This window comes from Rissa tridactyla, chromosome 9 (assembly GCF_028500815.1).
Source record: "Rissa tridactyla isolate bRisTri1 chromosome 9, bRisTri1.patW.cur.20221130, whole genome shotgun sequence".
Lineage (NCBI taxonomy): Eukaryota > Metazoa > Chordata > Aves > Charadriiformes > Laridae > Rissa > Rissa tridactyla.
This window is the reverse complement of record NC_071474.1, coordinates 41236160-41308248: the sequence shown is the minus strand read 5'-3', so window position 1 is coordinate 41308248 and position 72089 is coordinate 41236160. Positions and strand designations below refer to the sequence as shown.

Genomic DNA, 72089 nt, shown 5'->3' with positions numbered 1-72089 from the left:
TTTTCAGCCAAAATGTTGAAACTTTATTTAACTGCTCAATTTGCCTGTGATTTGCAGGAAGAGCAAACCTAATTTGTATTGTGCTGGCGACCTGGGCTTCTGTTTACAGATCAGACCTGCAGATAGCAGAAGTAATTGGAAGGCTCTTAGTGGGGTTATATTTGCTTTGTTGCCACTTATCCGTTCACAGGTAAAGCACTATAGACACTGAGATTTGCTCTTTGACACCACAAGGTCCATCCTGCTTCCGTGGCTGCTGGTGCAATGACCTGCACCACCCCACTGCAGTGTAAGGGCTAACGGCAACCCAGGGACCATGTCAAGCCCCAGCGTTTTCAGACAGAAGGTACTGGATAACCCAAACCCCCAGAGAGATCACAAAAACACGGAGCTGCGAGATGTTTGTTCCACATGTACACCAGCCACTTCAAGCCCATGCCCTAACCAAGGTTCTGCCATATGAGTCTTGTTTAGTCTTGTTCTTATTTTCCAGGTTGCTTGATCAACGCCTGTTACGACAGTCTACCTTTTTCCCATAGCGTCTCTTAGCTTCTTACCAGCTTTCAAAAATGATCCTCAAAATATCACCTGATTGCCAGCCTTTAAGCCTCAGTTGAGCCGAGGTGGGCAACCATAGCTATGGCTTGGGTCATCCTTTCTCTGACAGAAAGGTCTCTCCAAATTCCAGCTGTGCTGCTGCGTGGTTATTTTATTTCCACTGTGATCAGTGTTTTTCATTGTACTCATACTCATTGGGCACACAGTCGTTGTACCTGTCTCTGCTGAGAAAGATAACTCCTTGCTTTTAGTAAGGAGTCCATTTCCATTAAAAATGAAGTGAAAGTGTACTTACAGGTACACAATTTCTCAGTAATATTTTAGTAATTATGAAAGTAACAAGACTTTTCCGTATGTGCTGATAGCTACACATCATATGCTAGAAACGATAGAAGCACAGAGCTAAGAGAGCCCCGGGACGAGCCTGGGGTGTAGTGAGGAACCTCTAACAGTCTGAAAGGCCGGGCACTGCTTGCACAACGTGCCTTAAATTCGGCTTGTTGCCTCAGAGTTGCTCTTTAACACACCTCCCCGCCTATAGATGCTCTTCAGCTTACCTATGTTGAGAGTTCAGGTTCCAAACACAATGGTATCAGGTAGATTCAGATTCATTTAGGTTTTTTCTTGCCAAAGAGTGAACATATTGTAATTGAGCAACCCGATCTCAGGTTTGCCTGGTTTCAGTTTGCCCTGAGCAGAAAGGTCTGACCTTGCACCTGACCCCGCTTTCAGCAAGAGGTTGGACTGGATGAGTTCCAGAGATCCCCTCCAACCCGGAATACCTTGTGATCCTATGATATTGGGTTTTGAGGGATCAAAATGATTTTATGAATTGCAATCGAACTCGGTAAATAATTCTGCCTGGAAAACAGACAAAAGCATTTTCCGGTTTGTGTTAACATCACGTTTTCAAAATTATTTATTTGAAAAATGTAAATTGCTTCACTCTTATATTTTCTAAATGACATTTTTCAGTACAAAACATGTTTTTTCATTTAAAACTACGCCTGAATTGGAGAAAGATACTAAGGGAAGAACGTGGAAGTTGAGAAGCCCTGAAAGGCATTGGCCAGAACCAAATATACATATAATGAATTCCCTAGAATATTTGAATTTTCAGATTAATTTTGCCACATTTGTCCTTTTCCTTAGTTTGAATTCTGTAACTATATATGTAATAAATTTTAACTGCCGGCAAGGCAGGCTTATTAGTGCGAGTCATAAATAGTGAGCTATAAACGAAGGCCTTTGCCACAGTCGCGGTTCCTGTAAGCTTTGCTGCCAACTTGCTGAGGGCGCCTTCTAGACCCCCATCCTTGTCCTTCAGCCTGGCTGTGCCATGGGAAGCTATCAGCAGTGTCCCCTGGGGAGTCGGTGCTTCACTGCGCTGGGCCACTGGACTCTCGCCACTGGAGCCACGTTTGCAAATTGCTGCAGGAAGAGCTTCAGCAGTTTGCTAATGAAAGCTTTGTCTCTGCCAGAGAGAGAGAGACATTTACAGCCAGGGATGAGATTTTCAAAAAATACTCATGTTTTGTCCAAGTTACGTTCCTGAGTGTGTTTTAAGATATCTTGATGGTGGTTTTATGGGTGCAGACCTCTGCAGCAGGTGCTGAGAAAGGTAAAGTACCGAGTGAACCTGACTTGGAGGTGGACTATCAGTTCACATGCGGCTTTTCTGCTTTCAAGCTGAGATGTTCTACCTCCCCAGCAATATGCTACATTGCATGGACTAACAGATTCAGGCCAATGCAAGGATCTCTGTCTTGCCTTCAAAGATTCCCAGGTCCTGTTGGTTTTCCTTGCGAATACAACTTCAGTATGTCTACTGATTAAATCTGGCTGGTTTTATTTTAAGAATTTATTTGATTTAATAATGTTTTTCCATTGCCAACATGCATTTTGCTGCACTCTCAGACCTATAGATTTTTCTTTTTTTCCCTATTGGCATGTTTTTCTCTGTGAAGTTGAAGAATTTCTTCAGGACTTTGCTCTGTTGCTTTGAGTAAGATATTTACTTGTCACAGCAGCAGCCTGAAACCAGCAGCTTGTCTCTCTCAGGCTGCTGAGGGAGAATGTAAAGGAAGCCCTTGTGACATGATAGAAGCAGCAAGATACTATTTTCTGTTTAAAATCTTAGGAAGTGATAATGATCATGCTTTGAGTGAAGCATAGATTTCTCTTCCTAACCTCAAAACACAATTCTTAACTACATATCAACTCTGGAACTTTTTTCCCTCCGTCAGTCTGAGGTTAGCAGCAAACGAAAAAGCGAGTGACAGTTGTGTAAAGCCTTATACAACCTCATTTCCCTCTAACCACAAAACTTGCTTTCTGTTTTATTGTTCCAAAGCATCTAAATTACTTTTTTGAGACTTCTAATGAATTCACCTTGGGACTTGCAAGTTGAACTCAAATGGTGAGATTTTTAAGAAAACTAGAAGAATTCGAGTGACGGACTAGACCAAGCCTTTACTGCAGATTTCTTGAAGCAAAAAATATAGTTCCCAATTCTATAGAGCTCTTCAGCTTTGAGCATGAGCACACTCATGACTGGCACATATATAAAAAAGGATAAATATTGTCATTGATGTATCCACTCACGGATCTAAGGTTCATAGCGTACTTGCATCTTTTTCTTAATAATGGGAGGAAAACCTGTAAGTTCCACAGATATTCTTAGATTTTTTTTTTTGGTGCTTTGAAGATGTAAAGTGTCATGAGAATTGTTACTGTGTCTCTGTGTCTTACTGCTTGTGAATTATCACAAGGACAGAAGACAACTGTAGGTTACTTGGAAAAAGATGGGAAAATACTTCAACTAATGTCCTAAATAGCTCCCATCAAAACTAGGCTTTTGGCTTTCTGTCTTGTGAAGCCGGATGCTAATCACACATGCAGGTGTAAATCTTTAGTACCTGCTCTGAAATCTGCTAAAACTGTTTATCCCGGTATGATTTAGAAAATATTGTTTCTTGAAGTATGCAGTTTTCTTTCTTTTACCTGAGGAAGTTTTTCACCTACACATAGAAAGGTGCTACCTTATTCTGGGAAGAAAAACCTATTTTTTTTATTTGAAGATTTTTTTTGGCAGAAGAGAGACTCAGTCATAGAGTTCCTCCTTGGATCCTGTGGGAAATAAAGGAACAGAGTATGCTGAAAGAGGGGGGAAAGGAAATGTCTTCAAATATGTGTCACTATATTATTCTCATCTATAGAGGCCTTTCACAGTGTAATGCAACACAATTTATTTTAGGAGGGATAGCACCCCCATGAGGCGCAATTTTGAACTGATAGATGTCAAAATTTGGGGGCGGGGGGGGCGGGAAGAGCATAAAGAGCATAGAAGGGGACTGCTGTTTGCTTCTGGCACGTGTTTATATAGAAATCAATTTGCTGTGAATAACAGTGGCTTTGGAAGCAGAGTAGAGAGAAGTTTGCAATAAGAGAGGAAACAGTGCGGTGCTCGCCTGGCTTATCTATATGCGTAGTCATGTTAAGGGCAGATTACAACTCATGTAAATAACTGTTGTAATGAATATAAGGATTAATGCTATTAAACTAAGAGTCTTTCTGGATTCTAGGGGTGTCTGAATACCAAAACCTGGTGGTATTAGGAAGGGAATTAGGAAGAAGTTCTTTCCAATGATCACCCAGCCCTTCAGTGAATAATCAGTAAGAAGCAATGCATAGTGTTTAAAATTAATAGCGTTAGCTCTCTTTCCTTGGAGAAGACTAAAACCCATCAGGAAATTCAGGATGATATGCAATTTGTATGCATAAAACCATGGACATAAAGGCTGGATAAGCGTCCTTAGCTTGGATCACCCTGGAGTCCACAATGGCCCTACTGCCTTGGGAAACAGCCGCACGGTTGTTACACACGGTGTGGTAGTCAGTCAGTAAGACCTATTTAACTTTATACTTCGGAATCCATTGCTACTTTCTGCCTTCTAGGGCATGCTCGACGTTTCATGCAGGAGAAGGTACTTTGGATTTGCAGATAAGCAAGCCGTTTAGCGCCTGAAACGTCTCTGCATTATAGGTCAATAGGAACTCTTTAGTCAGCTTTTTCCCTTCTCTGTGTACAGAGAAAATTTCAAAACATGTCACTCAGCCCAAGAAACAAGCTGATGCTCTGACTAGTTATTTTTAAATTTAGGTCTTCACGAAGAGAATATCTAACAGACTTCTTCATTTGTTATGCCACTCATTGGCTTCAACTCTATTGCACCATTTAGCAACAGGACCAGTCCTGCTGTCACTCTTGCCACCTGCTGTGTTGTACTACTCTACTACCTGCAACCTGCAGTAACCGATGACAGCCGGTATGTTTTAACGAGAAGCAGCTTCAATTACAGTTTAAGCAAACTCAGTTTATTTTGGTATAACGGATTAGCATGCGTACAGTGCGTGCATTTTGCTACCTACCACATACGAGCCAAGCAGTTCTTAGTTTTTATATCGCTCTGATTTGATTCCACACAAACATGAAGTCCTACATCTCTAGTACAGGGGGGCAAGCTCTTACAGCTACATGGTGAGACGGTACCAGTAACAGTAGATGAGTTCTAGCCCTCGCTTTCCTGTTTATTTCTTGGGTTACCAGTGAGAAAGTATTACGCTCAAAAGGGGCTCCTTCAATCTTGGACTGCTCAAATATTGTAATCTTTGAGATACTGCCAATAATTATCTGAATTTGGAGTGGGAGGCATTGAGACCACCTTAAAACTTTGACTCCACAACTTGGCTTCAGTGTTGGCTACAAACTTCAAGACAGAGACTCAGTCTGCCTATGTCCTGTTTGGAAACACTGAGTACTGTCTGAGTGAATGCTGACAACTATGTGGAAAGCGCTAAGGTGTTTTGTAGTTTTTGTTGTTTTTCATTTGTCTTTTCTGATGAAATATCCTGCTTCTGCTCAATGATTTCCACAAGTACCATATTCAGCCTCAAGGTGTCTTCATGCATGCCTTACCTGGGGGTGCTGGTGGTTGGCCAGCTTAACATGAGCCAGCAGTGTGCCCAGGTGGCCAAGAAGGCCAACAGCATCCTGGCTTGTATCAGGAACCGCGTGGCCAGCAGGAGCAGGGAAGTGATCGTGCCTCTGTACTCGGCACTGGTGAGGCCTCACCTCGAGTGCTGTGTCCAGTTCTGGGCCCCTCTGTACAAGAGGGACACTGAAGTGCTGGAGCGTGTCCAGCGGAGAGCTACCAGGCTGGTGAGGGGTCTGGAGACCAGGTCATATGAGGAGAGGCTGAGGGAGCTGGGCATGTTTAGCTTGGAGAAGAGGAGGCTGAGGGGAGACCTCATTGCCCTCTACAACTGCCTGAAAGGAGGTTGTGGAGAGGTGGGTGTTGGCCTCTTCTCCCACGTGAATAATGACAGGACCAGAGGAAATGGTCTGAAGCTGCAGCAGGGGAGGTTTAGATTAGATATTAGGAAGAATGACTTTACTGAAAGAGTGGTCAGGCACTGGACCAGCCTGCCCAGGGAGGTGGTTGAGTCACCATCCCTAGAGGTATTTAAGAAACGTCTAGACGTGGCACTTGAGGGCATGCTCTAGTGACAGAGATTGTAGGTTGTTTGGTTGGACTCGATGATCTTAAGGGTCCTTTCCAACCATGAAGATTCTGTGATTCTGTGAAAGACTTTATGTTCTACAACTGTGAAAAGTGATAAATAGGTTTGCTATTATCTGCCTCCTTTAGCAGCTCTTTTTTTACCATTTATATTTAATTTAACAGTCTTAACAGTTTTCAGTGTATGTTAAACCCCAACAATACAGGCGGTCTGCGATGATGCTATTAATATAACCGTTCTTATTAGTACACTTTTACCACAGGAAACAAGATGTTACTGTTTCTAATCTCTAATGTATTGGATAATATTTTCAATAAGACAATTCCAAACACGTTTCCTCTTGTAGCTGCTTTATTACATTTCCTGCAGATAATGCTTATAAAATTATCATCTCACTTATTGCTATTATTATAGCCTCTGGTTCAGAAGCCAAACTCTAATAAAAAGAAAAATTCTGTTTTACATTTCTTAGTCCTAACAGGGATAAAACCTTCCTGTGTTTAGCCTCTATTATCAAAGCTCACAGAGGAAAGTGACCATAAATCCATAAATTAGTCCAACTTCTAAAAAAATCCCCAAACCTCCAAGCATCAATCACCCCTAGCCTATCAAAGGGGACAAAATACCTTCAGCATTGCTTCTAAAGAAGTTATAATTATTCTGTTTCATGTGTTTGAAAGATTAGGAGGCTCGAGCCATATTTTAGGGAAAAAAGGAAAAATAAATTGAATAATCACTTGTTAATGACAGGCTTTCACACCAAGATAGGAAACCCAATGTTTCTGCACTATGGTGCATCTGAAGCTATGGATTGATAAGGGAAAAAAGGGAACTAACGTAAGCTGTTCTGTTTATGGTACTCACCAAAAAGAAAATTTAATCCTGTTTTCTAGATGAAAAAGCTTTTCTTTTTAGCTTTGCACAAGAATACCTGGTCAAGCAAGCAGTTCTAGGAGATAGCAACTGACTGTAAGAAAATACAAATTTCCCAGAAAACCATTTGGTAGTCTTCTGTATGGTAACTGGAGAGTTAAAAATGAGTACCTATTATTCTTTCATTAAGACTGTCATCTGATAAGCACTCATTTCTCAAGAGACCAAGAATGCTGGTTAGGAACCAAGGCTTCATGTTTTGACAGACAGACTGCTGTATTTACTCAGCTTGGATAAAATCTTAATGGTGATTAATTTGACATAGATCAAGTAGAGTAAAGTTTTCAGCGAGCTCAGATTTTCATTAACATATATATCACTAACAATAGCTATTGAAGAACACCATCCTGATTTTCTTCTGTCTGCATAGATTCAGATCCTAAAAAAATATTCCCCAAAAAAACCCAACAGGGTAAGTTCTGTTCTTTTATTTGATAAAGCTGGAGAATTTTTCTACCTGTTTTCTCAGAGTCTTTCTAATTTCCATCTGAATCATTGGGAAATTTGCCTTCATGTCTGCAGAAACCAAATAAGATCTTGAATTGCTGAGAGCCTTGAATACCTTGCACAGCACATACTTCAGGCTCTAAGAGAGCTGGGAAATGTCTCTTACTAGTGGATGGGCCAAGAAGAATGCTACTGCCTTCACTGCTTGTTTAATTTAGACTGAAAACAGACCTGAAAAGAGATACCTCAGTTGTAGCTCCTTATTTGTCTTCCTAATGCCCTAAATGCTTTTTATTTGAACAAAGATACTCACTTCTCTCCTTGGAGAATTCCTGCTCTGTTCTGATGTACGATTTTGTTACCCACCGGGGCACCTTTTTCTCATTAAATAGTATGTCTGAATGACTTATTTTAATCACTTTTCTTCATGTTGGGAAGCTGACAGAGCTAAAATCAAAACGAGTGAACACATCAGCAATAGCTAATTACTATATATCCAAGCATTGCTGAGATTTGATAGCCCTGTTTCATGCACAGAGTATTGTTGGGTCTACCCTGCTCCTACTCGGGTAACAAACGAAACTGTTCTTGACTTTAATAGGAATCATTCCAACTTGGCATTAGCCTTACTGGAGTGCTGAATTAAGATTGCTGGCCTATTACGACAGAGCTCAGAGATAAAGGAGAAAGATGCTGTGCCACCCAGCCTGCCCATGCCCCTCCTGTCCTCCGTGAGGATCACACTCGGTGGCTTTTCCTCCTGTGTCCCTCCCGTGCTCTTGCAGGACAGAGGGCAGGGAGAAGGTGGAAACAGGCTTTATGCCCTTGCTCTTTTCAGTGTGTATCTTGGCTTTTTCAGTTCATACAGCTTCACCATCAACATACTGTTGGATCATAAAGCCGCTTGCTCACCAGTACGTAATTCTCTTCATGTCCAGGATCACATTTTCATCTGCTTCAGTGACATCTCCTCCTTGGCCTTTCATTCTCCTCTCAATTGCAGCATCCAGAGCAGGAGCTCTTAATTTTTCTTCCTGTCTTCTCTACAAAGCCCTTATCATTTTGATAATAGAGTCATCTTCCCTTACGCTTTAGCCCACAGCTTGAGATTTATTTATTCTTTGTCCAATGAATAACAAGTAGTTGAGAAATTACCTCTCCTCAAGTAACCACAGTCCTGCTGTTCTTCCTCGGGCTGTTGTAAAAAGGATAATGCGTTTCCAATGGGCCTAAAGCTTTGACTAGCTTTATTTTCCTGTCTTTCACGAGCGACACAACTAAAGCCATTGATAGCCTTTACAGTTTACTATAGAAACATTTCCGTTCATATGAATTGGTACAACAATTTTTGTTTATGCCTTGTGGAAGCTGCTTTACATGAAACTGCCATGCTACTTCATTAAGACAAATTCCTTCGGGGTTGAAGATGCCTATTGTCATAAGGACGTATAAGAACAATTGGTCTCTATTGATTCTAACTGATAATCCTTGTCTCTTCCTGGGAAATGTTAGACAGTTATTTCGGAGACATTTTCCTTCTATTCAGAGATGCTTTTTCTCAGGTGTTGGTTAGCTTTTTTCTGTTATTTTATCCCTCCATGTTCATCAGCTACCTTTTGGCAATACCTGACATGCCTATAAAGCCTGCGTGGCAGAACCTCTGTCCATATTACAACCTTTGAGTGGTCTCCAATTCAGAGATCTGCTGCAATACACCCTGTAGCAGGCGACCTTTGACAAGGCACTGAAAGAGTCAATAAAGAAGAAAAATATTGTCCCCTAAGCTTTATTTTTAACCACAGATGTGGCATTTTAATATTTAATGAAAACTGGCCACATGGACATCACTTCTTGTTCCATCAAATAGCATGAATATCAGAACATGCTTGAAATGCAGAATTACTGCACCATTACAGAATCATAGAATAATTTAGGTTGGAAGGCATGTCTGAAGGTTGTGCAGTGCAACTCTGTCCGTAGCTGGGCAGCTTGGATCCTGAAGACTGAAGTGGCAGATGACAGGTGGAATCTTGACCTCCCTGAAATGAGTAGCAAAGCTCCTGTGTGCTTTTGTTCAGCAGGGCACTTCACCAAAATGAATCTTATCACAGGACCTCAGTGTTTGTGGCGTGGTTTAGCTCGTGATACAGAGTGAGAAAATAAGATGCGATTCCTAGTGATGACTTTTTTGCGTGTCACCAACCCAAGCTGTCATTTTGCATGCAGACTAGTGATGCCAAGTGGCCCACGCTCTCAGGCAACCGAGAGAAAAACAGCCACCTGCAACTGGTGCAGGGGCACGACATCTCTGCGAGAATAACCATGTCTTTCACCCGCTGAAATCTGTAACTTTCCTTCCACAGCTGAAACATTTCTTCCCCCAACTCCCAGATTGTCCCATTGTCTGTGGTTCTTAAGAGATTCAGAGAGCACTCATAAAATAAATTTACACTTCTTTTTTCCATCTCTTCTGAAAAATGTTACATGTACAAAAGGAAAAATGATGCACTGAGTGAATGACACCTCTTTAAAATGCAAATCAATAATCACGTCTGACATCAAAACACTGGAGTTCTGCCAAATCTCTTATAAAGGTGTGAATTGCTAATCTAACTTAGTACAGGACTAGATGTTTTGACAATGATGTTAACAAAACCAGAAGTTGTATAAAGCAGAGAGACAAATGAGTTTTGCTAAAACATATGGTAATCACAAGCTAAAAGACCACAAAATCATTTATTTAGTCTCATGAACTTTTTTTTTTTCCTTTAGGATGGGGCGTGGGTGGAGGAACAGACACCACGTTGTGTCCATGGCATTGCGTCCCTGTCACACAAGTTGTGATGCAGGAGCCTTCCAGACTGTATTTTCAAAAGCAGAACATACACCTGCAGGCTTTTGCCTACAGTAAAATATGTAAATATAGGACCAAATTAGCAGTGAAGTTAATTTATATTTTCTTATTGGTGAATATACCATATATATTTGGGGCTGAATTCCCTTCAGGTACAATACCATCATTTATAAAGGAAATAGTTTTAATTACATTAAATTAGGCCCAGCAGTGCTTCTGATTGCTGTCTGGTATTTTCCATAGCGGCAGAGAAACGACCAGTCAATGGAGTCAAATACTTTACTGATACTCAGACATTCAAGAATCTGGCTTCTACTAACATGATGATACATCTGCATGAGATTTATGTTAGTCTTCCAGGTGCTTTGCTGTTGAGGAAGTCCGCATTAATACTGCATAATCTATCTAGATGTATTTTTGTGAATAAAAGCAGACTGATTTATTTTTCATAGAATCTTCATGGTTGGAAAGGACCTTTGAGATCATCGAGTCCAACCACACACACACAAAAATAACCCCTACAATCTCTGTCACTAGAGCATGCCCTCAAGTGCCACATCTAGACGTTTCTTAAACACCTCTAGGGATGGTGACTCAACCCCCTCCCTGGGCAGGCTGGTCCAGTGCCTGACCACTCCTTCAGTAAAGTCATTCTTACTAATATCTAATCTAAACCTCCCCTGCTGCAGCTTCAGACCATTTCCTCTGGTCCTGTCATTATTCACCTGGAGAAGAGGCCAACACCCACCTCTCCACAACCTCCTTTCAGGCAGTTGTAGAGGGCAATGAGGTCTCCCCTCAGCCTCCTCTTCTCCAAGCTAAACGTGATTATTGTAGTAGTGATTTATCTAAACTCAAGCTTATTCAAGTATAAGCTCAAAGATATGTCATCAATATTTTCATACCCAGATTAAGAGATTTGAGGAAAATGTTCTCTATGACAATTCCATAGAACTAGCTCATACTGGTTTTAAGAATACCTAATTGTTGCTTGGTTGAACACAGCCTAGAGCCTTTGTTACAGGAGCTCAAGCGATTGTATAACTTGATACAGAATGGTGGGAATATTCATGATAATTAATTGCCATTTAGTTTGATTATCATCGTAAGTAGAATATCACCCTCTTTTATAGTACCAAAATGTGTCATACTTTCTGTGGAATTATATTTGGTTGAACCATCATAAACTATTTGTACTTCTTGTTTTTTCTAAAAAGTAATGGGAAAAGGTCCTGGGTTTGTCTATCTATAAAGGCAGGGCCTTGACTTCATATCATATACTTTTATAATCACAATGCACCTCTTCTGTAGTCAAAATTAGACCATTCTAATGGGTTACTGAAACTAATTTTTACATGGACATTTATTTATTCACCCAAGTGTTCTGATTTAAAATTTTCTGAACACTAAGATGACTATCCTTCTAAAGTTATGACCTTAATTTTTCTGTTGTTTTGTAAAGATAGATTTGCCTAACTTGCCATTAAAAGGTAGTTTAAAAGTTTTGAATAAATTTCCATTCCTTGTTTGATACTCCCTTTTTTTTGAGATTGAACTAGAGGGGATGTTCCTTTAGCAGCCTCCCATTTAATATCGTGATGGTTTTGCTGAAAACCTCAATTGATTTGGTTCAGCTTCATTATTGAAGTGGAGTTTTTTAAAGAGTAAAGAGTAGAGTACAGCACCGAAATCCTTCCTGGAGAATAAGAACATTTAGTTGACTTTTCATTATAATCCAAGAGAGCACAACCTCACTCTCCACTTTCAGTACATACAATTTTCTTTGAAAGTCTGTGAAAATGAAAAAGAACTCTAAGCTGAAAGGGACAGGACCATTAAAGTAGAATAAGTATAGTCTAGCTAAAGGGGTCATAGGGAACTTCAGGATTCAACGCGTGCACTGCGTAAGTGTTTCATAGTCTCCTGAGTGGATGAAAGTAATAGAAGAACAATCTAGATCATTGTATGCAAGACACTTCTCAAAATTAAAACACCTTTAGCAATAACAAAAAATAATCCTTTATAAGTGTTTAAATTTACTACTAACAAAAATAATAACAAAAGGCATTATATGTTCTTAGTGTTTAACTAGGTTCAAATATGGTTCCTGGGTTTATGTGAAATGTTAATAGTCCTAACATAGTCAGTATTTAAGGAGCTAATATCATGTCTTCTTTCAAAATTACAGTGAAATGTATAAGCTATCTTAAAGCATGATTAATGTATGGCATACATCAGTATTCTGAAGACAAATTTGTATCATCTCCTTTTCCATCCTAGAAGACAAATTGTCTTTGGGGGTCCTCTTGTGGTAAGATTTAATAATTGCACTTAAAATCTTTCTGGTGTCCAGGCAATCTTTAAACTGATCTGTCTTCAAACATTATTTTCTGCGGTTTGTGAAGCTACAGAAAATGCAAGTTAATATTAAGTGATTTTTGAAACCCACAGGAAAAAAAAAAAGATAGAAGTATAGCTATGCCAAATATGTCCAGGATATAAACCTATAAATGGTATGTCAAAGACTTTTTCAGACTAGCAAAGGATAAAACGTAAGCTATTGAAAGAAAAATGTCAGCTGTTAGCTGAAAAAAAAGGAAACCAGAAAGCAGGACTAAAAGAAAAAATTTCAGGATGATTTCTTTCTTTGCTTTTTGGTTTTTTCGCACTATTCACCCATTGCCACAGTATAAGATTACAGCATTGTTTTCTATAACAATTTAGTGGCAAATATAAATCTTTTCAGTTCTATATGCTTGTAATAGGAAGTTAAATATCACAGTCTGTCAGGATTGTGACATTTTACATAGTACTTCCACAGCACTCCCCATCAGGGTCAATACAAATAATGTTAAAGCCACATAAATGTACTAGCATATATAGCCTTTGAAATATAGACCTATTGCTGCCCAACATCACTGGGAATTCTGCTATGGATTGGGAAGAATCATGTGATATTCTCAGATTAACCTCAGCAAAACCTGCCGTATGTTCAAGCGAGGCAGTAATCAACCTCCGTAAGTCTCTGTACTGGCTCCAGTGTTGCAGCATCCTGCTCATACGCACACCAAAACGAACGCACTGCTAAAATCACTGCCTGGTGACTGCTCAGTTGAGTTACCATGGGGGCTAGAAAAACATGCTTGCATTCTGTGTTAGAGAATTAGATGTGAAATATTCTAGAAATTTCTTATTTATTGTACAAATAACTTTATGTTCCAGATTGAGTGGAGAAGTACACCTTATAAGCTCATGAGTTCTACCTTTGGCATTGATGCTGATGAATACTGCCCAATATGCAGGAACTGGTTGAAACCTCAGTAAAAGCTCATAATGTGGAATTCATCTAAGTGTAGATGTCTACAGTGTAGCTGTCTTCATCTGAATTGTTATCTAAAGTTCTGCTGGCCACTGGAATGTAGGGCTGTACTTGCCCCACTCTCAAGATGGTCAAGTGAATCACAGCCATTTTGACGCCAGTAACTTTTGGATGTGATTCTTAATCCTATGAACAAAAGCCACCCCTGGAGAGTTAACTCCTAATGCACCAATCTTTTCTAAATGTCAACATTAATGTCCGTACTCATGAAGATCGTGGAATATCAAGGTTTACATCTTCTGTAGATATAAATTATTATTTAAGAAGTGCTCTATGTTCATACTAAAACTCACTCACCTGAAATGAGGACGACTGTATGGATTACCACACAGTATTCATACACAGCCACCCAGCATGCACATTGTAGGGGAGCATCTCTATGTTTATGGTTACGAATGCTGCCCGACCACATGAAAAGAATAGAGCATTTCTCTCCGGTTGCATTCTAAACAGTTGTACTCCAAGTTTTCTGTAGCTTTTTTCTGTTTGAATTCATTCATTTTCAAGACTCACATAATTCAGGGAAAGTTTTCACTTTGCACAAATGCAATTTGGTTAATGATTAATAAAAAAAATTAGCTAAATAAACTAATGTGCAGTTTTACACATGAATGCAAGTGTCACCTATTACATGGACTGTTTACAATACCAATATACTTCTGCAGACGAAACAACACATGCAGGCTTAATATACTAATAAATGCATTTCTGGGGTTACAAGAGAAATGGATAAAAACTCATGAGTGGGAGATGAAACTGAATAATTAAGCAGCAAAACACTACATGGTGTGTTTTCAAATTCACTACTGATATTCAAAAAGAAAAAAGGCAATGTGTTAGTGAGAGTTGTAGACCAACAACAACAGGATATACGGATATTGCTCTAGAGGAATGCAGAAATTACTATTAATTTTAAATGAGAACCATTATTCCAACAAATAACATAACATGGAGCAAATAAGAAAGAGATCACCCACAAAGACATTTATTTCACAGGTGAGTTGAATGACAACAACAGTTTTTGGATGACCAAACTGAGCTAGAGCTTGATAGTTAGCAGACAGTATTTTAAAAATACATATTTTTAGAAGACTGTATTTTTGTAAGTTATATAGTTTAATAACCTTCTGAAGTTTAGATTCCAGTGTTTACTTCTTTGGCTCTTCTCTGTGAAACTGTGAAGCTTCTGTACTGCAGGCGCAAAGTAGACTTAAGTCCCTCAGGCCTCCTTCCATATTCAGGTCAGGAAGATACAGTATACTGTAGAAACTGAAAACCACGAGTGAAAACATATATCTGCACTAAAGTATAATCTGTGGCAAAATGAACCGTGGATGCCTACCTATTCTGAACTTACTATACAGAAAACTATACATCCAGAGGAGGAGAAGGTGGAGTAATGACTTATAAAGGGAACAGAGAAACAGTCAAGTTAATCAAAGGTCATCTTAAGTAATTATGATAGAAAATCAATAGAGGTTAGTTGGCTGTTCTCACTAATATATTTTTACAAGATCAAAGTAGATTACCCACCAGTCTAATACACGTAATGAAGGATTTTTGGTTTTAATCATTTTACAATATTTGGGTTTGTCTTTTTGTAATAGTTATACTTTCATTGCCTCTCCATGTGAACATTACCTTTTAGAATATTTTATTGGGACTCCCAGATAAAGTTCACATGAATGAACAGGGACAGCATAATGTGATTCCTTGTACGCACACAGTAACACTTGCAAATCTTCCCTGGTTTAGTTCAGCTTCTCTTCCCAAGTTCTGGAAATAGCTGCTGGTCTACACCCTGATTCGGATATACGTCATTTCTGGGTATCGCTTTAGTCAAGGACAAGCTAATAAAACTGCAATACTTTGGTTATACTCAACCTTCAGCTATTATTGATTAATCATAAAGCAACCTTGTCTAAGAAGTTTTTCATCTTTATATCTCTATTGATTGTAACTGCTTCTTCCCATTGCTGATCTGGTTATTATAACATCACCATTTCAGTTAGATCACTGAAAGGCACTTTATTGAGACTACATTGTAAACAAACAAGAAAAGAGCATCTGACCACCTTTAAACTAGTGTGATAGTCTCTTGCCCTCTGAATCTTTTGGCTACAGCTATAAACCGACAAGACAACAGTCTGAACTGTTCAGTGTAACTGAAATAACTCAAAATCCTATGCATCTCAGACGAACGCAAAGTCTTTTTTTTATCAGTATCAAATACAGTGTCATAAATAAGATACATATATTGCGACTACCAGGCTTAGATGGAAATACAGAGTCTAAATATCCCCTGCGTGGCATACTGAAAACCATAACTTAGCGGAAAAGAAGTCATCCAGGAGAGGCTCCTGTCTGAAGTGATGCACAAGGAAAACCAGCAGATAAAAATTTGAACAGTTGAATTAAACTCTCCGTGAACCTCAGCAAGACTAAGCTGAAGCCCAAAATGGATGTGTAAATAAGAACTGTATAAAATTCCATTAAGAGACTTTGGCAGTTAATCGGATTACCATCTTTTAAACAGAATGTTTCATGAGTAACTCTTCTTTGTAGTCCCTAACCAAGCCTTAAGGTAAATAGCACAAGGTGGGAAAAATACTCAGTTGTTCCTGTCACTCTTATCCCAGTGTCTATACGAAGGGTCTCTCACAAATCAATTAATGAGCAATTCATGATGCTGGGAAAGTCTCCGATTGTTTGATTGTTGCTATTGTTCTGAAACGCTGGTGTTGATGGCTACATTTTAAATGCCTAACTCCTCCAATGTACTGAATCAAAGCCAGCATTTTGTGGTGAAGATCAATAGACAAAGAACTGTAACACCTAAAACACACATCCAAGGGATTATTAGCTAAACTGGTACCAATGCTCAAGGATCCAGGATTCTGATATGCCCTGCGGAGTGCCATTTACCATAGCTTTCTGTCCTTCAGCTTTCCTAAGGAAGACAAGATGGGAGGAGACCTTTTTCTTATATCCTCTACAAACATTTAAGAAAGCATTTGAGTAAATCTGCTAGTGAATAAAAGTCAAAGTTGTTTGTCTTTTAAATTATTTTGAAGATGAAAAGAGGTATTCCAAATGCAGAGTGCCTGAAATACCTTCCAGTTAGCAGATCAGCCTGCAAACACCAAATAATGTAGATCTGAGTAAGAAACAGATGCACTGAGCATCCATAGGACTAAACCCAAGACTCAGAACAGGTGAGTTGAGATTGTTGGGGAATATGAAAGAATTCAGGGGGAGTTGAGGGGTGGGGAATTGTGGTTGAATTATAATCCCACAGCCACTGCATAGTGTAACCGAACACTGGGATTATATATAAATGAAGCCTAACATTTGAATGAAGCAATATTTTACCTTTAATATTAAAAGACTTTAATGCAATTTCTGCGATGTATTTTTATAGTGTCATTGCATTCGAAATATAGATATATTTAAAATTATCTAGGTCTACATAAGAACTAGTTACTTAATTAGTGAATACATTTCAGAATGGATAGACAGTTCAGTCTGAAGATAGTTCAAAGTAAAATAGAAAAAACAATATGTAATTTGGAAAATAAGAGGAAAGGTTATGAGTCAATCAGCAGAAAAACTAGAGTGCACTCTAGAAATATATAAATTCTCTCATTAAGTAGGCAAGGATTAGAACATTCACTAGTCGGGACAAAATAAAAAGTGTTGAATTTAAGCAATGGCAAGGAAAAATTAAGTTAAGCATTAGGGAAGATTATACAGTACAGCAGCTTTTAGCTTTGGGGAAGTGGTGAAATCATCACTGGAACTGAGAGGTAAATTACACACCTTTATATTCTGTCTGCTCAGACATAATCTGGCTGCGTGACAGTAGCCTGTCTTATTAACAAGTGAATAATAAACAATGAATAAAAAAAAAAACAACCCAACCCTTCATCTAACTTTGTGTTAGAGCTGGCCACCATCTCTCCTGGCAGACTGTTGACATTTTGAGTTGAACCATTTGTATGGTTTCTAGTTTTTAAAAACGTATTTCTAACATGAACAAATCACAAGAGAGGTCTATTTTACCTAGATTTCTTTATGGAGACTTTGTAGGATATAATCTCTGGTATGTTTTTATTCACACACAACTCTTGTGTCATTGCTCCTCGTCTTTAAATTTTTCCTCTTTCAGTGCTCTTGGACCCTCTGCCACCCCCAAGCAAGTCAGTCCTGTGACTGCCTGTTTGAGGAGCACAGCAGGCTGTTTAACTGAATCACTAAATTGAATTGACCCTTCACCGTACTCAAGAATTTGCTGAAAAGAGTATCCAAATATGATGAAAAGAGAATCAAACACCTTCCCTTCAAGGTACATTGCATAGCAATCATACTATCAAATTTTACTTCAACGCTGTGAATGCGTACCATAAACACCACAATAAACAGGTGAACAGACAGTATACAGGGATTGCTACAGGCAACTCTCAGTGCCCCGCGTTAAAAAAATAAACAGAGAGGAAAAGTTTTGGTGGCTAACAAGAAATACCATGCACCCTTTCACAGCTTAAATGGTAAATGCTGTATACTGCAAAACACTTAATTTGCAAGGTTTGAAACACAATAATGTTTAAAAAAAAAAAAAAAGGAAAGATAAAATCATAGTTGAAGAGTTTGAAAATTCATCCGTAGATGCAGAATTTCAACCCATGACCTATGTAAGGAGAGCATCACACACTCAGAGAAATCACAGTCATGGTAATGCATTATAACTGTGATTTTTGAGGGTAACAGAACTATTTTATTTCTTCTCTTATTCTTTGTAGTTAGTAGCAAAAAAAAACCCACATGGGAAGATCATGTTAATGTTTGTGCAGGTCAAACGAAAGGCTGAACAAGCAGCTTTTGTGCCAGCATTACTTTCAGTTGCAAATGCTCCATCAGGCACACAACAGCTTTTAAAATATTCACCACCAGGTTCTATGGTGAACTGTATGCAGCGTTACACTTTGCTGACAGAAAAATTGAGTTGAAATGTCCGTGAGTATTTAAACTCAGCTAAAACAACAGTATGTGTTACACGGTGGACTTGTTAGTTTGCTGAATGAAGCTTAACTGTCCCATGTTAGAGGGAACAGCACCTCAACCTTCCAGGCCGACAGGTCTGTTCATGCTAAAGCGTTTAGGTCTCTGGCATAACAACAGCCAGGCCGCTCGCGAGTGCACAGCTCGGTAAAACCTGCCACAACAATTCACGTTTTATCCTTCACTCTTGACCGTAACAGTGGTGGTGGGGGCAGAGCCCACTACCATAATTGGGCCCGCTCCCCCCCGCGGCGGCAGCCATCTCTGGCAGCGTCCCCGCAGGCCCGGGCCTCCCCCTCCCGCCCCTCCCCATCCCCGAAGACCCCGCGATGGCTCGGCCTCATCACTCCCGCCACCCCTCCCGGGGCCCCTGCGACATCACGGCTCCCGACAGCCGTGACCAGCCCTGTTTGACCCCCTCCCCTCAGCCCGGTGAGGCCGCCAGAAGGCCATGGAAACCCCCCCGAACCCCCCGAGCAGACCGCGCGCCCCGAGCTCCGCCCCCCCCGCGCAGGTCACACCGCGCGGCGCGCAATCTGATTGGGCAGCGGGGCAGTCAGTCAAGGCGCGCGCCGGAGGAAGCGGGGAGGAGGTGAGGCGGGACCTCGGTCTCAACTGCCGGGTTCCGTTGCCCGGCTGCGGCCTCGCGCACGCGCGCGCGCACCCCGGCCGTTAGGCGGAGGTGCGAGCGAGCGAGCGGCGCGCGTGCCGGCCGCGGCCCGTCACGTGACCGCGGGCTTAGCGTTTACATTCGAAACGGGCGCGCGCCCCCCCCCCCACCCCGCTTCTTGTTCCGCGCGCGCGCCGCCCGGCGGTGACCGTTTCGCTTTCATTTCCGGGAGGGCCGAGCGCGCGGAGCGAAGCCTCACGCGCAGCGCCCCCCCCCCACGCGCCGCGTCCCGCCCCTCCGCCCCCGGCGCCGCCCCACCCCCGCGGGCTCGGCCTGAACCGAGATCCCCCTTCCCCTCCCCCGCCCCGGCACACACACACAGACACACACACCCTCCTCCGCCACCGCCGCTTCCCCCGCCTGCGCCGAGAGAGAGAAAGGGAAGGGAGGAGGCGCCGGGCCTGGGTCTCCCGCACCGAGCCGCCGCCGCACAACATGGAGGAGCTGGTGGTGGAGGTGCGGGGCTCCAACGGGGCCTTCTACAAGGTACCGGGTGCTGGCGGCTGGGTCGGGCTGGGCCTCAGGGGAGGGAGTGGGGTCTGGGACGGGAGGAGGAGGAGGCGGCGGCGGTGGCGGCTCCTCCTCCCCGCGCTGAGGGAAAGCGGAGGCCCCGGGGCAGGAAGGAGAGGAGGAGGAGGGAGAACGGGGCAGGGTGGGAAGCCTCGGCGGGTCCCCCTCGGTGTATGGGGAGAGGGAGCCGGGCCCGCGGGGTAAGGGGAGCCGCTCCGGGGCTGAATGGACTGCAGGCCTGTGGAGGAGGGCGAGAGGGAAGACGAGAGAGGGCCCCGGCGCCCGAGGAGGCCTTGGGCCTTCCCCCTATTGTGGGAAGGGGAGGCCCTCGGCGTGCGGGAGGCGGCGGGGAGAGCCCCGGGCCGCCGTCTCCGGGCGCTGAGGCGAGGATCAGGACTGGGGATGGGGCATTAATTGCTAAATCCTCAGCTTTTGTCGCTACTTAAGGAAAGTCTTTCTCGCTCTCTAGGTTTCCAGGAGAGCTGCACTGCTAGTGCACGGCGTTCAAGGCGGGGGAGGAGGAGGGGGGGAGCTCGTTAAATACACGGTCATGATAAAATGCTGTCGTGGATTCCTGCTCTTAGTGCCATGGCAGGAGACACTGCCTGCTGATATTAAGGAGAGCATTGCTTGACCAAATATATATATGCTGAGTTGCTAAATACGTTTAATTATCAAATGTACGTCTTACTGAAACTACTTAATGGCATTCCATGTTTGTTTCTAAGCCCTTGTGCTGGTGCTGAATAAAGCCATCACTGAGCCTTGAACGTATATGCGGAGTACTTAATATTTTTATTAGTACTGTGTAGTATTGCTTTGGCTTTACGTGAGTTAGGCAGTATTAATCAGCATATTAATAGGGTGTAATTTGTGGGTTTACTCTATTCCCAGAAAAATAAAATTTGGACACAGTGGGTTTGGGCCTACTATCATTGATGTGTTATCAGCATACCGGAAACAGGATGGATCAGTTTCTGCAAGTCTACCATCATTTAAATGTTCCTAGTACTTTAAAAATTGGGCCTAGTTATTGTGCGACATCCAATATTTATGTTAGCAATGAAGGAACAGGTAGAATTTCACACTCTGATGGTAGTGTGGTAGGGCAGGTTGATATCCAAATGATACAGTTCCAACAGCTCTGAGTGTTTCTAAGAAAAAAAGACCTCTTAAAAGCTTATTTTTAAAATACATGTGGTAGTATCTTATTCTGAAAATAATACCTTTTTTTAAAAAAAGTATGTATGAAACAAGTCTGTAAATATGGTAAGTAAGCATCCTGTGGGTTTGTAGTGTTGCAGCCAAAGTCCTAGATCTTTATATTGCTTCCTGGAATTAAATTATTTGGCACTTCCAAAAATCAGTTTTACATTTTTTAAAGATACATTATTCCCTCAGAAAGAAACAGAAGGCATAAACATTTTGCATAAGAGAACTTTTAAAGAGGTTTTCATTAAATTATATGAGAGTATTTACACAATCATGCAAAACAGATGATGATAAAAATGACATTGTGCGTTCTTTAGTGACAAATATTATCAAGAAATCTGGGAGAATCGAAAGCTTCTGTAACTTTTTTTTTTCAATTTTGACGTGATGTCCTGTTCCTCTTCTGTCCATAACATAACGACATTGGTGGTTGTAGTTTAGGTGAAAATTTCATTTGAGCATATGTTCATGGGAGCTCATTCATGAAGCATGATTTAGTCTACCTGAGTTACAGCACAGACATTGCCTCCAAGTTGCATATTATTTTTGCCTTTTAAGTTTTAGAAATTTAACGTAGAAAATTTTTTCTCTTCTTAATCTCTTATCAAGAGGACTTGGTTAAATTTTCTAAGGGAACAAATAGGGCACACAGATTATTGGTCTTCACTTGTATTACCTGTCTAGATGGAGCATCACACTTAAGATAAATGCAACAACTTCTTTTAACTAAAAAAAAACCACAACCCCCATGCAATAATGTTCACTAAATCAGCAATTTTCCTCTACCCTGAATTACTTGAATTGTAGGTACCATTTTTTATTTAATCGTGAAGTCTGAGTATCACTCAGTTATTAAGTAATTTATCTAAATGTTTCCTTGTGAGTTTTATGCCCGTTTTGCAGATGGGGAATTTGCTTATAAAATGAATTGGTTGACCCAGCATAACAAGAAGTGTGTGATGATGTCAAGTGCAGATTTAATTGCAAGATGATTTTATTTTTTTCATTTAAAAAGTTTCTTTAAGCAGCCTCCTGAGAGATATTTTACAACAGTAACACTGCAAACAAATCAAAAGCAAAACAATTCTTTTATTCAATCTCACGGTTTACTGATAACTTGTGATCATTTCTTTGGCTTTGAATTGTTCTGAAGATCTTCATCAGAATATGTAAATGTTTTGGAAAAATACACCTGTATCTTGATATTAAGACATAGAGGAGAGGAATATGAGGCTGCTAGAGCATGAAGGCACTAAGTGGCACAAGTAGGCGCCTTATTGCCACTTCAGGTTTTCATAGACTCCTTGTAGCAGTCTTTGAACACCTTATGTGTTCAACTATGTGTGAAACTAAGTCCTGAAGCACTTAGTTTCATTTCTGAGTGTACCCAGCAGCATCTTGATCTTGACAGTACAAAACTGGTGCCTAATTGTCACCTAAGCCCTACTGAGAGTAACAAACCAGTCTTTTCTCTGCTTGTATTACCTATGGGAGACTTGATCCAGAACGCATTCTGAGATACATCTGGAGGGATCATGTTCCGCACAAAACATGGGAGGTGGTTTGAGGAGGCATTCATACTCAAATGGAAGATTTGAATTAAAATTTCATACTGGTCAGGTGCACTACGTTTCACAGAGTGCTGGAGTGCGTTGATGTGATCGCTGTAGTGGAGGCTAGTTCTGTCTGAATGAAATTAAAATACCACTTGGTGAATGCTTCATACTTTCATGAATTTTTTTCTCCTTGGTTAAGATGAATTATTCCATGGAAAGTGCAGTGCAGTCAATGAGCATGATTCAGGGATAATTGACAACCTAGTACGTAGAAGATGCTTAGTCATGACTTGGTATGTTGCTGGGCCCAGAATCCTTGGAAAGAAAATATTAGATTCACTGATTTATTTTAAGAAGACTGGTCCAACAAACCACCAGGACTGTGAATTCTAAGAGGAGGGAACTGCCTTTTTGCAGCTCACAGCTAAGTAACTAAATCTTGAAGATGTATGCTATTAGGGCATATCTTTTCATGTCCTTTCATGTATAGGTGTAGTAAACTGGGTTTTGAAGTTCTTATCTCATTCTCGGAGGACTACTAGACAGTCCTTTGTCTAATTTTTCTGGGACTAGCTTTACGTATTATTTCCTTCTAAAAGAGGATGTGCTGGATGCCTTTTCAGCATGGGATTGATTTTTCTTTTCTAGTTGGGGGAGTGATTCTGTCTTGTATCATCTGCTAAAGATGGAAAGCATCCTGTTTACAAGGCAGATAGTTTTGGAATGATGTTTGCTGTTAACATCTATATGTTGCCTGTAACCTATTTTTGCCACTTCTTGCTCTAAAGCCTTGTTAAAAATCTTCCACTTTTTATCCCAGTACTTTCAGCACTTTGCCATTGTTTCCTTGGCTTTATAGATATTTCACATTTTTTTGTTGAAGCTACAATTGACAAAATCATGCGTCTCTTTTTAGTTCTTTATTATTTCAGGTCTCATTATTAACAACTGTTTCTTTGGCCTCCTATTGCATTCTGTATCAAATTTTTTTTTCTTTCAGTGTCCCATACAGACATACCCTCAGCAGATATCTCCAATCTCTTTGTCTAATTTGTTCACAAGCCTGTATACTCAGTCCTTCAGAGGATGATAGCCCATACCCTTTTCCCTTGTTCGCTTACCATTTCTGTGACTTCTTCTTTCCCTATTCTGTTTCTTTGTATGGCCTGCATTTCTCAGACTTGATTAGTCACGTGAGTTCCCTTTTGACTTTCTCCTTCCAACAGGTATGAAATGTTACAGAACTGTTAGGCAGACAGTAGATGCACATTTGTATCAACATAGCATTTTTTTTAATCTTAAAAAGCGTATTTTCCCTACTTTAACTCTTTACAGTTAATTATCCTCATTTATTAAAATGGTTGATAATGCCAACTTCTGATGATGTGAGCAGACTTTTAAAAAAAACAACAAAACTTCATGGCAGCTAGAGCCTCTGTTTGTTCCTTTGAAGTGTCTGTCATACCATTTAGCACAAAAATAACAAATACATTGATGTTTCAAATAATTCTTATTTTGTATCAAATAATTTGTAAGATTTAGACCATATCTTCAGCATATCACCCTTCTTAGAATGTGAATGGTCATGAGTTTGAGAAATGCCATGACATGTCAATGTTGGATTGTAAACTTTTACTTAATTATGTCTGAAACATGGAGAGAAATGTTAATGGTTTATGTGACTGAAAGTCAAATTTGGTGTAGAAAACTTACAGTTGATTTTTTTTTTTCCCCATATTAGGGAAGAATAATTAACCTTAGCTGTTGTAAAATGTGCTTCTGTTCACAGAAGTGAAAGTAAACCTTTTTCACCAATTCTGGTTTCTTTTCATGTACTCTTATTTGGTATCACTGCTATTAGTGATATCCCAGATACTGTACTCTTTCACTGTCCTCTTCCCTCATTTCCATCTAGTTTCACTATATTTTTAATGCTTTTCATTTATGTGTTCACATTCATAGTAGCCAATGTTCTGTCCCTTCTTGGGTGTGCATTTCAAACTCATGTATATGCACCTTTATGTTTGAATTTCCATGCCTGACTTACAGTCTTTATTTGAAAAAAGACTGATGAATGCTTATTGTACTTTCGTGATACTTTGTGTGAAATCAGTACCTCTTCTCTGCCTTTGCTCACATCTGGGGCTGACTTGTCTTGTATCTGTGAACTTGGCTTTTGATGTTAAAGGTCTTGTTTCTCTTTAGCGTTGTATATAATTTTACACGTATCTCAGAATAAAGAAAACCAATCAATTCTGATAAGCTTTAACTTTGGTTTTCCAAAGGTGTTAATGGTTAAGTATTAATTATTTTTAGGGAAACTTAGAAATGTTTCAAAACATTTCTATTTGTACTTAGAAGTGTACAAATATATAGTGCTGTAGCATCCAAATACATTTTACTTAGTACATATATGTTTAAATATTTATATCAGAGGGAAATTGTCATAATGCTATGATACAGACTATGAAAAACTGGTGTGATAAGTAGATTTGATATTTTTCTGTGTCACAAGAAACTCAAGAACAAGGAAAACCACCTTCTTATGGGTAGCTGGGATTAAACAACCAAATATATTAATATATTTTTGTCTGGTTAATTGTTTGGGTTTTTTTTAAGCATAAATCTCACATGGAGGTAGGCAGAAGTGTACATATTGCATATTTGAAAACAGAGGTTTGGCAAGGCATCATTCACTTTGTAATTAATTAAAAATTCATTACAATGAATTTTTGTAATGTTGCAAGGCTGGAAATTAAAAGGCAAACTGTTATGACATCAACTTTTTTGACCATGCTGGAGTGAAAACTATGTATTCCATATGTTTCTGTGGTTGAGTCTTCTGAAATTGGTATAAACTAAAGACATTCTCAATTTTATAATTTTCAATAGCAATGTCTGTATTCATGCTACCTGTGTATGGTCAACAGTTATCCTCAGTGTTCCTGATTCAGGTTCCTGGTTTGTGACCAAAGCAATGTTGAAGACCTGTTTAAGGAGAGCTTAAACAGGAGAGCATATTCTAATACTCTAGAATGATGTAGGTGACTAGGGTTCTACTCAAGATGACTTGGATGTTATAAGCTATCAGATCTGAATATGAGATGTAGTCTTGCTCTTTACTGCTCTGCTTGGGTATTTTTCTGTCATTTCCTGTAATTTTACAGAGTGCTGTTTAGAGCATATTTTGGTGTTTTCATCACTAGAGAGATGAGTTCTCCAAAAGTGAGAACTCTCATAGCAGGAGAAGTGATTTTCTGCTGTTTTATGAATTTAAGAAAATAAAATATCAACAAATCCTTTCTGAGGGCATTGACTTGTGTTACTCTTACCTGTTTTCCCCAAGGCTATTAAGTGTTCTTGGTGTCATTTCTGCTGGATTTGCTTTATAAAATCTCTGCTGTTGCATACTCAAGTGTTACTAATAATACTAAGTCCTATCCTTTTCCAGTCTGTGATGTGTAGGAGTCATACCAAATACTTGGTAGGGATTACAGTATTTTTCAGGTATTAAAGGCACCCATTTCTCCTATGCCTATAAGAATAGGTGCTTCAGAGCTGCACGTGACAAACATTGGAAGAAATGTGGGTGGAGCCTTTAAAGGTGATGCATGTAATGTTGTGGAATGAGTCAGGACTACCATAGTATTTGTCGAATACATACCCAGTTCTGGAATTTTCTTTGAGAAGAAACAGCAATAAGAAACATCAAATCAATGTTCAGCATCCATAATGATCAACAGGGAGTTCTGTTGCCTCTTTATGTAAATAGCACTTCTGTACTACTGTCAACATGATACTGAGATGTGGTCTTAAATCTGTTTTGTATCATGTCATTAAAATGTATCAGCTATGCTTGTAATCCCGTTGGAAGGAAAATCTTGGAATTCTGAGATATGCAATTATGTAAATACTATTAGAGACTCTTTTAAATCTCCTTTGGTTGCCAGCAATAATAAACTTTTTCTGGTAACCTTATTCTTATAGTATTGAGAGGTGAGCAAAGTATAAAACCATATTTTGCTATTGTCATTGTGGCTTTGCTTTGACTTCTATTCAAGGTGGCATTAGTTATTTTCAGATTATTAACTAGCATTGCACTTCTTTCTTGCACGGAATGTCTCTGAGTAATGACACTTGCGCGCATCTACTGCTTAATTTTAATATAACCGATTTTTGGAGCTATGTATCAATCATCAGATATTGCTGTTCTTTGATACTGAGGTACCACTGCAACTCATGAAATAATTTGGAATACTTTGTAAAGGAAAAATATCAGAAGAATTTTTTTAAACCATTTAGATTCCATATGAGAAAGAAACTCTTACCTTCTCATAAGAGATATGAGATGTTCTTGTCTTGGAAACTTAAAATGCAAGGAGAATGAAAAGTTCCACAGTTCATTAATTAATTCTTCTTCAGAAGCGGTAGTTCCTGCTGAATTATTTTCAATTTACTGCAAATTTTTTGATCTACTAAGACGGATCTCAATTGGTAGAACAAACTCTTACATTCAGTCTTGCTCATGGGCTTTTAGGTATGTACCTTGCAAGGATATACTATATATGGATAAATGTTAGTGGAATGCTCAGCACTTCACCAATGTTCATCTGTTTCAGAAGTTCTTAGAGATGTTTTTGAAAGAAAGAAACAAAAAAAAACCAAAACCCCAGTGTTTTCATCCCTGGTTTCCCTGTAACCTCCATCCATTATTTGAGGCTATGAAAAATATTTTCATTGGTAAATCCTGAAGTTCTTTGAGTATTGATCTTGCTGTTCTGTAGATGGGGGAGAATGTTTGGGCTTTAAGTTGAAAATTGATGAAAGGTCAGTCAGTTGAGTAGCATAAGGCAGGAAAAGCCATCTCAGTGCGGAATCTTAGTTCTGTATCTGCTTGGTTGTTGCGTGGGAAACTTAGCAGAACTGCTCTCCATCCCCCAGAAGAAAACTGAAGGAAGACTGCAGGGCATTTATCTTAAGTTTGTGCGCTACATAAATTAAGTGTGATGAAGTGAATAAGAGAAAAACTGCTGAAATGGATATAGATGAGTTTTGCTAGTGCGATAGTCAAACTTAGCTTGAGGTAAAAGAGAAGAGACAAGATTTATATCTTTTTTTAAGGTGTATTGACGTGATTTCATTTCTATACCTGTCAAAATACACAATATGTGATTCTAAAATCAAGCAATTCAAACTTTATTTATAAAATGATCTTCTGATTTGTTAATAACCTCTCCCATTACTTATAAAAAGTAGGAAGAGTCCATGTATAGCTCGGGCATTCTGTCTGTATCAGTATGCTAGCAGTCATGAACCCAAGGAGGTTATCGGCTTTCAGTATGCATTTTATATAAGTCTGTTGCAAAATTAAAAAGGCTGACTTGAAAGTATACTTAAATTTTGTGTTTCATCAATATCCGTGAAAGGAAGGTGTTGTACGGGCTTAAAATTATTTTTTAAAATATCCATAAGCAGTCCATAATCATACCTTTTTTTCCTACTCAGGCATTTGTAAAGGATGTGCATGAAGATTCTATAACAGTTGCGTTTGAAAACAAGTAAGTTTATTGCTGATGTTACAAATGACAGAGTATCAACCTTGCATTTGATTAACCTAAATATAACTTAAAAGATGCTACTCTATATTATTAGATATTTTTAAGCTTGCTGCTAGCATGTTTTACAATTGTTTGATATTTACTCTGTTGTGACATTTCTGTATAAACACTTTTAATTGTTTAAATATTTTTAAGTACAAAACTGTAGTAATATGGGTTTTGTTGGGAAGATAAACATGTTGTTACTGAATTTATGTGATGACAGCCCATTTTTGAATAAGACAGCAGTGGTACCATGACTGCTTCTTTCTCAGGTGAATGGCTTATTTTAGATTTAGCAGGTTACATTATTACAAAATTTGTTTTATAGATAAGTGATAAATACCAGTTTTCTAAGCTAGAAATGAAACGATGTTTGTTTCCCATCATTTAAGGGCATAAAAAGTGAAACTTCCATTATGCCATTTAATTTACGTTCCATTTCTTTCCGGAAAGAAATAACACTGCTGTATGCTTTTTCCTGTGAATCTTTGTTATGGCATCATTTGTTGTATTTTGGAAATTGTTTTCTAGTTTCTTTAAAAATAATCTCTTCTTGTCATGCTCATTTCATCCAGTCTCTGTTAAAGAAACTGAAAATTAAAACTGTATGTAGACTGAATCCTGATCAAGTTTTCATAATGAATAGCAGAACCAAAGAAAAAGAAGAAACAGGCTTATTTTGAAGCAAGTGTCTGAACATGTTATGAAACATTTTATAACCTCTGTTTTTAGTGTTGGAGTTAAAACATACAACTGTAGGTAGAGTTAAAACCTCTGCTGGAAGATTTCAAAACAGCACAGGTAGTATCAGGGATTCATTTAAGATGCCTGATGGCCATCTGGGTGTGTTTCTTATTACAGATACATTGGATCACATTACCTTTAATACATATATGCACAAAAAAGCTTCACAAAACTTAAAAATGTAAAATTAATGGATTGAAAAAGTTTCTGACTTCTATTTACAAAGAAGATGAATATGTTTAGGCCATTCATTGTGTTTTTATTTGTAGCTGGCAACCAGAGAGACAAATACCATTCCACGATGTGAGGTTTCCACCACCCGCAGGCTATAATAAAGATATAAACGAAAGTGATGAAGTAGAGGTATGTATGCTCCATTAACAACATTTTGTTTTGAGAAGTGTGAGAACTCAGGGTGAAAAATGTCAGCCAAGCCAGTGGAAGGAACCTTTTTTGGTTCCAGGTACTATATAAAATGCAATGTCAAGCATGTCATCGAAAAGCTATTTTGACAGTTGTAAACCATACAGCTATTTTGGAATTCCATGTTCCATGACCTCCATGCTGATTTACCAACATCGTCAGTGTTTCTTTGATTATAGATCAGTTCTTTATCAGAACTGAATTAATCTAGAAATAGATACTGGACTGTAGTTATTCAGCTGTAAGTTAATAATGTCTATATTACCAAAACTTGAAGATGAATGATATAATTTGCATTAATGTGTGCGTACATAAAATATGGAAAATATATATGCATCTGTAAATTCTTATGTATATGTATAGAGGCTGGCTTTAATATAGCACATTCCTAAAACTTCCTTATTTTATAAAATTGATTTGTATAATTACTTTTTAAAAAGAGACCTTTATTTTGCTTCTGTGCTATTTAAGTTTATTTTGATTTGAAAGATAAGAAAACAGCAAAACTTCTTTGGTGTGGATGTGGCTGATATCAGATATGTGCTAAAGAAGTGTAGATATGTGTACTCTCCTTTCCACCCACCACCTGGTAGGACCCCATCGACTTACACGCAATTAGAAATATTGTTGACTAAGTATTAACAGATGTAGAAGGCTGAATTGTCTCTCTTTTGACTGTATGCAAGACTGAACAGCTAATGCCAGTAGATTGGGTACAATTTTATATATCTGTATGGTCTTACATACATAATTTTGTCCTACCTGTATTTGCAGTAGACGTTTCGGCAGTTACATGCTTGCTATGTAATGCTTAGATTAGACGCTTGATGTACCAATGTATTTTGCTGGATTTTGTTCTTACAGCAGAGTTCCTGATCCTATTAGTTACTGTTAGCTTTTGTGATGTCTTTTAAGAATGCTACAGCTATGTAACATATGTATTTTGTTTAGGTTTATTCCAGGGCAAATGAAAAAGAACCCTGCTGTTGGTGGTTGGCTAAAGTGAGAATGATAAAGGGTGAGGTAGGAATATGCATATATACATATATATTTTTTAAATATTTATTTATACTTTATTTTTCTTATGGTTTTTTTTTTATATTGATGTGGACATTGTTTTTAACCTGTCCCTCTTCATTTTCCAAGAATTCCTTGATTAGGGCTGTTGCAATTACTGTTAACCTCAATCTGAAAAGTTCAAATGTGACTTGAACAGTTAATAAAAGTGCCTTTCACTTAATAGTGTAATGCTCACTCTTGTCCTAAAATGTGTGGCTTGGATGATTTTATTATTTTTATATCAGTTCTACGTAATAGAATATGCAGCCTGTGATGCTACATACAACGAAATTGTCACAATTGAGCGTTTGAGATCTGTGAACCCCAATAAACCCGCAACAAAAGATACGTTTCATAAAATCAAACTGGCAGTTCCAGAAGATTTAAGGCAAATGTAAGTACAAGTGTTGCTTTATATCTTGTTTCAAAATGTGGGTGACTTCTTGAGCCTGACACAAGGAATAAAGATGCTTCTTCTACTCTGATTTTTAAAATTTTCATGTAAGAATGTAGAAAATCCAGATGTGGACATGCTCATACTTAAGAAATAGAAAAAACTATTTTTGAAACGCAGTTTAGTCCCGGAGGAGAAAATACTTTCTTCAGGGTTTTAAGGTTTGTGTGCAGTATACATTTAAGATTTTTATTCTTACAGCTGTTCAGTTATGTGCAGAAATTAATCTGAATCCATTCTTTGTCAATTTTATTGATCATTTTCTAGGGGTCACTCCTTCATTGGTAGGGTATCTGGCAATCTATGCAAGTTGGTATTTAATGACAAAAGAAAACTGTGCCTTACATTGAAGGGCATAAGGTTTTTTGATGATGGCTGTGGGAATATTTGTGCGATAATCAAGCCTCCCATAATATGATACAGAAACAGCTATTTTTCACCTAGAACACGGACATGTCATTCTCATGTAAATATAGCGCTCAAACTCAGATGAATACTGACTCCCCTTTTCTAGCTTCAGATTACTTTCTGCTTTTTTGAGGTGCATGTTGTTGCCCTGGTGTGGAATAAATTATAAATTCAGGTTAAACTAAGAATTTCTGAAGTTAGTGTTAAAGTACACAAGTTCACCAAGTAGGAAGCGGACAGAAGAAGCCCGGAGAAGCAAAATACAGTGTGAGATGAGTATAAGTTATTAGAATGTTGCAGTGGTTTCAGTGAAGTCGCACATCATACTGATTCATGGTGTGTTTGAAAGTTGAACTTGCTGATTGTAACAATGATAGCTTTTTAATGTACTTTTGCTTAACTGGTTTGCCATTTCGTAAATGTAGATACAGAAAATTTCTGAAATATTTCTAATCCTACTTATGTGAAAACAAATGAAAGAAAAATGAGTATAATAAAGGATGATAATAGAATAAAATAACACCTGTATTAAAAGGGAGGAGTTGGATGTATTTATTTAGATTCTTTGTATTAAGAAATTAATCTTTTTGGTTGTGAACCATAAATGCAGCAGTTATTATTTTTGACTTTGTAGTGTTTGTATTCCTAGGTGTGCCAAAGAATCTGCACATAAGGACTTCAAAAAAGCAGTTGGAGCTTTTTCTGTAACATATGATTCTGAAAACCACCAGCTTATTATTTTGGTAAGTACAAATGTCTAACCATACCATTGGCAGTGGCTTGTTTCAAAAGTTCATCTGTAAACCACTGTGTTTTCTTATTAATAGTCAATCAATGATGTAACAACAAAGCGGGCAAACATGCTGATTGATATGCACTTTCGAAGTCTTCGTACCAAGTTATCCCTGATACTGAGAAATGAAGAAGCTAGCAAACAGCTGGAGGTATGTTGTTTGTTTTCCCTGAGTAAAAAATACTTTTGCATTTCTTAACTGGTAGGACTTGCATTGGGGCAAAAGTAATTATTATGTACTGATACTATTCTGGTGTTGAGGCAGATGGAGATGTAACCCAATAAAGTTAGTTTGTGGTTAAAGGGCCTGTTCTTGCAAAAACTCAATTTTATCCAATCCCATTTTATTCAGCAGGATTTTGTGTGGGATTAAATACAAATATATATATATACGCACACATTCTTTTATAGTTTGAAGCATAAAATAACTTGCCATTGTTGCACAAATAGTGCCACATATTCGATAGCTTTGAATTACTGTTTTTAAAAATAGACGGGAGTTAATATGGCATGATGCTGAGATGGACTAGAATTGGATCTTGCAAAAAAACACAGTGAAAATGAGAGATGGAAGGGGTCAGACTGATGTTGGTAGGATGTACGAAGGGATGGGTTTGTAGATAAAATACTAGGAAATCATCTTAAAGCAGATAGAGCTTCTGATATTCTTGTGACTGGAGAGTGGGTGTTGACTGGCAAGAAGCTTGACTCATCCTTGTCCATGGGAAAAAGAAGAGAGAGTAGCCTAGGTAATAAGGGGATCTTTAGACAGTGGAATTAACATTTCTTCATGGTTTTTCTCCTATCTACAAATCAGAGAAAATAGCAACACTTCTGAAAACTTCTGTTTAGATGTCAGGAACTAGAAGTACCACTCGAATGATTGTAATTCAGTTTTACATAGGTGTGTACCAGCTCTGTTACTTTAGAGCCAGTTTCATACCACTACCCCAAGGGTTACATAGATTTGGTTTTGGCTTGAAGTGGGCTGTGGTGTTAGTAGTTCAGGCCTCTCGTATCCAGTAGGTGTACTCACTGTCACAAGAAGTTCATCTATTCTCTTTTTAGTCTTTTGATTTCTATATTTCAGAGCTGTAACCCAAGTTTGTTTGGGTCTTGATTTTTCCCAAGACCAAGAAAGGACAGGTTTCTTCTCATTGGTGTTCCTTCTTGAGCACCCCACTGTAGCTTTTCAGTAATCCATTCTTCTCTGTCTTCCTCCAGAACTGACAATTGTGTGGGCAGTTTACCTCTTGAAGTGCAAAGTATTATTTTGGAGGTGGGAAAAACAACAGCCTCTTTAGAGCTAATTCTCTTTACATGCCCCCACAAATGCATGTAGCAGCAGCTGTTGTCATTGATTCCTTTGCCAATCTAAGTCTTGTATTCTTGCTGTCATTGTAAGGCTGAACCTTTTTGCTGCTGGGAAGGACTTAAGAATTGGTTCTCACGAGAAAACTGTTACTGGGCTTTAGTTTCTACCTGACCAGTACTGAAGTGAAGGTTTTGAGATAAATATATATGGTTATAATTTGCTTGACAAAAGTTGGCTCTTATTTTTCATGTTGGCATTTGTGTTTCCTGTACTTACAATACATATAAAATCAAGTTCAACCAAATGTGAAAAGAAAAGCTTCAGTTAGCAATAATGAGTATGATTTTTAGTTTTATTGTTGAGACGCTGACATACAAACAGACTGCACATGTCCATCTGCAGAAGAAATATTTAGTGAACACTTCGGGCTCTACTACATTATTATTAATAGTTCATTTTTTCCATCAAATAAACTCTTTTTTGTGTCTTACTTTCTGAACTCTAAATATCTGCCACTTTTTTCTTCTACATGTTTTACCTTTATTGCTTTCTGAGCCATAATTAGGAGAGCAGCTTCTTTTTTGTTGCTGTGCTTTTCTTTCCATTTGTTATATCTTGTGCCTTCTTTTCTGCATATTAGCTTCTTGACTTGCATGGCTCTACTTCTCAAATGTGGCTTTTAGAGCATCAATAAAATAACCAATTTTTTTTTGTTTGTGTTCTCTTTCCCAGTAGATGTGGCTTAGTTATTATTTTGACATACTAAAAAGCCTGAATTTACAAGTGTGTTTTTGCATTCTGGTTTGTATTTTATTCTAAGTGCAATTCAGTCATGGCCTCTTACGTAGGTATTAATACATTATTTGCATAGTTGTTTCTTACTCATTTATTGAAGGGAAGTAGCATACGGAATTCCCTATGTTTAAATAAAATACATCTTGTAATACATAATTTACATAAAAGCCAATGATATTTTAGTATGAGAAATGGCTGTCATAGCCAAGGTCCCTAGTGATGATGTAGCTTCATGTTTCCTGCATAGCATAGATGGCTGTGTTAACAGCCATTGATCATTGACTTGATCATGCTGTTCTCTACTCTCATGTGGCAGTCTATAACAATGCCAACTAGTAAATCAGCATTTGGATTATCTGTTAGAATGTAAATCTATGAGTATTTAAAAGAATGTTTGCTTCCTGAGTTGTCTGTAATCTAGTTAATAAAGTACTTGATAGAGCTCCCTGAGTATATGAAGTATTTAATGACACTTGGACGCTTACCCCACTATCTACAGCCAATTCTCTGTGACAGTGATTTAGCACAGGATATTTATCAACAGCTTTAGGCAGGAGTGGGTCAGATAGATAACAGTAGCAGTTTAGCTGGGATGAAGTAGGGCTTACAATGGACACTTTCTTGATGTTTTCTCAACCTCTGTAGGGTCTCATGTTGCTGAGGTTAAACTGCTAATTTAAAATGTGCTTGTATATGTCTTCACAGTAGTTACAGCTTTGATTGCAATGCAGAAACACGTATAGGGTTATATATCTTGGCTCTGAAAAGATAATATATAGCTTTATCTTTTTTTTTCCTTGCAAATACTCTTTCCATTTCACTTCATAGATTATCACAGTTGGAAATTCTCTGTCTTCCCTTAATGTATTAAACTATTGTTGCTTTCCTGTGTTCTGTTATGCTCAGACTCTTGTGGATAGCATCCACATTTTTATGTACGAATTTTACCTACTATGGTAAATTACTTTTTTACACATTCTGTGTCTGCTCTTCTATGTGGATTTAAGTACTATAACTTCCTTTAAATGTACGACAACTTCATTGTCATTAAACAATATATATTTTGTTCTGTATGTTTATACCTTACTGATTTCTCTCCGTATGTTTCTTTTAGTTCTCAGGGTGACCAAACTTAGTGATATTCCTGTTTCATATATAGCACAAGCATCCTATAAGAAAACTATCTGTTTTTTGAAAGTATGAAGAGGCTGTGTAGGAGAAACTTACCAGTCATTGTTTTAGTCTTTTTAAATGTGTGTTTGAAAAAAAGCAGCTAGTTATCTTTAACAGTTTCCCCACTTGCTTGACAGGTTGTGGACTGCATGCAATTCAGTATTTCCCAGGTGTTTGTCCTTGCACTCACGAGGCCTGTTCACGCTAATAATCTGAGCCACCTGGGATTGACAGGCTGTTCATACTAATACAGGATTGTATGGTTGTTGACAAAGTCTAGGTTTTCTGCATGTTTGAGTATTTTCAGCACCATCGAACTCCACAGTGTACTACAAGATACTTCTCAAAATCTTCCTTCTGTTCCCAGCTCTCTTCTGCGTGCTTGTTGTGTGGTGGAAGCTTTATACAACTAAGAAAATACTGAAATTGTATTTTACGTATGGGCATGTGTGTGTATACTTGTGCATCAAATCAGAGCTCGCTAACGTAGTACTCTTGGAAGCTCAGGACTGCTTTAGGAAATTTACTTTGGTCATTGGGGTTATAGTTTGTTTGGGGTTTTTGTCCCTGTTCTGTGTATTTTTTGCAAGTTTTATGCAGGTTTTCAGTGCTACTTTTTCAGTTACTTTGAAAATCCTCTTCCAGATCCAAAAGTTGGTTAGGGTTTTTTTGTTTTTCTTTTTATTCTTGGTATTTTATTTCATATAGAATATCCTCATTAAGATTCTGTAAGCCATTTTGTATTGTTTGGTTGCACCATAGAAGTTGCATGCGAAGGTGATGAGTTGCAAAACAGTCACCAGGTGTTCAATTTGAGAGTAACTGCGCCTTAAACATGTGATTGAAAGTTGTTTTAATAGTATAGTCTTTAGTCATTGTTATTTCTATGTAACTTTTGTGTCCGGTGCTTGAGTTGGTGCTGTTTCCCACTACCTGTTGATTGGGTGCAGTTTTTTTCTCGGAGATCCATAGGGTTTGCTTTAATAATCAACACAGCTCATATTTTACTAACCTACATGAATGCCATCTTACTTAGTAACGCTTGATATTCTGTGGTAATCCAAAATATAGAGATGTCAGCACAGCTAGAGGCTAGCCTAAATATGCTAATATTTAACAGGTGATAATTAGGACTTCTGAAGAAGACTTCTCATTGTTTTTGAAGTGAAAATAAGTGCATTAAAAGGATTGATTAAAATAAAAAGTAGGCTAAGTACTCAGTTAAAGAATTGGCTCTAAATTTATGTTGATTTCTATCTCTGGTGTACTAAAAATCAAAGTATGCTAATGTTATATTTTTCTTCAGAGTTCTAGACAACTTGCATCACGATTTCATGAACAGTTTGTTGTACGTGAAGACCTAATGGGTTTGGCCATTGGCACTCATGGTGCTAATATTCAGCAAGCCAGAAAAGTCCCTGGCGTGACTGCTATTGATCTTGATGAAGATACTTGCACATTCCATATTTATGGAGAGGTAAGTTTCCTTCTTTAGCCTTTCAAAAAAAAAAAAACTTGGGGAAAATGGATGTCATTTCTCATACATCTTATCTATTTTAGGATCAAGATGCAGTGAAAAAGGCAAGAAGTTACCTTGAATTTGCTGAAGATGTCATACAAGTCCCAAGAAATTTAGTAGGTACGTCAATTCTGGAGGCTAACGGTGTGATAATAAGGAAAAATGCCTTGTGAGAACTGTATTTTACTTTTAGAAGGGTGACAGGGTAAAAATTTGAAGAAGTTCCCTTTGCGAAAGGGTTCTAGTTGGTACAGAGTTTGGGTGTTTGGGGATTTTTTGTTTTGTTTTCCAGCTCAATGCAGAGTTTTTATGGACACATTTACCTGCAGTATATGGTAAGAAATTACCTCCTTGTTTGCAGTTTAGGGATATCTTAAACTGGAAGGAATGTTTTGATGCCTAAATACAAAGTAGAGTAGCTTCTGGATTCAGCCAAAGGATTCAGTTGCTTCCTCCAAAAACGTCCAGAGATTAGTTCAGCTATACAACAGTTGAATCTGCAGTCTCATATTTTCCCAGTATATTTTGAATCATTCCTTTGACTTGTATTTGTGTTTTCCTACCCTTTTACATTTGAAATACAGTTTGTTTAGAAGCAGCCCTGTGGGATGAACTGAATGCCTAGTTAAGGTACCCAATGATCAAGAAGGTAATCCAAAGACAATCTAATAGATTTTCATTATCAAACACTCTAAAAAGAAAAACAAAAAGTCCTCAAGAATGCATGCAGCCCTTGTGTGTGTGGGGAAATCTTTTAATGAGCTTTTGATGTTACAAAGCAACATAAAAATACATGGCTTAATTCAGTAGACAAGAAAAGAACAGGGAAAATACTATACAATACAACATACCACTAAAAGCAAATATTTTAATAGGTTGTCAAGCAGTATATGAAAGCGGGTGTTGAAGCAGCATGAAATTCTGCAATGGGACAAGTACTTACAAATGTGGCACCGCAGCTCTAGAACTGAATTAAATACAGTAGTTTTCCCTTCCCCACTCCTCCTAATTCTACTGGTGATTAGTAAAAATGATAAGCTGCTATCATTATTTTAACATGATGTTTTAATTTCTTTATTTCTGTCTGCTGTTTAGAATTGCAGTTATTTCGATTTTGGCAGTTTTTCATTTCTACTTTGCTTCTTGGCCTGGATCCTTTAGAATATAAAATTGTCTGAACCATATGTTGTATCCAAAATAAGCCATGTTTGGTGATTTGCTTTTTAAAATTTCTATTAATTTGCCAGAAAACTAAATAATTTCTTTCAAATAGGCAGAAGGCTTCTTTCCTTTTACTACATTATTAATATGTTGATTTTTTTTTATCTAAAGAAAATGCAAACATCTAGCTTTTTTTACTTAGTTATCCTTTAAAAAATTTTAAACTGAACAAAACCAAAAAAACCACTCAAGGTGTTGCTTTTTTTAAAGGCTGTATGGAAATTTATAACCTGAAACATAGGATAAAAATATATGCATCTAGTCCTTAATTATTCTTAAAGATTTTTATGTATGTAGCTGAATTAAAACTAAAACCAAATATTTAAAAAGATTTATTTCTTCCATTGGGACAACCAGTGTAAGAGTCTTTCTTTTTCTTCTTTCTCGTTTTTCTTTTTTCCTTTTCTTTTTTTGTTTTTGTTTGGCATACTTGCCTTTTTTAAATCACTACCAAGGCTTTTTTACATTTATTAGTAAGCTGCTGTTAGATTTGCCAGTGATGTATAATGCAATAAAGTACTTGGAAGAAGCTTTTGACTCTCAGGGCAGCCTTTGTCATTAAGGAAGAACTTACCGGCCATCTTCTGTTGTGTTTTCTGCAAGTATGTAGGATTTAGAAATTCATTTGTAGAAAAATTGAAACACAAAACGAAAAATTATTTAGCTTTGAACAATAGGAACAATGTCCCATGTGATTAAAAGTGGGGTTTAATTTGCTCTTCATGGATTAATTGTATTGGCAAAACAAAAGCTGTCATGCACTCAGTATTTTTTGCCTTTATGTCAGTGATGTGCATGTGAAAAAGGTTACGTGGCAAGTTTTCCAGCAGTTTTGTTAAAAAAAAAAAATAAAAAAAAAAAACAAAACAACTTTTATTTCTGTTACATGCAGAAAGCATCTTTTACATTACTCTAAGCTTTTCTTCAATGCTGTGATTGAAGGATATGGCCTTTCCTTATTATCTTCCAAGCAGCTCAGTTTTCCTTTTCAGTTTTGGACAACAAGTTATTTTGCTTAGGTTGGAGAGAACTAAAGTTTTCATTTTCATTGTCTCAAATTAGAATGTCCGGTTCCAAAGATAAATGTATGCATTGCTGGCATTGGAGTATAATTTATTTGCATTTTTATCTTTGACTTTTTAATGAATTATAAACTATTTTTAAATATCTCTGGAAAAGCTCTGTTTCAGAGAAGAGAATTTTATGTCTTGTTCAAACAGTATCTTTGGTAGTATCAAAAAACTTTGTCAACTAAAATTTTTGTGAACTAAGAGTTTTTCTTTGTTCTCTACCCAAAAGGTAGTTACAGAAAATATTAGGGCATTGTAAAAGGGTTTTTTGGTTTTGTTTGTTGGTGTGTTGTTTTTTTTTTAAATGCAACCAGCAATATTTATTTGTAAACCACGGAAGTTATTTTAAATCTACCAAAGCAAAGCCAAATTAGTATGCAAGATACCAAATATCTCTGTAAATCAAGATGTGTAATTTCAAATAATTTTATGCAAAGGTAAGGCATTTGTGTTTTGAATTTCCTTTGTTTTCTTATAGGAGCTTTGAAAAAGAAGGGAACTATGCTCAGCAACAAACTTTCATAATAAAGTACCTCGCTTCCTGTATGCTGCAGTGGTTGCTTTGGAACATTACCAAAGTTAAAGCCCCAAGCTTACTTAGACATTTTAGTTCATGGCTTGTTAACCAAATATTTGTTGTGGAGTATTAAGTCATTTTTGACAAGTTCATACCCTGACATTAAATACCCTTGTTTCATTACAGTACAGTAATACTGTCAGGTTTGGGGAAAATCCCTTAAGGTGAAATGTTCTGTGTGTTCTTTCTGTAGGAAAAGTAATAGGAAAAAATGGAAAACTGATTCAGGAGATAGTGGACAAATCTGGTGTTGTAAGAGTGAGAATTGAGGCTGAAAATGATAAAAATATTCCACAAGAGGAGGTATGTTTTCAGTTAATATTATTTCTGTATGTGTTAAATGATGGTTATATTCTACCCAGCGATAAAATAAATTCTTCATTGTATCTTTGTAGTGGTAAGATAAAGTTTTGATTAATGTGTGTTTTCGTAATGGAATCTATATTTCCCTATTAATGCTGAGGGGCATTTTTATATAACTTTGGCTTGTTATCTGTGTTTGAAAAATGTTTTGTGAAATTCTTTGGTGATGCACCTTCTTAGAGATGTAATTTTATTCCTGTGACACTGTTTCTCAGTACTTGCTAAGCTGTAAATTGGTATATGTGAAGCTTACTGTTTTCATTCATTAATTTGCTTTGAGTCCAACCTCTTAGGGTTTTACCTGGTTTAAATTTTTATAAGTAGTTTCTTGTATTGTAATGAAAAGCTTGTGTTTTATGTATAAACCTCTCTCTTTTTTTTTTTTAAATGTTACCTAAATTCACAAGAGTCTGTGATTGTAACCTAAAGAAAAAACAAGCATGACCAATGTGATACTCAAGGTTTGCAGAGTAAGGCTATCAGCCTCATAAAGGGCCTTAATGAAGTCTTGAACGATGTAATTTGAGGTGGTTTTATGTGGGGCTGTGTTGAGGGGAAAGGTTGCAGGTTTGCAGGGGAAGTTTCAGGCATGAAGCTTTTAACATCTAAATGCAAAAAGATTCCCTGCAATTTCAAATATGAAATGTGCTTACAGAAAACTGAACTGTCTTTCATTTACCTGGAAATCTAAGTATCTACCAGGTAAGGAACCTTTGCTACTTTAAATAAGATAGGAAACACGTCTCTGTAACTCTTACATTCTTGCTTGAGTAGTTACTTCATTTTTTGAATCATCGCTTTAAAACTGTTACTGAAAACCCACAATCCAATTTCCATCTTTCTGTAAATGGTGGCTAAGCAGTTAAGGTTTTTTTTACTGCTTTACTAGTTTTACATCTATCTGAAAAGGTAAAATAGTCAGTGTTTAGATTTAAAGAATTCACTGCGATGTCATATTTAATTTCTAATGATGAATTCTTGCAGCATAAAATTCTTAAACTAGCTTAATAAGCAAGAGGGTGCTATTATTGCTGCAGGCTAAAATTTTGAACGTTTTTAATGTGTCAGTGTCCAGAGTAATAGAAGGGTAAAAGAGCAGGTAGTCATGCCTGCAATTAGTATGTCAGGTTTTCTTTTTTTCTGGCTTGAAAAAGCTTATTTGTTGATATTCTTCAATCGAAAATGCAGCTTCTAAAGATTAACTTTAAAGCTTTTTTTTACCAGCCAAGCTGTGCTTCATACTTCTCTGTTTTACCTGTCGATGACATTGCTAACACTGGCACTGCTTACGCTGCTTCACGTTAGTTGTGTCATACCAGGAGCAACAGAGAAACCTGAGATTGAATCTTGGCATGTAGGAATTAGTTCTTGTAAGTTTATTTGTATTTTATATTTGAAATAAATATACATTAATCTTCCCATATGTGAACTTGGATATTGCAGCCCTTCTTTTTGTAAAGTACAGTAGTTCAGTGTTAAATTTTAATACAGCATTGGATTCTTTTTCTATGACTGAGATGTTAGAATGCTGCCCATAAACTTCAGGTGTAATTTCATAGCTCCCATAACTTTATAACAGGATCTTCAGGCTTTTCATCTGCTTAAAATGAGATAGGTACTGTTTGTCATAGTAGTATATATTATTTTGATCTCTAAATTTCTTAAGCACATAAGGTCTGCTCAGTATTCAGCACTGAAACTAAGTTGAAGATTGGTGCTTTTGCTTTGAAGACAGAAATAAGGTTCTTAGCACTTTGATGCTAAATAGCTTGGCATGGCTAAAATTGCTTGACATTGTTACCAGCTCATATCCTGAATAGTTGGCATTGCTATACCTAAAATCCACTGTTAAAAGCAATAACAAGCCGTTTCCTTAAATGCCTTTTTTAAGTCAGTTGTTTTGCGATCTTTTAATAATTGATACTATGTGCTAGTTAATGCCAGTTTAGTAGAAATTTCATTACTCTTTATCAAGTTGTATTAAATATTTATGAAACTTAAAATACCCCAGATAATAAAACATTTCAGCAAACGATGCCTGTGGCTAAAGGATTGCTAATGCTCATGGAAGTTAGTGTTAAGGTTTCTTAGGGTTAGAGGACTGCGTAATTTATTTTTTTTTTCCCTTGTTATTTAATGCAAATGTGTAAGATCTAACCAAAGTTGTTTGTATGTAAAATAAAATTAAAAAAAAAGCAAACAAACCAAAAACCCAAAAAGCAGAGACAAACTATAAACTTGACACTTTTAGGGAAGCTCAGTGTACTGTGTGTGTATTATTTTTTAACACATTTGTGACTCAAATCACTTCACTTTTGAAAAAAAAAAAAAAAAAAAAAGAACCTCCTTTGGATTGCAGTCCTGTAAAGGGTATGCGTACAGTGAAAATTAAAGGGGTCTGCAATGGCACAGGTTTCATCAGCTGAGTGTTTGAGACTTCCAGGTTGACTTCTGCAGTACGCAGTGAAGCTTATGCTGCAGCTGGTACGGAGTCAAGTCGTTTAAAGCTCATTGGGTCTGTGTGGGCTGCAGTTGCACCTCTGAAATGCTGCATAGACCTATTTTAGTGTCATGAGTTTTGGTGTGGAAATTATGCTTGTATCTGCTAGTTTAGTTGTTTTCAGCACTTGGGGGCCCTTTTAGATAGATTTTTTTTTTTTTTTTTTTTAGCCTGCTTTGGCCACTTAAATCTTTAGATATTTTATCTCTAAGTGTCATAATCTCAGGCACTAGAATTTCCAGCTTTACATTTTTCAGGTATTTATTGAATTGCTTAATTAAAATGCTTGAAAGATAAAAGAAATGTAAGTTAGCGATCGTTACCTGAAGTACTAATTCTTATTTCTAGAATATTTTTTGTTTGCCTTTTACATATTGAGAGATCCTCAAGAAGGATCAAGTTTAGTTTTATGACATGGTATTAATTTGATTTACTTCTTTAAAAGATGAAAGGTTTCTTTACTGACATGTGGCCTAAAAGAACCTGGTGTGAGAGAGCAGATGTGATCAGCAAAGGTGGTATTAATTTTGAAGGGAGGCAACCTGAAGTGTTTTGAATTGACTCTTTTTTTCACTTGTTCAGAAAAATAAATGTTGTCATTGTGATGCATACAGTCTAAACTTTCTTATTAAAAAAATATCTTTGCATAAAGGGAGTTGGTCTACATGATCCAGTCAACATCAAAATTTATATATTCTCATTTATTTTTTGATTCATGCTTATCCATGTTGTAAAAATTGTTTTCAAGTTTTAGAGTAATATGTTTGGTTCTCTTCAGTATTTGATGCCTAATCAATAACCATAGCAGTACTGTTACTGTGTTTTAGGGAATGGTACCATTTGTGTTTGTGGGAACCAAGGATAGCATCACTAATGCAACTGTTCTTCTGGATTATCATCTGAATTATTTAAAGGTGAGGAAAATGATGCTGCTTTACCACTGAAATTTTTCTGTCAATACTTAAGATGGTAACAATAAGATGATGATCAAAATCTGTTTGGGCCCTGAACGCTGCTGAAAAATTGGTGTTGTAACAGGTTTTCAGTCTAAACAAGCTTCTCATAAAAAAAGTTTTATTAAAAGAATCACTTATCTGAAGGAGAGGGTGAAAAACAATTTTTTTCAGAATGCAAAATACAAAGGAATAAAAAAAAATCTATCTCGAACAATGCTGACAACTTTGTATACAAGGAATAGTCAGTCCCTCATGCAACTGCAAGGCAAGCAGGGTTCTACGCAGGGATTTTATATACAGTGGGCATTTCATTCTAAAACCCTAAACTTCTTTTTCTGTAGTTAAATGACATTTCATACTTGAGGATGTTTTGTAGGCAATTCAGTTTTATATGTTGTGTTTGCCTCTTGGCTCCGTAACTTCTCCAGTAGTCAGTTGACTTTTGTACAGGGAGCAAAAAATATCCCATGTTATTGCTTATGTTTACTTCTGCTTATAGCTATTATGGCCAGATGCTCCATCTTTGATGGCAGGGCCAGATGCTAACAGTAGAGACTGCTCTGAGTTCAGTTAATAAATATATTCTTGCATCTCTTTTGAAACCTGAAGACCATCCATAACTTGATACGTGTCCAGTCTGTGCAGTAGCTATCATTGAATATTCTAGAATGCTAAAATTTCTGTACGTAGCTGAAAGAAACTTCTCAGTACAAGTATCAGAGAAGTTAGAAAAGTGACTTTCATTCATTTACGTACCTAATCAATAACTGTACCTTTTAATCCTGCTTGTGGAGCACTTGGATTGATCAGTGTTTTGGAGCAGAGCTACAGCAGCTCTGCAGCTATCAGGTAATAGAGGCAGAGAGGGACCACATGAAAACTAGTACTAAAAATCAAGCTCCTTTCTTGCATGCTCACTGTTTCAGAATATAAAGACACAGTCTGAGTGTGCAGGGATGAGTTTGGGAAAGCCAAAGTCCACCTGGAGTTGAATATGGCAAGGGATGTGAAGGGCAACAGGAAGGGCTTCTACAGGTATATTGGCAGCAAAAGGAATACTACAGAAAATGGAGGCCTGCTGCTGAACGGAGTGGGGAGGGAACTTGGTCACAAAAGAAAAGGATGAGGTACTGATTGTCACCTTCACTTCATTGTTTTTCTTTTTATTATTATTTTTATTGATAAGATTAGTCCTGAGAATTACCAGGCCCCTGAAAACAATGGGAGAGGCTGGAGCAATGAAGACCTACCCCTCCTAAAGGAAGATTGAGTTAGGGAACATCTTAGGGGGGAAGGGATATACACAAGTCAACAGGACCTGATGGGATGCATCCCTGAGTGCTGAGGCATCCTCTCGAAGTCCTAGCTGGACAAGGTGACCTCCAGGGGTCCCTTCTAATATCACACTGAAACTGTTACAAGTAACCTTCTCCTTGATATAACTCAAAAAAAAAAAAAAAGTGATTGCCACTTCTTGATGTTAGCTAGACAACATCTCAAACTGACAAAAGTATTCTCTGAATATATGTTGCTGTAGATAATTATTGTGTTTATCTCTCTTAGTAGTTATGTGTGGTAAGAATTCTGTGTGCTGGCTGTCTTTCTATGCCTGAGTTACAGCACTCTTCTGTCTACGCTTTTATGCTTCCTCACTTCCCTGGTATTATTCAATTATAATTAAGTAGAATTTAACAGCAGTGTAACCTTTAGCCCTTTTTATGAAACAACATTATTACATCATAATTGTTTGACAACTTTGATATTTGTTATGTGCAACGGTGTAAGAAGCTTGTGTTGGAATCTAAAATGTTTAAATTATACCATTGTTGGAAAACTATAAATGGATGATATTACTGTGTTCAAACACAAAGGAATGTTAATTTCTCTGTTTAAAAATGGTTAACTACCTTAAGGGTAAAGATCTCATAAATTTAATACCAAGGTATAGTTAATTGTATCTCCTGAAAACAGTTGATCTGAGTGCTTTTTCTTGATACATCTTTTTTTAAACAAACCTAAACTTGCCAACTGTGCCACAGGGAGAATTGTATTGGTAACAGACAGACTTAAACATTTGGAAGTGTTTTTTTGGTAAACAAATTATTCTCAAAGCTGAATTACTATTTATTAAATAGATTATTAGTCGCAATACTTAAGTATCTCTCTGAGAACTGCATGTCTGTAGATTCAGATGATTAAATAGTGGTTATATATGACTTGCTCTGCTTGTGTTTGTGTAGGAAGTAGACCAGCTGCGTTTGGAAAGATTGCAAATTGATGAGCAGCTTCGACAGATTGGAGCTACTTCTAGGCCACCACCAAATCGTACTGATAAGGAAAAAGGGTACATGACTGATGACGGTCCAGGACTTGGACGTGGTAGTCGACCTTACAGAAACAGAGGGCATAGCAGACGTGGTCCAGGCTATGCTTCAGGTAGGTAACTGAAACTACACTTACAGTTTTAGGAGTGGCCTATTGGTCTCTTCATTTCTTAAAAAAGATGGACTTGGAAACAGAGCTGATTACAAAAAAAAAAAAAAAGAAAAAAAAAACAACAAAAAACCAACCAAACAAAAAAAACCCCAAACAATTCAATTAATATTTGAAAATTAGGAGACTTCATGCTGTAGAAAATATTCTGAAGTAAAATGTAATGCTTATATGTAATCTAAACTTATTTTTATGCAGTTCCTGTATCTTACAGTATGCTAATGTCTTCAACATTATGAACTCTTTAGGGCAACAATCATTATTTTATCTATATTGATCAATTTCTAATAATAATAAAGCCTCAGTTTTCCATTTGAGCCTTTAAGAGGCTATCTTAATCTAAATATTTGTAAGTGAAAATAATTGTGTAGTTCAATTTGCAGAAAAGCTGTTTTCCTCATATTAAATTGAACTTTTATGTTTTTACTAGAAGAGCATAGTCACCAAAATATAGTATTCCTCTTTAAAACCTTGTATAATTCATTAATGAATAGTTTTCAGGATTGTGGTGCTTCAGACCAATCTATCACTTCATTATCTGTAACGTAGGTCAGCTGGTGTTTGTCCTGACTGAAAGGACTGTAGTTTGAGCTTGATAAGACAATCTTAGCTTATGTGCTACGTAATGCAAAATTAATGTTTTTGTGCTGAAGCCCTTTTAGTAATTTTAGAAGATTTGAGCTCACCTGGCTGACAATTACAGGATTATAGGGTTGAAAATACTGGGGAAAAGAACCAGCTTTCATTAGTGATGGTGATCTGTTAACTGGGAAAATTTTAATGGCCAGTTATTTTGAATTTGATTTGTTTCTAGCATTCTGACTTTGTTCTCTGCTTTTGTAGTATGTGTTACAGGCAGTTTCATGATGAATTTTTTTTCTTTTCATAGTGGAGTTGCAGTGGTGAGGGGAGACAGGACAGGTTATATTCAGAACCTTCCATTTTAAACTATGAAAGAAAGTCTCATCTATTAGACTCCTTGTTTTTTTTACTATACTTATGTTTGCATAGAAGATTCGATAATGTATTGATAGGCTGATAACACCAAGTAACTATAAATGTGTAGCACACTTTTTTAACCTTAAACACACTTCTAACTTTTATTTATGTCTGTCTTGACTTTTTCAGGAAGTAATGTATATTATACGCATTTCTGTATTGTGTTATAGAGGTTGGGAGGCAAAAAATCACAGAACTATTTATTTTTATAAAAAGAAATTTTTTTATATATATACTTTCTGATATAGTATTTTCATGCTAAGCTACACTGGCATGTTTGGATTTTTTTATCCTCTTGATAGGAACTAATTCTGAAGCATCAAATGCTTCCGAAACAGAATCTGACCACAGAGATGAACTTAGTGATTGGTCGGCAGCCCCAGCAGAAGAGGAGCGAGACAACTACCTTCGTAGAGGAGATGGACGAAGACGTGGAGGTGGTGCAAGAGGGCAAGGAGGGAGGGGTCGCGGAGGATTCAAAGGTAAATGTAGACTTAATTTTGAAGAGGAGGTCAGTGTTGGAATCCTTAAGCAAACTCACTTCTGTCAGCCTCTTGTTTTGTCATCTGCTCTAGCCTCCTAGCCATCTTGGTGGCCCTGTTCTGAATTCTTTCCACTTTGTCAGTCTCTTAAGTTGAGTATTTTATTTCACATGTGTTGAATGTTGAGCAGAGTGGAATAATCCCTTCTTTTGACCTGTTGGCCACACTCCTACTAACACAGCCCATTACTCAGTCAGTTGTCATTGTTGCAAGAGCACACTCATATCTTAACTCAAGTTGTTGTCCACCAGGACAGCTCCTTTTGTGTGGACCTGCTGCATACAGTCTGTCCACAGGGTGTGCTATTGCATGGGGTTATCCTGTTGAAGCTGTGGGACTTGGGATTCATCTTAAAATCTAATGAGTTATCTGTCAGCCCATTCCTTCAGCTTGTTGAGGTCCTTGTGTGATTAGCGGCCCTGAACTCCAGTGTATCAAACCACTTCCCACAATTTGGTGTCATTTGCAGAATTGCTGAGGAGGCATTCCATCCCAGTGTCCCTTCATACGTTATATAAAGCCTTTCTTTCCTATCTAAATAAACTGGGATCGTGTTCTAAATCATTTGTTTTCCAAATAGGCACCTTGACTCAAGTTTGTGGGCTGTCTAGAGGTCAAGGGATCAAGTTCTAATTTGTGAATGGTGTAGAAAATTCTTTTATAATGTCTTACTTATTCAGCTATTCATATTCCAGTCTTGTATTTGATTTTCATGCAACAGGATTATATAAGGTTGTAATTTGTGTTCAATGGAAAAGACCAGGCTTAAGTAAGATGGCAGAACTTAAATAAGTTAAATACATATATTTTATAATGTGACATTTCATTATATTTGTTTAAATATTTTTGTCTACAACTGCTTATTTCTTTAAATGTTTTTTTCAAAGTATGGGTATTGCTTAATTTAATAAAATTTTTTTAAAAAAAGGTAATGTGGAATTTAGAAAGCTCATAAGCCATTAGAAAAAATGTGAACACGTTAAACTGTACTAAAGTTTACTGTGTACTTCTCTCCTATGGTTAAATCATTTTTGTGATACTTTTTCTTCAGTCAGTAGACAGTCTCTTTTAAACTGTGGTGGTTTTAAGCACTGTGGTTTTGTCTACTTTAATTAACACCTGAGAACACTTTTTTTTTTTAGTGATTGTTGGCCCATAGTTTAAGAACTGCTGTTATATGTAATTAAGAATATCTGCTTAATGTTTTTGATCATGAAAACTGAAGTAACTTCCTATTATGCTTGCATAAATTTTAAGCAAAAAGAGATCGTATGTCCTCATCAAACTACTTAGTTCATTAATTCTTCTTACAGGAAATGATGAACAGTCACGAACAGATAACCGTCAGCGTAACTCAAGAGATGCAAAAGGGAGAACAGCAGACGGATCTCTTGAGGTAATTTTTCTCTTATTGGAACTCTGCGCTGTTTAAAATTGCCTAATTATCATATACAGACATTAGAATCTTCAAAGCTCCAAGTGACACAGTAGCCTTGTGGTTCCTTCCCTAATTCCCTAATCAGATCTACAAGAGTTCTGTGTCATTTTGTAACATATATGCAGGAATCTTACTATATCAAGCTGTGTAAAGGTGCAACTTCATAATGTTAGTTTAGCTCTCCCTTTGTTTAGAACTCTGATCACGAGTCCCAAGGATTTACTAACCAGCTTGATTTCAGTCTCTGTTCTTACTAGCTTTTTGTTTTTAGCTTTTCTTTTTTGCTGCGTTGTGTGTTGTTTGTCGGCTGTATACCTGAGGGAGGAGAATCCTTAATGCTTTATGTAAAGAAAGTGTGTTGTAGCCAGAATCTTCAGAGTAAGAAAGATTAAACTTCAGAAACTACCTTCACTACTAAATGAAACATTTACAATTGAAGGCTATGCAATCTAGAAAGTAAGTTAAAAATGCACATCAAAAAAATGTCCAAGTCATATATTGAAATTTTTTTATAACCTTAAATATTTTGTAGCCTTTTATAAATTTCTGCAATTTTTTCAAATACGTTTTTCTGTGTAAAGTTATTCAGGCTGATATTTTATGTATATACGTTGTTTCCCTACATGGAAACTGTTCTTGCTTCAAATGATAATGTGCAAACCTTCTACCATCTCTTACTGCATAGTATGAATTGCGATGGGAGGAAGAAATAGTGAGTGGCTGCAAGCTGCTGTCTTCTGTGTGGTGATACCAGGAGTCATGATTCTGATGGGAGGTTGAGATGACTCTTGGTTTGGTTTTAGAAAGCTTGTTTAAGAAAGGAGCAGGGGAAAAACGGGAGTGACCAAATGCTTAGTTTTCCAAGTAGGGCTGCTGAACTTGAAGGTGTAGCACCTGAATATGCATCTGAAATGCAAATAACTAACATGGCAAAAAAAAATTTTTTAATGGTCACACAACTTTTTATATTTATCAGTAATTAACTTAAAATTTGAAGTAGGCAGTGGAGAATTGTGATCCTGAAAAAGAAACAAAGGCACTAAGCAACAAGTCATGATTTTTTTTTTTCTGTTGCTCTGAGATTTGGATGAGACTTCATTTTCTGTATGAAAATGAGTACTTGCATATCATTGAAACCTGACTGATCAAGTTGTAAAAAATTTTGTAGTATTTCAAGGAATGAGGGCTTACCTCTTTTACAAGCATAAAAATTTTGCTTTCAAAATGCTTTTTTGAAATTTTTTTATGACCACTTAATTAGGCTGCAGAAGTCTTTTTGGTGGATTAAATGAAACTTTTTTCAGATTCAAAAGGTGTCTGAGTAGATTTTCTTTTTTGATTGTTGGTATTATTTCATGGTAGCTCTTCTATGTTCTTTTCTTAAAAAAAAAGAAGTTTGGGTACAACAAGTAGAAAGTTGAATTAATGAAACTGAAATGGTGTTTCAGAGTCCATCTGCTATTAGTTCTTCAACTTTCTCTTGCACAAGCACACTGGGGAAAAAAAAATTAGCTTCCAAGCTAGGTAGACAGGAGGTTTTTTTATGTCACAAGTTTGTGGCATTTTTGAATGCAAAAGAATTCACACACTCTCCATTTCAGCTGGATGCATTTAACAAAGCCACATGGGTGTGGTAGTGTTTGTGTCTTCTGACTATTTAGTAAATAGTGCTCCTCCCAGCCTGCTGAGGTAGCAAATGCGTAAGGGGTGGATGAAAGGAAGAGAATGCTTTATATAACTCTAACTTGTTCCAGATCAGAATTGACTGCAATAATGAAAGGAGTGTCCACACTAAAACATTACAGAATACCTCCAATGAAGGTAGTCGGCTGCGCACGGGTAAAGAACGTAATCAGAAGAAAGAGAAAGCGGACAGCGCAGATGGTCAACAGCCGCTGGTGAATGGAGTACCCTAAACTGCATAATTCTAAAGTCATATTTCCTATACTGTTTCAGTAATTCCTATTCCATGTTAGAGAAACTTGTTAGGCCAAAGACAAATAGTAGGCAAGATGGCGCAGGGCATGAAATGAACATATGTTCTCTGTTAGCCTTTTTTAACATCAACAGTATGCAGTTGTTTTCAGAATAAGAAGTTATTCAAATATTTGCATAAAAATATCTGGATTTCGGAAAATCGCTTTCAAGTACATATTGCAGTTCAAACAATGAAAGATTCTTTTTTTGTTTGTTTTAAAAATACTGAGCTGTGCATTGGTAAACTTTCTGTTCAGTTGTACCATTTTAACACATCGGGTCAAATTCACTGCTCAATTTCAATTTTCAGAATAAATAGTGTTTGCAGTAATCAAATTGGCTTCTGTTTTCAATCTAACTTACAAGTTCTTCATGAAATGCTATGTCGTTTTATGTCCTGTGTCAGTTCACATTCTGGTCCACCTTTTTCAATATTTTAGTGGACTCTGAAATACGTGTGATGTAACAATTGTCATTTTCATTAGCAAAAAAAGTTGTATGATCTGTGCCTTTTTTATATCTTGGCAGGTAGGAATATTATATTTGGATGCAGAAATCAGGGAAGATGAGTTGGTAACACTAAATGTAAAATATATGTAGCAATCCTTGTCAGACATTAGTACTTTATAGACAAGTGCATGCTTTCCATAATTTTTTCCTTACATAAACATTGAGTTAGGCAGTTATCAGAATAGGAAATTTATTTTGCACTGAAGATTTGGCAAATAGTGTTATTGAACAAGGGGTGTAATTTTTTTCTTTGTAGGCAGTACAGAAGCTTTTTTTTAAAAAAAAAAATTAAAAAACCTTTCCATTGTGGAAAACTAAAAACTCATTGTTACTGAGGGAACAAGTGTAACGTGTTCACAAGCTAGTAATGTGTGCCTGCTATTTGGCCAGATGACCAGTCTAAAGCGCTGATGTTTCTCATCCTCCCCAAATTTTTTTTCAAATTGCTTACTTTAATTCGGGGACTATCTCAGGAGAGGTAGGAAGAAAATCGCCACGTGTAATGCCCTGGAAAGTACAGTTATAGTAGTCGGAGATACTGGAGGTAGAATAAAAATTCATCATATTTTGAGGTACAAGGTCTAAGTTACCAGCCAGTTTGAAGGTGTGACAGAATTTGATCCAAAGTGCAGTCCTACACCAGGGAGGGGTGGGAAGTAGTGGGAGCAGCTGTGCTTTCTTTTATTTCTGATCCCACATTAAACTTGCGGGGTAAAACTGTATAAGGATCTTCATCTTAATCCATTTTTATTCAGATTACTCCAGGAGAGCCACTGTTTATGTAGAGTTGTACAAACTTGACCTTGCCTCTGATGTATTTTGTGAGTTTTGTTTCTTTGCTTTTTCATTCTTTTTTTTCCTTGCATACAGGTGAGCATACTAAAAATGGCAACGAACTGCACATGATTTAACAAATATAAAAATGTCTTAAAAAGTATTGCCAAACATTAATGTTGATTTCTAGTTATTTATTTTGGGAATGTATAGTATTTGAAAACAGAAATTGGTACCTTGCACACATCATCTGTAAGCTGTTTGGTTTAAAATACTGTAGATAATTAACCAAGGTAGACTGACCTTGTAATGTAACTGCTCTTGGGCAATATTCTCTGTACATATTAGCTACAACAGATTGGATTTTATGTTGACATTTGTTTGGTTATAGTGCAATATATTTTGTATGCAAGCAGTTTCAATAAAGTTTGATCTTCCTCTGCTAACTGATGTTGATGCAATCCTTATAAATGATTGCTTTTAAGAATCTGAACTTAAAGTAGAGCGAAAATATTTCTTTGTTTAGACTTTAACTGTAGCCATTGTTTATTTACACCTTTTAGAAGACTTCTGAAATACTACCAATTTTGAAAAATATGGCACATAAAGCTCAAGAGAACGCAGTCTAATTATGAAATGGTACAGTACCTGTTGAGTTGTCACACTACATGCACTATATTTCTCACATTCAGTGGTTGAGTTCACTAAGGTGCTAACTAGGTTAAATGTGAAATTACTAAACTACAGTCTGACTAATTAGCTGCATTCCATTTTCAAGTGCATTTTGAGGTAATGACCTTTCTCAGTATTTGTGTGCTTAACATGTATCCCTTTCAATTCAAATTCCAATGTTTTTAAATGTTATTAAATTTCAACAAATTAAACTGTGAATCTAAATGTACAATTTTATTTTGAAAAGTCATGTTGTTACAGAACTTAAAAGTGCAACAAATGTCTGATGCTTGAGTCCAGGTCCGTCCTATTGGTAACTTATAAAGTATGGTCTAATGAATTAAAATTATTTTTAAAATAAAGTTCTTTAAAAAGAGTGAGAGGTATTTGTGAATGATGCCAAAGTCTAAATTCAGTAGGGTTAAGCTCAAAGCCTATGAATTAACAAATGCTGATGAAAATACAAAGTTTGCTTCCTTTCTTTACTAAATGCGCTTTTGTTAATGATGGTGGGAAGGTAAGATTTTCAGAGTTGCTGTAAAACCTTATTAAGGGAAAAATATTTTTATACAGCTTTTTTGAAACATCGACAAAAATCACTCTTCTTTGAGCATTCATGAGTTCAAGAAGCAAATAGGTGTAGTTCCTTGAATACAGAAATTATTTAAATAGTTACAGATGAGCTTTTTCAGCCCTTTGTGTCTCTAATATCAAATACTGTGTACCGTGCTTGCTTTCAACAAGCCAGAAACAATATTAAGAACTGCGAGTATGATATTGAGTGTAGACTCTGTGTTTTTCGTAGGAGCAACATGAAATATAACTAATTTTCCTGAACTGCAGTATGTTTATCTACAAAACCCTTCAGTATTGAATATTAAAAGGGAATAGATCAATTAGCTTCCAGTGAGTATTCCTCAGTCACTTCAGGAACCCTGCTGTATGGTCCTGGTAAGCGGCGTTCTGTATTAATCTGCAAGAGGAAAGGTGGGTCTCAAATTTTTTGGCCTCTGTATTGTTAAAGATTTTGTGTATTTCCAGTAACAGTAAGACTTGTAGTGGGATACCTGTATTAAGGGGTGGGGGAAGATGTTGATACTGTTTCTGGTGGCTACTTTAAAGAATTTTATAAAAAGTAGCAAGGCATGGCTTGATGTCATTTCTTCAGTGGTGTGTAATAAGCTTGTTCTTTTTCCATTTGAACTTAACGGTACTCAAGTTTTCATCCTAAAAGACACTAGTGAAAGAGTCTTTTCTAGCCATACTCGCATCCATGAAAATCAGGATGACCATAAGAACTTTTAATACCTTAAACGGTGTAAGACAGCTCTATACATGTTATGAAAAGTGAGGTTAGTTCGTCTGAGTTAGGTGTTCAGAATAAATTCCAGTTTGACCTGCGAGGTTCTCCTTGTTAGAGTTTCAGTAGGCTTAAGTGCAGTGTAGCTATCACATTTTTATGCTGTTTTCACCATTGAAAGGGTTAGATTTACTACAACGGCTCTTTACTCTTCAGCAGTATGAGTCTTTCACAGCAGCCTGTGGATCTTTTGCCTGCATCAAGGAATTAATCTTTTTTCTACTAGCAAATTTTTAGATTTATCCTGCATCTGTCACTCTTGCTTTCACGGTTAAAAAATCTATCTTGAGCAATTCGTGGTGGAGGTAAATAATTGCTACTAAACCATGAATATCAATTAGTTGCCGCTATTACTTTTTATGTTGTTTAAAAATTTCTTTAGAATAGGCTTCAAAGCAGTAATTTTTGTGTGCTTTGAGTACTGTATACAAGTGGATAATAAAAAAGAGCAACAATGATAGATGATTATTTTGTGTTTATGCTGAGGGTTCAATAGGACAAGACCTTTCCATACAGTTTTGCACTGAATATAAGAAACTGATTTCCAATAAAAGCAGTTAATTTAAAAAGCAAAATAAACAAAAAAACCACCAGACGAAGCCATGGATGTGGTCTGTGTACATGACTAAGACCTTGAGCATTGCAGAAATGGTATAACACAGAATTGTTTGGGACGTTGGATGTGCTTTGTTTGGTTCGTGGACTCAGGTTGAGCCTTAGGTGTAGACTGCAGTTACAGCAAGGAAAGTCAATGGGGGGGAGGCTGATTTTTTTTTAATCTGCACGTGTGGCCTTTTTCTGGGCACTCTGAAGCATTTGTCACATCTGTATATTCATTCTGAACTGCATCGTAGGAACCAGGAGCCCATTGTGATGAGCTTCAATTCCACGTCGTCGTGCATAACAAGCTTGTAGCTGCTGTGCTCTGGATAGCTGTGGTCTTCCAACAGTAGCAGAGAAGATAGCAAAAGTAGCACGTAATGAGGAAAATTGAAATTACCTCTACCTCCCTTGTTTTCTTTCTCCCAGGAAGTGTTTTCCTCTTCCTGATTTCTCCTGGATAGCATTAGATTTTAATAGATGTCTAGGAAAACATGATTCGTATCCTCTTAAGAAATTATTTCACATTTAACTACCAAAGCAAGGTTTCTCTGTAGGACCCAATGTGTTTGTATATTACTCTACAGAACAGGTTCATTCCAATGGCAGGAAAGCTTTCCTTATTTAGCAGCAGGAGTGCGGAGAGAACAGACCCTTCAAAGCCCAATACCTGTGTAAAATGCAATCTTTCTTTTCCCTGTACAGCACTTCGGAAAATGGGGTTCTCCTCCCTTACCAATACTAATAAAATAACCTCTAGGTTTAAGCTGTTTTAACAACTAAATACATGTTGTAATAATTGAAAAAGACTTTTTTAGGGTAACAACAGGAGCAGCAGGTGAAGTGCAGTAGAGCATCTGGCAAAGCAATCCTCAGGGGTTGGTTGGAGGTAAAAAACCCAGCTTAAACCTGCTGTTAGATCACTATGCATGGCTGGGGATTTCTAAAAGTATTTTTATCCATGATATAATTTCAGACCACCTTTCAAAAATGTTCTTATCCAAAGCATCTTGTACGCTCTGAAGAATTCAACAAGCTAAACTAGAATTCGATTGTAAACTTCCAACAATTTTTATTTCTTCAGTCCTGATCCTGTTCATTACAGACAGATTAAAATTTTTAGATAGAAGTGATCTTTTTAAGGTGTTGGTTGTCCAGCTCTGAGATGATTCAGAGAGAACATTTTTTGGCTAGTCTCTGTTAACAAGATTGCCTCCTTTTGTGATCTCTGTAAATGAGTAATTTCTTTAAAATCACTTCTTGCAAAAAAAAAAAAAAAAAAAAAAAAAATTACTGGGTTTGGCCTCCTTATTGCAAATAAGGCAGTCCTGCTCTGTGCAACAATCTGCTGTCATGTTTCTTCTAATCCATAAATACGAAGTTAATATGAATATATATATATTTTTTTTTTAATACATAACCACATACCTACTATTACTGTTGGGTTTATTGCAGTAATGCTGCTAACTGGCACCCATCTAGCGTGGAACTGTGTGGTACTCATGTTGCTTTATAGCATCAATTCAAGTGAGTATTGCAAGGAGAAAAGCATTTTCATAGAAGCAGCAAGTATTTTTACAAGCAAGAAATTAAGTTTACAATTCTGTTGTCTTGATAGTGATTGAAAAATACTGAAAAGTGTTACAGTTAATTACTCTGGATAGGATTGATCAGTCCTGACACTTAAATACAGCAATGTTTTGTGTTTTGTTTTGCTTTTTTTTCCCCAAACTAAAGTTGCCGTTTCCCTCATTGTACGACAATGCTGGTTGTTTCATCCCTGGTAGTCTAGCTTCCTTTTATTTTAACTTTGATTATAGATATTCCTATTGCCTGCCCCCCACACCTTTTTTTCTTTTTTTTTTCTTTTTTTTCCCCTCCAGCATACAGTTGAAGGGATTTCTATAATCTGTTGAGATTTGATGTATTTTTGCTTACTACAGAAGGTGGCTTAAAATAGTTAGCAGAGATTTTTGGCTGATAACTTGCACTCACACCAGAAGTTAAATATGGTCATCTGACGTGGGTGGAAAGGATCAGCCCACACATTAAACTTGCATTTGATCCTTTATGCATTGAGAAACCAGAATTCAGAGACTGCCTTTTCAGATCTTGGTGAAAGGCTGTCAGTTGCTGCAAGTATCATTGTAAAATGCTTCTGCAATATCTGTATGAAGTTGTCATTCTGGTTTAAAAAAAAAAAATTTCTGGGGTGTGTATGTGTGAGCTCTAACATAGATATAAATGTGATTCATAAGTATGTGATGCAGCTTGTATTGATCAGCAGTGCCCATTAAACCTATGTATATAGCTTGGCTCTTTAAACATGGTCATATATTCAGCTGATTCTTACCAAACTGATTGTCAGATACTTCAGCTGATGAACTCCCTGTGAAATCATTGCAAAATCTTTAAATTTTTCTGCTCTTCTGTCTTGATTACTGGTGGGCAGGGGGACCATGACATAACTGTTTGTGTGAACTTTGCTGGTCACATTTTTGCTATACGTTTGTTTTAGATTCTCTATTTTGACATATGTTCCATTCTCTCTACTCTGATGCTTCTTTTTCCCAAGGGAGTTTTGTACGGCACACAAGAGGCAAGTTGTGCCCTAGGGCAAATAGAGAATTTATACACTTGGGGCTCCTGGTGCTGCTAGCTGAAGAATCGTCCAAAAGACTGAAGTTGTTCAATACTGTAGTTTTTGGTTGGGCCATGATCTCAGTTCTGGTCACAAGGAGCTATAAAACCATGAAATGGCTTTCAATAAACTCCATCCCTGAAAGCCATTAAAGTTGTGAATGTGTAAGTTTCTTGTATCGAGAGAGAAAAAAGGCAAGAAAATAGGAATACAGGGTCTGGGTTTCTTTCTGCATTGTAGGGTCCCACTGTGATTTGCACCTTTGGTTTCATGAAAAAGATGTTGTGAGGCAACAAGGTTTACTGATGCCACATTTTTCGGAGTAGCGTAAATGAAAGGCGATCACAAGTCCTAGAGCCACGAATCACTAGGGTTTGGGAAAGTACTCCAGTACCTCTATATTCAGAGATGTTTTGCTCTTTTCTACACAACTGCTGCAGGTCACTGTCTGAAATAAGATGTTGGGGTAGATGCATGTTTGGTTGTATCTGATAAAGCTGCCTGTCACCACATTTCTGTATTTGAGTTGCGGTCTGATCTTTATCTGAAACAAACGCCAAAAGTTCTGCTTGCATACATAAGGGAAATACATCTATGGATATAACACAGAGCTTTCATCTAGCCTGCACCTTATAGGTGAACAGTAGGGCTTCTTATCTTGGCAATTTCCACCTGAATGGATTCTTTAATTTAAATTTCACAGCTTTAGTTCTGTACTCATTGTGGTTCATGAAGCAATTTGAAGTAGTATAATTGAATACAACAGAAAGACATCTACGCCTAACCTTGCTAGCCATCAGTAGTCACAATTCATAATGACTATAAATGTCTTCATAATGAAAGATAATCAGTATGAAAATGTCATTGCATTTAATTAATTATGGATATTTTGCTGGTAATGAGCTAATCATTATGAGCTTTCAGGTTTTGCATCACCAACTGAGCATGTTTTAGAAAAAAGTGAAGTGGCACCCAGCAACTTTAGCATGAATCTGAAAGATGTGTATGAAGCTCTCTTAAGCTTCTTCAGGCCAGTGAGTAAGTGTCACCTCATCACTGTAATGTTGTTTCTCTTCCCTTTCCCCTTCTTCTGCCTCACTTCCAGGCCACCCTCCCACTCCTACCTGTCAGCTTTTAGTGTATTTAAAACCCTTAGTCTGATACCGTAAAACTTACTAGATCTCTTCAATATGATATTGTTAACTGCTACTTTGGAACAATCATAAATTTGCTTCCACTGTGTGACTACCCTCCTACAAAACCCTTCATCATCAGTCATGTGATTGAGCTAGAAATTAGAAATGCTGGACAGTTTGGCGTAGGATCCACCTTGCTTTGTGGTGTTGTATCTGATCTGAACTAGGTTTCTAGTCTTCCCCTATACGCATAGGAAGAAAAGAGCAATTTGGCACATCCTGAGTAAGAGAAGGATTTTGACCCACAAAATCTCCCACTTCTACTGGTGAAGGAAGGCTCCAGGGCCAGTAGCTTACGCTGAACCACTCGCCTTTTGGACTGCTCAAGTTAAATGACAAGAACTACATTATGTCATAAAATTAGTGAGAAGGAAATTGCAATGTTAATTTGCTAATATCAATAAGAAAGATAATATCTGTGAACACAGAAAGGGCTTGGCAAGTACAAAAATTGCAAGCCTGGTTCCCTAATTGGATCACAAAGAGAAAGGAGAAGCAGAAATACCACTTCTCACTTACTACGTTTCTGCTTTACCTTAATATCGGAGTACCTGCACTGCTATTCCTACCACCTAGCCCTAAGTAAAGGGGTCTTGTGAAGTGCCTGATACCCCACTTAATAAACTGAATTTGGCTACCATTAATGTCTATGGTAAACGTGAGACTGACAACGCGGCCAGTCTTGGCACTGGTGTTGGAACCAAATGATGCTTTGCAGCTGCTGTGAAAGTGTCATCTAAGGGATGTGATACCAAGTTTTACAGTAATTAAATAGACATGTACTATTTTTTACTATCTTAAATGTTTAAGCTCTTCGCACAGATGACCTCATGTTTTTCCGTACTCTGTTATTAAATAGCAAATTTTAAAAATTGCTTAAATATTTGTTCAGTAACTGGATTGGATGTCTTGGAGTTTTGTCCCTATCAGCTGGCTTTCAGGTGCTTGCAGAAACATGCCATTAGTGCCAAACGGAGAGATGGTTAGTTGCAATACGTTCTATGCTGGACCCTTAAAAAAAAAAAAAAAATTGTCTTGAATTTGTGTTTCCTTTTTTTAATTAGAAAGAGTCCAGTCAGAAAATTTAGTTTGTCTTTCCCACTTACTTTACAAATCTAAGTGGCAAAAAAGTGGCACAATGGTGTTAAGATTTACTTTCATAAATGTTTCTCATCATTGAAACAAAGCAAATTACTTAAGATTTTCTATGACATGACTTTAGCTTTTCTGTTAATTTTAATATAAAGACTGATTAGTGTTAGGGAAAGAACATACGTGAAAGTCAATGATACTTCTTTCTGGCAGGGTTACTCTATCAAAACATTCCAGAGACAACAAAATAACTCCCTTCTGAGCGTTGTTCCTAAAATAGAGATCTTACATATTATTTCTTTTTTTTTTAAAGCATGCCATCACAAAGATGAACAAACCTTAATTCCTTGTCACGTAGGAGAGAGCCTTAACATAACTGAATGCTTGAAAAATAAATGTTGTCCTTCAAAAACCAGCCATGAACTGCCATGTTACATGCCATTCGAAGACAGTAAGTACGCTTCTGTAGATTACTGCCTCATAGCCAAATGCTGCTTCTGGTCAGACAATACAATTGTCATTTCTGTTTCTTCCTTTAGTTTTTCAGGTCACCACATTTCAAAATAAGTGTAACCTTGCATTTATTTCTGCATGTGTATTAATACAGAAAACAATTAATTGACAAAGAGTTGTCTGGATATCTTGTCAACCCAAGCACAAGCAAAGAACAAGTGATGTGATACAAACGTAGTCACACATGTTAGTACAAAGAACGGAGTGAAGGCTTTATTTGTGGAAAGGGAGTTTAATCCAAAGTAGTAGTGGCTGTGAAAGTGCTATGAAGAAAAGGTGAAGGAACTGGATGTATTTAATCAGTTAAAGAGGAGGCTGATTGATTGGTTATTTAATAGCTACTGAAGGCTGTTTAGAAGGGCAGTTACTAAGGTGAGGGAGCCACAAATTCTTGGTAGAACCAGATGATATAACAAGTGGGAATTGCCACTAATTGATGCTTGAGAAATTTACCTTGGACATTAGGGGAAAGTGTTCATTATGAAGTAGTGCAACTCTAGAACAAATCATCAGAAAGGTGGTGGAGTCACCATCCTTGGAGGTTTTCAAGACTTGGCTGGACAAAGACACAGCTTACTTGACCTCATGGTGGTTGCCTTCCTTCAGGAAGAAGGTTGGTCTACGTGAGGTGCAGAAGTCTCTTACAACCGATGTTTTGTGGTTCTGTGTTCTCAAATTCTAGCCTTAACGTAATATTTTACCTTTTACTTTTCTTTGAGCATAGACTTAGTGTGCATGATTATTTTTCTGTCTCATAGGAAAGAATGCAACAAACTATTTTTGTGTGTCCTACCTTTGCACATAACTCTGTGGTAATCTCTGCTTTACTGAAAGGATTGAATCAAATCTTAATTTTTGTCATAACTTTTTTTCCTGTTTGTACAGCTTTGTAGAAACAGTTCTTGCTTTTCACAGTGAAGTTGCTTCAACAATCTGAAAAATGCAAAAACATTAGAGTCTTTTTATTAGACACAGAATTACTGGGTTTGGAAGGGACGTCTCAAGAACACGTAGTCCAATCCTCCCTGCTCAAGCAGGGTCAGCTACAACAGGTTTCCCAGGGCTGTGTTCAGTCAAGTTTTGAATATATCCTAGGACAGAGACTCCACAACCTCTCCAGGCAACCTGTTCCTGTTATTTGAACCTTCACAGAAGAAGAAGAAAAAAAATATGTTCAGATGGAATTTTGTGTCTTAATTTGTGTCCTTTGTCTCATGCGCTGACACTAGACTCATATCTCATAATTTTCTGTCAGGAACAATGTGAAGATGTTAGAGTGATATTTGGAGATTCATCATAGACTTAAATAGGAACAAAGCTAAATATGACCATATTTTTTCTAACACAGCAATCCCTGTTATGCTGTATCCTTTTTTTCCACCAACAATTAAGCAGGAAGACAATCTTGCCAAACATGGATGTTAAATTAGTAAAAAGAAACCATAATCTAGAACTTAATGGTTTAGGGCTTCCTGATATAATTTGGCATACCTCCACTGATTTCAGAGATGATATCCAGTTTTCAGGAAGTGTTGACTTAATGTAGATGTGAAATCCCAAGGGAATACTTGTAAGCTAACATGAATTCTCTTTGTGCTTGTCTGGGCTCACTCAGAAGGCAGTGAGTGCAGAAGGCAGTGTCTTTATGTATAAAAGACACTTCACTATAGCGAGAAGAAAAGCTGTACAGTGGAAATTGTAGCTCTTCTGCTCATTTTTAGGTCACACACTCAAGCAAATGTTAAAATTAAATATGCTTATTCAGCTGTGACTGCTTGATTCCTCATTCCAGTTAAGCTTTTATTGTTTGGACATAAATATCAAGGGCTGACTATTTTACAGAATTATTTGTTCATGGATTAATTAGCTCCTCGAATGCTCCTGGATGTACAACATATGTCCAAAGAAAATACAAACACTTACTGCCCTGGGAGCACATGCTGTTTGCCTTGTAGCAATCTGTTGACAAAAGAGAAGCGCTTAGCAGATATTAGACTCATGGCACTTGCATTTCTGTAAGATGGTCACAGGCTGCATACTTCTTATGGGGGAGTTTTGTCTTGAATTTCACTACGAATAAAATGAGGCTTTGCGAAAATGCTGCAAAAGTTATTAACTGAAATAGATAAATAGCATTCATTTGCATGATTTTTGTCTCCATTCTTAAAGGAACTTCTAAAGGACTTGGATTTCTTATCTATCTATCTATCTATTTATTTATTTATTTATTTATTTTCTGCCCCCATGCCCTTGGCTCGCTCAAACTCCAGTTGCTTCTGAGACCAACCAAATACTATTTGAGCTCAGGTCAAATTTGAGACTTGATCTTTCACATCTGAGCTCACTTCTAACACTTTTTTCCGTTGTGTTGCTGGCTGAGATACATACATACATACGTGTCTCTCTTACAGCCTAGTCTCTGTCAGCTATACCTCTACATTTATCTCAGAGTGATTCATTACTAATGCAAACTTCTGCTGACTCTACAGGTATGCAACAGACATTTCGAGTGCTTGTGCTTGTGGCAGGAGGACTTTTGATTTTGGGGTGTCTACCATTGTGTTGCTGTGCCGGTTTGCAGAAAAGGTAAGCATTAGAACATGACCAGATCAAACTTATGAGGTACCGCTTCTAAACATAGAAAATATGGACAACTGACATGTTTTAAGTTAGTGAGTGGAGAAAAGACTGTGAAAAAAGGCAAGAAACTAATGTGCAAACATAAAAAAGGAGTTCTTCCATTTTGAAGTTACATAAACCAGAGAGTCAATTTGGCTTAAGGAAAAAAAGTTTATTAATGCGACAGTATTCTCTCTAAAGACCCAGTTATAAAGGACTTGGACTTAATCTTACTTCCCGTGCTTGGGAAATTGCACGTAAAACATGAAGGCACGCTCCCTGCAGGTTAGAAAAGAAGTCTGTGTGTGAAGACTTGAATGGAGCTTGAGTGGTCGGGCCTTGAGTTCAGCTCCGTAGGGAGCGCATCCTCTCCTGGGCTGTTATGCTGACTTAGGGAAGACCAGGCTGTTGCTCCCTTGACTCTCCAGTTATTGTCCTCCACTTTCTGCCCCTGCTTCTCAAAAAAGGAACTTCGTTTCCATTCTTCTCCACTTTGGCAGGAAGGCAACACCAACTGCCAGTTGTGGGCAAAAAAGATGGTGAATGAGACTTAAGAGCAAATCAAGCTGTCGGGCAGCCTGCAACGCTGCACACCGTCCATCCTGTTCATCCCAGAATAGGTTTTGAGGACACAGTGTCCTGAGTGCAAAGAAAAAGGAAAGTTTGAGGAAAAGTTAATTTCACTTTGTTAACATGAGTTTAAACAAAAACAAGTGAGAAAATTTCCTGCTGCTTGCCTTGGCTCTCAAAAATCACAGGGAGAAAGAAGGGAGACAAAAATGGTTCTTTTACCACTGCCTTTGAAGGGACTTCTACAAAAGAGTGACGTTGCCTACTTGCCTATGGTAAACAGTTGGCTGCTGCACAGGAAATGACGTGTGCAAGCAGGAATGAATTGTCTGAAAGATAATAGGGAAGAAATGAACGAGAAAAAGTAGTTTGTCAAGAGGAACAAGTAGATATGTGTCTGTGTGGGATAGACCTAGAGTTATGCAGTAAGACACAGAAGGAAAGAATGAAGTAGTAGGCCTGAACGGAGTAAGAAAGATGAACTGGGAGCATACTTGAGAGAAAAATGAATTAAGTCTCTGTAATGCTGCTGACGTGCAGTGTGCAAATTTTTAATGTATAAGGCATGTTACAGCCTGTGAGTGCTGTGCGAGTAGTTTAGCGTTTGTTACTGTGAAGAGTTTTGGCATGTGTGTATGTTCTTGTGATAATGGGAAGACATAAGCTCCACAACATCAAAATCGTTAAACTAAGATGGATGTATTAACATAACTGCGCTTTATTTTTCTGAGTTGGTAGTTGATATTGAATGGCTAATGCTTGGTTAATATGACAGAATTGTCTTTTTTGTGAAGATTTTTTTTTTTCCCCTCTAAGTGTTAAACTTTTGCTTTACAAAGATATTAGTAGTCTGTGTGGGATCATATGCATGCACGTACACACACACAGAGACTTTACTAATGCGGCTGCTTAGCAGATGGCTATTTGCTATGGAGTTCCACATTTAGACAAAACCTGCTGTGAAAATCTCCACATTACATCTTACGCTGTGCTCAACAGCTGATGTTCAGCATACAGATAGCTGCACTGAGTCATCGGTGACTCTGAAAACAGGAGGCAAAGAATTAACATGAAATTATCATAAATTTTCTGGAAAATGAATTAATATGTGTACATTTTGAGAGAATTCACATTAATGTTTAAATGATCGTTTTGGTGTTTTTTTATAGACAGTGAAACTAGGAATATTGCTGTTCTGCTATGACTTGTTTTTTGCTTTGTTTTTTAATGCAGTGATTAACCAGATGCTAAATGGTTTTAATTTTCAACATCATATATTTGAGTTCTAGGAAAGCAGCAATCCTATAACGTTGTAACTTTGTGTTTTACCAGTTTTAGAGACAGTTTATAGAGCATATGGCTTTGAAAAGCATTCCTTCAATGACCCTAAAACCTTGTCTCTGGCTTGAAATTCTTTTGTTTTCGATATTGTATGGTCATTGTTGAGAGTGTCCTGCATATAATGCCAAAACTGTTCTGCAGTGGGCGTGCACAAAAGTGAAAATTGTTCTCTAGAGTTATCAAAAAAGAGGGCTTTTGCTGATGAAATTTGGGATAATTGATTAGTTCCATTGTGCTCTTCTAGAGCAAATTCTAAGGTTTCCCATAGGAGCCTGTATTTACATTTAAAAAAAAAAAAAAAAAAAAGAGAGAGAGAGACCAAACTAGCCCTGGAAAGCATTTGCAGGCACTTGTGCTATGTAACCTGGAGTGGCTGTTTGTCAAGAGATGCCCAGGACTAGGACAGCAGAGGTAATTCCATAACATGGCCAGACTGAACACATAGAAGCATGGAATTCCTGTAAAATGGATAGAGGGAGCTGAGTACTCCTCCCATTGCCACATTTGATCAGCACTAGTAACTTCCCGAGTCAGTGAGGCTTTGTTACTTGCATAAATACTATGTATTTGTCTCCTTCCAATGGTATTTTTCATGCAGGAAGCAGAATCTACATCTGCTCCTTCCCTGGTAATTGACAGTTTCTCTTGTGTGCTATCAGCATAATATTTCTTTTCTTGAACTGTGTTCTCTGATGCTTTTGCTATGTCCGTAATTGTGCTATCATATCTTATTTCTCTGTTTTGTTAGTCTTTGTTAACAACCACATGCAGTGATGGGTAGATTAAGATGCTAAAGGTTAGGAAAATGCAGAGCCCTTAACTAGTTCTATATGTGAATAATTGTGTGTAGATTTTAAAAATAGCGTAAGAATTAGAAAAGTCTTCATTTCCTTCTGCTGAATTCCTAGTACAGCTGTGGGAGGCAGTCCATAGATTTTGGTTAACCAGTTACTAGAGAAATTTCTGGTCACGGTTGCATTATATGAATCAGAAGCTGAGCTGAAATTCATGAAGAAAATGTAAAAGATGGGAAAAGCTTATTGAAATGCTTTTCCTAGCCTTAATCTGTCTATGTTCTAGTGATTAAATCCTGTGATGGCCCCTGAAATTAGCTGTAGCTTTGCAGTTTTTTTCACTGGAGCTAGGATTTCACAGCTAAAGTCTAGGTGATGTTCTCTAAACTCCTTCTTTGGAAGTCAACTAATTTCAGCTGTTGTTTTAATATGTTGCAGTAAATGTCTCAATCCTTTACGAAGGGCAAACAAGGAACTCGAGCAAATTGTGCGGAAGAAAAAAGCACGTAGTGATGACACTTACGTCCCTTTGCTGGACTGACTTAAGAAAGACTCTAAGGACCAGAAGAACAAAAAAAAAGGTAAACTAATCTTGGAGTATTCTTTTGTTCTTTCCTTTTAGGATTCTTATATTATATCAATTCTGTGTAGAATACTAAACATATGCAGTACTGAATGCCTGTTGCTTCCCAGTCCAGTAGACTTTGTCAAAAGGCACTGAGAGTATTGATTTGGAAAAAATGTGAAGATGTCCCTAAATCTAGTCATACTGATGTTCAGTATTTTTTTTTCCTCCTTTGGCGTAGAGGAACATCCAGTTGATCTTGAAGACCTCAAGCAGACGGACACCAGGATTACTTGAATACACACTAGAAAATGAGAAGTTTAGTTTTAGTATCAGAGTAATACAGTGTTGTCCACCCTTGATGATGCTATTGATTTTGCAATAGAAGGTCTTCATTTCTAGGTCTTCATGCTCATTCCGTATTTCCTGTACAAAAAAGCTGGTAACACTGAAAGGCAAAACTGCTTGTGGCAACTCCTGAATAGTAAAGCCAGTCTTCTCTTATTAATATAGCACCCTTTGGAGCGATATAAAGATAGCAGTTAAGTGTCTGTCTTGGCTGAGAGGTCAGTTTTAGAGTTAAGAAGAGTGTTGTCATCCATTAAACTTGCAGCAAGTGGCAAGCTTATGGTGTTTCAGTATTGGGTGGCACCATAGTGCCATCCGTGGTGCTACTTTTACTGAGGAGAATGGCTGTTTCCAGGTTGCAGAGGATTTGGTAAATCTGCTGTTGGGCCATTGTTTTAAAGATATGCTTTGCAAAAATACGAAGTACTTGAGGAGAATGTGGTAGTGTTTTCTCTGGCATTGTTTCTCTCTGTGGTGTATCACTGCACTGCAGAACTTCCTTTGATCTTTGGATGACCTGTCTCCCAAGGTAGGTGATTTCAAAATGCAGTTTCTTTCCATTTCCCTGTAGTGTAACAAAAATAAAAGAAACAGTTTTCAGCAGCTGAGTGCAAACTAAGAGTGAGCACCTAAAAGAATGTCAGTAGAAATCAGTATCACCCATAATAATGCAATCACTGGCCATTTTTTGGAGGGTCTGTGAAATCCATGTAGCAGGATTTCTGAGATCTACAACTGGGAGGAATGAAGCTTTACTCCTAAGCTGGAGAGAGAATAAACATTATGAGTGATTCTTAGAAACTCTGTACTTTCAGGATTCCCTATTAACATTTTTTTCTTAGTTTCATCAGTCCTAAAAAAGGCATCACTTAAAATCCAAATGTAATAGGAGTGGAATATGCATATGGGCAATCTCATTAAATAGTTGGAGTACTTACTGATGGTCACATAACTACATGTAGGAGCTTTTAAGCCCGTTATTGCAACCATTGCCAGTAGCATTGTATTACGGATGATTTGGTTGTAAATTTGTAAGCAAAAGAATTATGATTTTGATGTGGAGCAGCAGAGTGAATGAGACTGAATAGGCCTCTGTTTGCCTTCCAAATCTGATGTGTATGTGCTGTTTCGTGATGTTATTTTTATGAATGGTAAAGTATGTATATAGACATTTTGACAATGATAAAAACAGTTTCCTGCTACATGAATTTAGGGGCACTGTCACAGCTGAAACGTACATGTGACAAACCACATAGAGCCTCATGGCTGGCGGTGGTTATAGAGAGAAAGAGCTGTGCTCTGGAGAAAGTTAGGCTTTTGTATGGTGCTTCATGATTTTGATTTGAAGGGTAATAAATTCCTTCTGTTTCCATGTCATTGACAGCACAACTGCTTTCAATGTCACATAACATTCTGACAAAGGGACACATACTGATAAAACAACTGTATTTAACAGTAAGCAATCACCGCATCTGCAGTAAGCCTATCTGGCAGCACCAGAACAACATGAGCACAAGCAAAATATATGCACTGTAAGAGGAGGAGGTGAGATGAAAAAGACACAGCAAGGGTTATATTGCTCCTGTTGGGACAGTACTCAAAAGCACAGTACATGGATTTGGGCCCTGTCCCCTGTTTCATTGTAAAGATGTTCTAAAAAGCTGGAAGTTTTGCTTTTCAGTTGGAGGAGACAAAAGCTCTTGTTTTAATTTCTATAGTAGCTTGACAGTTCATTGAATCAATAGCTGTCAAGCATGAGTATTGCATAAATAACTGCTATCTGTGCCTAAAATGTCAGAATTGCTACTTCATTATTATTAAAGGTCAAGATTATCACCTTAGGGTCAAATCACAGATGTACATTCACAAGCCCACGTGTGATGCTAACATTGTACTGACATTGTCACATAAACGTGTGTGTTTTGATCAGCTGATTGCCTGCTTGATTCCACTCGTAAATATTCAGATCCCTTTGATAATTTGTTTGGTTTTGTACTCCTGGACCTTAGCACAATACAGAACAATTTCAGCATGGGGTTACCCCAGATCTACCTGAAACATGTCTTCTCCCCAGTGCCTAAACTGCTGCTGTGTATCTTGGATATAGCAAGCTGCATGATGCTGAGCCAAACTCAATTTTCCTTTGTCCTTTTTGTCCCTTCAAAGACCTCGATTAGGGCCCATGTCAGCTGGAAGGCGGCACAAGCATTCTTACAAGGCTCCTGAGAGTGCCTTTGTGGCTAGTGAAAGAAGCTGCTCGAGCTGGGTGCGGTTCCCAAGTCTGCAGAGCAGAACTTCTACCTTCCAGGCCCGGGGAGAGGGAGACACTGTCGGTACTAAAATCAGGGACCACAAGATGGTGCTGTAGGAAAACATTTTTCCCTCGGTGGTTTTGGTTTCTGGAGAACTTTATTGATTTCCACCTTTTACAATGTGGTTCATCAAGTCACAAAAAGGCAGACAGTGTACAATAGAGCAATGGTCACTCAGTAAAAAAGACAACATAATACAGCATATGATGACAAGGCTTTAGAAGACTTACAAGATATACAAACCATTGCTTGTGGCTTTAGATCTGCTCTCTCTCCTATTGAACTGATACAGAGTGAAACAAAAGCGCTCTCAGTGGAACATCCCTCTTTATCTCCACAAAGATTAAATAAATACAAGGCTAAACAACCTGCCCCAATGCACAATAGCTGTGTCCAAGGGTGGATGCTGCTACCCTAGAGACGGGAGCTATGATAGGGCTTCAACAAGTAGTACGGCTCTTTCATCACATCACCCGGAGCCTGTGCCGTGTCTAATGGCAAAGGGTTTGTGTCACTTTCTGTTCCCTCTGAAACCTAACCCCCACCTTTAACCACAGTCTGTAACATGACGAGAAAATGTTGAGATGATTTTTGGAAAGCTTTAAAGCAATATGAAATGACTGCATTACACTGCAGACAATTGTGGCAATATCTGGTACTTCTCTCCGTCTGACCTTTAGAAAGCTTTCAAAGTCATGAGAACTGAACTTAAAAAATAAATACAATGGAATGAAACCTAAGCTTCTCAGAACAGATTTGAACCATAAAGCTCAAAAAAACAAAGCCAAATCACAAATTTGTATTTAAGCAAAATCCCTGTGATTGGGGAACTTATGTCCTATTTTTGAAGACTTGAGGTTCGGTTCTGAGGCCTATTTTACCCAGCTGAGATTCGTGCAATGCCAGGCAGTGCAGGTATAGTAGAAGACCATAATTGCTCAACAAATGTTTTCACAGGTTGCCTCCATGTAAAAGATGCAATTTTGAAATGTTATGGTTCTTCTGATCTTTTGCTGACCTGGGCTTGGATGCACAACTAAAATGAAGTGCAAAGGTCTCCCTGGAAAAGGTGTTTCATGTCATCCTGCAAGGTCCCAGTGGAGCGACTGGCTCTGTCCAACTCAGTTTTGCTTCTGATCTTTGTGCTTCAAAACTTTTTTGTTCTCACAAAACACTGGAAAAAAATAAAAAATGGTTTCTGCCAGATGAAAGTGAAAAACTGTGCAGAGCTGTACCATTCTAGCCTTCTGAGTTTCGTTGTACTGCTTCCAAGTCGCTTCGCAAAAGGCATGTTTCTTACTGCACTGCTTCCTTGGAGAATCCACTGTCCTACATGTATCTCCCATCCAAGCAGATAAATCTTTGAGCCTGTGTGTACGTTTGAGCCTGTGTACAGGTAAGTGGAATGGAGCTTCACTCTGCAAGAGCTGTTTCTCTGTAGTATCAACCACCACTGCCGTCCCAGTAGCTCTGTGGGTTTGGTAGTGTCAGCTGACATTCAGGCAATGTGGGAAAGGTGATGGCAATTCTACAAAGGGCTGCCCTCTAAAAGGGACCATGGCTACTGATGTTGTAGACCTGCTGCATTGCAATGTGATTTTTCAGTCTGTAAAGTTAGAGCTGTTCAATATTCCACCTAGTGTACATCATCGGCTGAGTTGAAGTGAAATGATTAAAACAACTTCCCTTTATTCTGATGCATCTCGGCCTGCCATTTAGCACTGCATTCTTGTCCAGGCTCCTGTTAAGGTTTTTACTGACTCTCCAGGCTTTTACTATTTTCTTATTCAAGGTGCTTGATCCAGCACCAACATGCATGATCTAAATGTGGGATGGAGGAACTAAACCAACTAAAAGGACAGATAACATCCTGCGCTTAGGACTTATTGCACAGCCAGGAGATGTGGGCAGATAATGCACAGATATAAAATGCTCTTGCATACATTTCCTACCAGGAAAGCCCTCCTTCAGTTAAATGCACCAGGTAGGTTAGCAGCATTACTGAAAAGCAATTTCTCCAATGAGACTTATGAATGGCAGTAGCTAAGCATATAGGAATTGTGGTTGGCTACATGATGCACCTTTTTCCATCATCTTCAAGCAAGGGCAGGAAAAAGTTCATTCCCATTCCTAACATTGGGTGCATTGTTAGCTGGTATTTCAAGTTATTTCAAGTTATATTTCTCAGATACCAAACTGATAACTTTAAAGAATGACAGAGCTCAGTTTGAAGGAGAGGGAGCTCTTATGGTCTCTATGAACAGCTATCAGAAGCAAGGAAACCTGAGAGCCTGGGGAAAAACAGTTATTGGGATGGTAGTGGCCAGTTATTTTGATGACGCAGTAGGTGACTGAGACCTAGCTTTTGAATAGTGGATAAGCATGGCGAATTACTGCTATGGTCCTCTTCATTCATAACAGTCCTAGAATGCTATTAAATGGCTATGGTTAAACCGTGAAACATCTGGGGTTGTGGCACATCAACTAAAGACCAGGCAGTGCAAGCTGCAAAGGAAGATCATGGGAAAAATGACCTTCTGAAAAATGACATGGAACATTTTAGCAGAATGCAACAGAATCTTATTCCTGTTTGGCTTTTTCAATTTATTTTTGTTAGCGTGGTCACATATAAAAGCCTGTCACAGCAACTGCTACAACCATTTATCTTTATTTTTTATCAATAAGCTTGGATTATTTTTTTAAAAAGCATAACTACAATTAATCGTAACTCATCAGTGCAGCTAGCTAGGAAGCAAAAGGTTAACAGCAAATTCTGTTTTACTGGTTAAAGATGCTACTATAGCAGCATTTGCTCAAATGGTTGTTTTACACATGCAGTGGCGTCATCCAGTTTAAATCCTGCTGTGTTTCTTTGCCAACAACTGCTAGTGAACATTTGCCCACCTTCCCTGCTGCTGAGTAGTATCAGGATTAGATGCAGGGAGGCGAGCAGGCTTACAACTTCATCTGTTGGCACCACAGGAATGCAGGAGCAGAACAGCA

The 72089-nt window shown here is 37.6% G+C and overlaps 2 protein-coding genes across 5 annotated transcripts; both read left to right on the top strand.

Annotated features, from left to right (window-relative positions):
• Positions 1 to 19746: 19746 nt before the first annotated feature.
• Positions 19747 to 52909, top strand: FMR1 (fragile X messenger ribonucleoprotein 1). Of its 4 annotated transcripts, none has more exons than XM_054214077.1 (15): positions 19747 to 19968; positions 28266 to 28318; positions 29374 to 29467; positions 30479 to 30550; positions 30832 to 30980; positions 32098 to 32191; positions 32276 to 32392; positions 36831 to 37001; positions 37085 to 37163; positions 40105 to 40214; positions 43602 to 43688; positions 45971 to 46166; positions 47561 to 47704; positions 49078 to 49160; positions 50957 to 52909. In XM_054214077.1, exons 1-15 carry the CDS (start codon positions 19918 to 19920, stop codon positions 51116 to 51118), a joined length of 1662 nt encoding a protein of 553 aa, XP_054070052.1. In that variant the 5' UTR covers positions 19747 to 19917; the 3' UTR covers positions 51119 to 52909. The 4 variants fall into 4 exon arrangements, with proteins under 4 accessions (XP_054070052.1, XP_054070053.1, XP_054070051.1 ...); XM_054214078.1 differs by having other exon boundaries at positions 19748 to 19968; positions 47525 to 47704; positions 51008 to 52909; XM_054214076.1 differs by having other exon boundaries at positions 19748 to 19968; positions 47525 to 47704.
• Positions 52910 to 53060: 151 nt separating this feature from the next.
• FMR1NB (FMR1 neighbor) lies at positions 53061 to 71574 on the top strand. Its single transcript, XM_054214081.1, has 7 exons — positions 53061 to 55984; positions 56551 to 56622; positions 58661 to 58774; positions 60338 to 60475; positions 63027 to 63123; positions 66300 to 66442; positions 70044 to 71574. The coding sequence occupies exons 2-6, from the start codon at positions 56553 to 56555 to the stop codon at positions 66400 to 66402; spliced, it is 522 nt and encodes a 173-aa protein (XP_054070056.1). The 5' UTR covers positions 53061 to 55984; positions 56551 to 56552; the 3' UTR covers positions 66403 to 66442; positions 70044 to 71574.
• Positions 71575 to 72089: the final 515 nt, after the last annotated feature.

Coding starts and splice junctions, on each gene's coding strand:
- FMR1 (XM_054214076.1), top strand. CDS start 19,918: ATGGAGGAGCTGGTGGTGGAGGTGCGGGGCTCCAACGGGGCCTTCTAC. Junction 32,192..32,275: donor ACCACCAGCTTATTATTTTG/GTAAGTACAAAT, acceptor TCTTATTAATAG/TCAATCAATGATGTAACAAC. Junction 37,002..37,084: donor CATTCCATATTTATGGAGAG/GTAAGTTTCCTT, acceptor TATCTATTTTAG/GATCAAGATGCAGTGAAAAA.
- FMR1NB (XM_054214081.1), top strand. CDS start 56,553: ATGCTGCTAACTGGCACCCATCTAGCGTGGAACTGTGTGGTACTCATG. Junction 60,476..63,026: donor TTACATGCCATTCGAAGACA/GTAAGTACGCTT, acceptor CTGACTCTACAG/GTATGCAACAGACATTTCGA. Junction 63,124..66,299: donor TGTGCCGGTTTGCAGAAAAG/GTAAGCATTAGA, acceptor AATATGTTGCAG/TAAATGTCTCAATCCTTTAC.